This window comes from Gossypium hirsutum, chromosome D13 (assembly GCF_007990345.1).
Source record: "Gossypium hirsutum isolate 1008001.06 chromosome D13, Gossypium_hirsutum_v2.1, whole genome shotgun sequence".
Taxonomy (NCBI): domain Eukaryota; kingdom Viridiplantae; phylum Streptophyta; class Magnoliopsida; order Malvales; family Malvaceae; genus Gossypium; species Gossypium hirsutum.
In genome coordinates this window covers 8,514,219-8,586,307 of record NC_053449.1, presented here as the reverse complement: position 1 = coordinate 8,586,307, position 72,089 = coordinate 8,514,219, and the positions used below count along the sequence as shown (strand labels likewise).

General features: G+C 32.3%; 3 protein-coding genes and 1 pseudogene across 3 annotated transcripts; 2 read left to right on the top strand and 2 right to left on the bottom strand.

Annotated features, from left to right (window-relative positions):
• The first annotated feature begins 15,695 nt into the window (after positions 1-15,695).
• On the top strand, positions 15,696-17,475 carry LOC107918769 (protein ASPARTIC PROTEASE IN GUARD CELL 2). Its single transcript, XM_016848352.2, has one exon. The coding sequence runs from the start codon at positions 15,815-15,817 to the stop codon at positions 17,237-17,239; it is 1,425 nt and encodes a 474-aa protein (XP_016703841.1). The 5' UTR covers positions 15,696-15,814; the 3' UTR covers positions 17,240-17,475.
• A 2,913-nt stretch (positions 17,476-20,388) lies between these two features.
• Positions 20,389-28,303, top strand: LOC107919414 (pentatricopeptide repeat-containing protein At1g52640, mitochondrial-like; annotated as a pseudogene).
• A 1,414-nt stretch (positions 28,304-29,717) lies between these two features.
• On the bottom strand, positions 29,718-31,920 carry LOC107918735 (DNA damage-repair/toleration protein DRT100). Its single transcript, XM_016848322.2, has one exon. It carries the CDS (start codon positions 31,693-31,695, stop codon positions 29,911-29,913), a length of 1,785 nt encoding a protein of 594 aa, XP_016703811.2. The 5' UTR covers positions 31,696-31,920; the 3' UTR covers positions 29,718-29,910.
• Positions 31,921-54,190: 22,270 nt separating this feature from the next.
• LOC107920535 (uncharacterized) lies at positions 54,191-56,217 on the bottom strand. The gene has a single exon (XM_016850287.2). The coding sequence runs from the start codon at positions 55,800-55,802 to the stop codon at positions 54,504-54,506; it is 1,299 nt and encodes a 432-aa protein (XP_016705776.1). The 5' UTR covers positions 55,803-56,217; the 3' UTR covers positions 54,191-54,503.
• Positions 56,218-72,089: the final 15,872 nt, after the last annotated feature.

The window sequence follows — 72,089 nt, the reverse complement described above, 5'->3', positions numbered from 1 at the left end:
TTTCCCAAACAGTTGATCTGTTGAGTAACCCTACAAAACAGTTAACATATCTTACCTTCACTCACTAATCCCCCATAGAAGGATTAGTTCCTCATGGCATTCATAAACAATATATAATCGATGTAAAGAGAAAGTATGCTAATTAAATCGACAAGATAGAATAAATGAAAGAGTCTGATTGTATTGAAATTGAGCGCTAACCCATAAAGTTGAATGATTCCACAATTCAGATATCTTGAAATCGACCAGAACAACTAAAGAAAACTAATACCTAAGAATGAAAGAAAATACTAACCTAAATTTTACACAGATAATCTAAGCTAAAGGAATGATGTCTCTAACAGGTGACAAATGAACTTCTTTATAGCTTTCAAGTGGTCGTCGTCATTAACCCTAGGTTAGCTGACGTTCTCAAGCTTTAAAGTTTGATTGTCCAGACCAAAACGCCCCCTGCTTCGTGTTTAGTTTTTGTCATAGATTCGATGTCGTAACACACCAGGACATATGTTGTGACATAGCAACTAGTATACTCCTCTGCAGCCATCATCAATGGTATATCGTGACACCCTCAGTTTGTGTCACAACATTGAAGGTAGACTTGAGTTTTCTTCATTATGTTCCCTATGTTGTGAGATCGAGTCATCCGTGTTGCGACATAGCGACCAATATTCGTTTAGTACGCCTTCTAATGGTCTTCTGCACACTCACAAAATACGTTAGCTCACCTTTAGGCCTCATTCGGCCCATAAGGTCAATAAAAAACTCAATTTGTACATTTTATTAAATATAAATAAAACTATGAAAACTTAACTAGAACATAACAAAATACTTATATTCAAGCTCCTTAAATGCGAAAACTAGTTTAATCTGCTACACCGAATTCCGGCAAATCAATTATTTTGTTTGAAAATAATGAAAGTTTATTCTCTAAGTTTTAATTTTAATTTTTGGAATAACAATTCTACCGGTTTCTATTGAGAGAGATTTTGTTTTCACACTAAAAGTAAAGAAAACTATTCCTGGTTTTGTGTTTGATTCATATTGTTCGAGTTTATACTCGAAGTAGTTCGTGGTACGAGAATAGCAGAGAAGGTCGTTCAGTTGAAAGCTAAGAATGACAAGGATCCATCTAACCGAAAACACAATTGTGATTTTGGTAAAGATTTTATTGTTATAAATATCAGAAACCTGCTCGATTTTCAAAATTTTTATTTTCCATTGTGCTAGAAAACCATTTTCAAACTGGATTCTTTTTCTAACAAACTTGTCATCAACATGGAAATCCATGTGTATACCACACCAGCAAAGTTAAAAACATTAAATTTTCCGTTCATTTTGAGGTAATTTGACAAAAACTGCAAGTTTAAGGGCTAAAAATACAAAATAAATAAATAAATGAATGGAGAGCTAAAATGATTTTTTTTTGTAAAGTCAGAGGCTAAATAAGTCATTATGTTGATTATCTTCTATCACAACAACATGCAATACCACACCACAAAGATCAAATGTGATAAAAAGACAAAAAAAAAAGAAGAAGATAGGGGAAGAAAGAAAACGTGCTACAATAGCAAACTCAATTTACTAAGCCTAAAACACTTTTGATGAGTAAACTTTTGATTAAAAATAACTATTTCACCCTTATATTAACTTACAATTTTATAATCATTGTAGGGATTAAAATATAAATTTACTATTTTAAGGGCCAAGGCCTTTGCTTGTAGAAATATTTATGGGTTGGGTGAAGTTGTACCTATGCATGGTATCAATACCATATATAGTTTCTCAAGTCTTATCCGACCTGAAATAAGGATATCAAATTTTACCCAAACCCACCCATATTTGTAAATGGCTGACTCAATTCTACTTAGGCCCATCCAATATTTTTTATTTAATATTTATTAATTATATATGTTTGACTATCATTATGTATTTTTATTATATTTTTAAACATAAACAAATTAATATAATTTTGATATTTATATTATATTATATTATATTTAATTTTTCTTATGTTATAAAATACATAATATTAAAAAATAAATGAGAACATATATTATATAAACTTAAAAATGAGTCGATGACATTGTTGGGAGGGGGATCTACAAGCCTTGAAAAGATTAGTCTCTATAGATTGTAAAATGAGCATAAAGGATACATTAATTCTCAAAAAAAAAAAATTGAGTCCAGGTAGACTTACACTTTGAATATTCAAGTATGAATTTGACTATATTTTAAACGAACCTAAATTTTTTTACTTGAATTTATTTTTTAATTTAATATTTTTATTTAAACTCTTTAAATTTCGAGTAAACTTTCGAATTTGAATGAATAGTGATATATTTGAATAGGTATTCCGACCGTGCTATTATGTTTACAAACCAAACGTAATTAAATCATGCAAGAAAGTCAACTTTCATAACAAGTCTCCCTTGCCCTTGGAGAAAGAGAGGAAAAGAGAATATGAGATATTGGGGGCATAAAATAATGAAACAAGGTTGACCCATGCGGGTTGTTGCCGTTGTGGGGGGACTTCGCCACTTGAGTATATGCAGGAAATAATCATTCATGGTGTGTGCCATATGAAATATGGTGTATGCCATATGAAAGTAATATGCTTAGCTATGAGAGTCCCATGTCAGTGCAATGATTAAGCATTTGCCTTCATGTATGTGTTTTTCCTTTCATTTCTTGCATGGTCTGCCAACAGAATCATGCGTAGACAATAGCTAAAGAAGCAAATTCATCATCATCATCATCGTCATGGCCCATGGGGAAAGCAGTCAGATCAAACCAGCATCACACATGAAACCCCATACAATTTACCAATTTTCACACAGATAGTGCTCCACTCATGTATCCAAACATTCGTGTACATACATATATATATATGCACACGACAGGTGAAAATCTTAGATTTTAAGTTGGGATGTAAACCCTATTTTAAATTCTAAACTCGAGAGTTTAAACTTTAAATTCGATATTAATATATAATAGTTATAATTAATATTTAATTATGTTTAAATAAAATTATTAGTATCTATTCATAAATTTATAATTTTTTGTTCTATTTAATGATGATTTATCAAATATTAATTCATGTATATATATTATTTAGGAGAGGTTGACTTCATTGGATGAAGTTTGGAAAGTCTCATCTGCCAGTCCTTCAACGAATTAATAATGTCTTCAAGCGGGGCGTCTCTGGCTCTATCGAGACTCAAATGCCTAAACAAGCTGCAAGTTAACAAAGAGAGAGCGCCTCATTGGGTGCCTGAGAAGGCGAACCATGAGTGTTGCACATGGTTGGACTTGAACCCATGCTTTAGAGCTTATAAGCCATTTTTGGGCAAGTCATTCTCATCACGTGCAATGCGCATGGTTTATCTTTTCAGGCACCCAATGAAGTGTTCCGACTTTGTGAACCCACTACCTCTTCTAGCACTTGAATCTCGACAAAGTCAAAAGACAAAACCTCTCCCCAAGAATAATACTGACTCGATGAAGGATTTATCAACTCCCTGTAAATACCACTTCATAAACTTCTTTCAATAGACAAAACCTCCTTCAACATATATGCATATGAACACCATGCACTGTTGAGCCTTGATTTATTGACAAAGAGACTTTGGAAATTTTGAAGTTTGAAGCTAAAGTCTCTTTTGATTTGTTTAATAATACATAAATATATAATTAGTTATAAATTATCTTTCGTATAGCTGTAATTTAAAAAAAACAAACTCGAATCGAGTATATATATACATATAATATGCAGAAGTTTGGGAGGTCCTGCAACTGTGGATGATAATGTATATGGTCTGGTCCACGGATTTACACGCTTTAGCTTTAGATGGACCTCTCTTATCATAATGAATGGAGAAAAATAAAGGAAAATTCGATTGATGAAAGACAGAGAAAGTGACTATTGCAACCTTAATTATCTAAGAAATATCAATCACTACTTTAATTTTTAATTCAGTTTTATTATAAATAAAAAATGAGAGGTTACTCTTTTTGTTTTTTTATCACTCTCGTACTTTATAAAAATTAAAAAATTAATTTATTCGGGTAAATTTTTTTTAAAAAAGTTTAGATAAACTTATTAAACCTTGATGTTAAATCGATAACTTAGAAATAAACAATTCAACAATTTATATGCACCAAATCAACAAAAGTTAATAGCTCAATTGTTTATATGCAACAAATAAGCAAAACAATAATTTAAGTTCATGCGTATGAAGTGGTGGTTAAATCTCTTGTTAGACACCTGTTTGACATGGATTTGAATCGTATTATCCCATTTCCTACCCCAAATATTGTATAAAAAAAGCATAATGATAAATTTAGCACCTAATGATTACTTATTTTGTGATTTTCGCCCTTAACCTTTAAATTTTAGACAAATTGCTAGTTTTTGAATAGAAAAATTGACCTAGCTGTTAAAATTTAACGGCATTGATGTAGCCACTAGCGTAGTAGTCCACATATAATTCATAAAATTTCAAAAAATAAAAATAAACAAATTTCAAAAGGCTTCATAACAATTTTAGAAAATTTATTCATGTTAGTAGTGAAGTATACGTAAAATTCCACTTTATTGTCATTAAATTTTTAACAATTCGGTCAATTTTTTTGTTAAAAGATAAACAATTTGGCTAAATTTATCTTTATGCAAAAAAGAAGTTGATGTATTTACTAACAATTGACCTAACTTGTAGAGTTTAATGATTAAATTATGACAAATATTTAGAATTCAGAGACTAACTTTAAAGATTTTAAAATTAAAATTGGTAATTAGACCTTTTTAATTTAATTGCTTGAAATTTCATTTAATATTTCCATCATCTTATGGTCATTGTACTCTTACACCTTTCTTTTATTGATTTTGATTATCAATGATTAAAGTATAATTAAGATCTCCACTGCCTACACGTATAAATAAATAAAATATTTACTGATCCTATTTAAGGTCATCTACATGGGAGTCTAGGAAACATTTCCCTCTTACGTATTACGTAACCGTTTGAGTTTTAGTTCGATTGGTATGGGCATTGTTGTCAGGAGGATACATGTTTAAATGCGTTGAAATGCATTATCCTTCTATTTATGAGGTGGGTTATGGACTATGGGTAATTCTAAGCATTATGTCAAAAAGAACATATATGATCACAACCTATAATGAGATTACTAAAAATATATATATGTATCACGTAGGTAAAGTGTTTATGGATTAACATAGATCCACTACACCAAAACAGGTCTTTAGCGGCGTTTTTTTAGGCCTTTAGCGGCGCTTGTGGAAGCACCGCAAAAAAGGCCGCTAACGAAATCGTCGCAAACGTTTGCAGTGTTTACAAACAAAAACGCCGCTAAAGAACATGGTCTTTAGCGGCGTTTTTTTCTAAGCGCCGCTGAAGAACATGATCTTTAGTGGCGTTTTTTATTAAGCACCGCGAAAGAACATGTTCTTTAACGGCGCTTTGTATAAAAATGCCGTTAGAGATCATAATCTTTCGCGGCGCTTTTGTACAAAAACGTCACTATTTTTGGGTTTTTTTATATTAAATTTTCATTTTTTCAGCCCTCCTGTAGCAACAAATCAAAAGGTACCACATCTAAACCAGCCAAAAGCAATAACTTTATATAATATTTCAAATTAAACGAATAAAATAATATTAATATCAATAAATAAAAGTGAATTCATATTATTTTTGTAAAAATGTTAAAAGTTAAAATGATAAAAATATTTATGCAATACACTATGACGGCGGAAGTTGCGACTGAAACATCTTCATCATACTCTGAAGCTGCTGCTGGAGTTCGTCGTACTTTCTGCTCTGCTCTGCTTCTTTCGATGCCGCATCAGCTTTAAGTCGTAGCTGGAGTTCTTCATATTTCTTTTGAACCTCTGCTTCTCTCGCTGCAGCCTCTGCTTCCCTCGCTGCCACCTCTGCTTTAAGTTGTCGCTGGAGTTCTTCATATTTCCTTTGAACCTCAGCTGTGGTCGTTTGCATCTGAGTCATCTGGTCTTTTAACCTCTGAACTTCAGCTTGAGCCTGACTCCCCGAAGCCATGTATTGCTGCGAGCTGGATCCAAAATATTGGGTTGGGCTAACAAAAGATCCTTGAAATCGAACCCGACCATACCTTTCAGGACCCAAAACTTCAGTAATAATTCGGTTATCAATGTCTTCAAGATGAACAGAACTGTCACTAGAAGCAATCACTTCGTACTCGGCCTTTTTATCCTTTAGTTTTTCCTAATAAATAAATCACATAGTTAGGAACGCAATATATATTAAAAAACAGATGCAACATAACAATAGTCGCATTACAAGCAATGAATTAAACCATTAGAAAATAAACACTATAAACAACTAAAACAAGTCAAATCGTATTAAGTAAACGTACCATTATTTCACCAGCTTCAGGAGTCATGGGAGATCCATCTTTCTTCCTATGTGTAATTTCAAAAAGTTGAAAGCGTCCAACTTTTTGACCGGACGACAGTTCCTACAATATATTAGTAAAAATATTATTTAATGGAAAGTTATACATATTTGACAATATTAAAAAATTAAAAATACCTCCGCCTCAGCTACACATGCAAAACTTCTCGACCCGGCTGTGTGAGTGAATTTTTGTTTCTGCCTGCTGCTTTTTCCAACTTGTTCACGATCCTACGTTATGAAATTTTTAGTACGTAAATAGTAAATACTATAAACCAAAATAATTACAATTGTTTGGAAGTACGTCATACCTCGCCTTTCTTCGAATGCCAAAATCTAACCGCATCTTCCCATTGGTACCTCAACATACCCGGCGGGACATTTTGCAATTTCTCATTGAGGGTTGTTTTTGTCTTATAATAATTTTTCTTCAAAGTACTTTTATTGTCTCTCCATCTTTTTCCCAATGCCTTCTTTACATAAGCATCCGAGACCTCTAAAGCAAACCTCGCCTACAAAAAACACAAGTCAATAAATTAAATATAAATGAAACTATTTCCCAAGCATTACAAATGACATTAACATTTTGTTACCTTAATATTATCGAGGGCTTGGTTTTTGTTGCTATCGGGCATTTGATGTCATGACTCGTAGTTGATAGGCAACATATTCGCATTTCGTGCTAAAATGCCCATGTATCCTGCTAAAAGTCGAGCTTCTGATCCAACAGGCTGACCAAAACTGTTTTGTCCAACTTTGACACGCTCGACTGGATCTAACTCGTACAACTCTCTAAGTAGCGTACGTCCTCGACCTCTGCGCGTCCCACCATTTTCAGCTACAAATGGTATATTATAATATAAGAATTTGAGAAATAAATCAATTATAAGTCAACACACATGTAAATTAAATGTAAACTTACTTTGAACTTCTGTAGGATCCTCAGGTGTAATCGGAACATTCGAAGATCCAATCGCATTTCGTGCTAAAATATTTAATTTCAAAAAGTTTAGTGATTAAATAAAAGAATTAATAGTTGAATGATTAAAATAGAACAAATAGATTAGTCACTATTTTTATACTTTACAAAAAAATCTAACACGCTGTAGCTTTTCCTAGGACACTTTTATTCTGTCGACATTGTGAAAGCAAAGCTCCTTAGCAAAAACAAAAATTATGCAATAACATGATTCAAAAGCAAATTTGCAGGAGTATAAAATATTTAATGTATTTGTATAAATTGAACATAAATTTAATTTAAGGAAAAAAAATAAAAGTAAAAAATAACAATCATGAAACTGAGCATATATAGAGAAGAATTGTAATATAATACATGTTAGAGAATTATAAGATAAATAAAGATATTTCAACTGTGCTAGATTACCAATTTATTGTGGAATTACACCTACACAACAAAAATAATTTATTAAACAAATATATATATATTATTTTATTTTTAAAAATCAAATTTAAAGGTGAAGGCTTAATAGTCTAAATTTTATAAGCACCAAATGGATTTTGTAATTTAGACCAATTAATTTTTTTACGTCTAGCACCAAAGACATATAATATATTTGGATACAATTATTTTCAAATTTGAGTACTTTTAACAGTAAATAATTTTGGATTTAGTTCTAAAAATACAATTTCACATCAAATATTGAATATACATTTCTAATTATAGTTTTTCTTTACTAAAATGTTTCTAATTTTCAAACAATGAAAAATATTGTAAACATATTTCAACAAAATTATATAAAATATTCAAATAAATACACACGACCATACATCATGTGGAAACGCAAACTGGTATGTATATATACATACAAGGATCCAATAAAGGTTGTTATCCCTTGGTTAAAATGAAAACAATTGTATTTGAAAATTAGTAATTTATTGAGGCTCTGACTTGACACCACAAAGTAATTCAATAACTTATATAAAGGACCAAAAAATGAAGTAAAACATTCTGTTAAACATTCTGTTAAATGAAGTAAAAATTATAACGAATTAAAAGCAGTACTATAAATACGAGCAGTAAGAAATGCACCAAAAATTCCAAGCCATTCAAATGTTGATAAAGGACCAAATCAGCAAACTTACCTAAATACGAGCAGTAACAAATGGTTAATCCACAATTTTCAGTTCTCCTTTCTTTAACAGTTGGGCAAATGTAGTGTTACTCCTGGGGAACAAAACATGAACATAAGAACAGTATAAATATTTTTGGGGGCCCTTCAAAAATTAGAAGAACAAACTAGAAAACAAACACACAAGATCGGAACTTCTTCCCAAACCCTAGGCACGCAAAAATTCCCAAATTCCCCAAATTCCCAAACAAACTGGTACAAGCTTGGTGATTGAACTTGGACCCTAAACCCCAAATTCCCAAATTACACTGAACCAAAACCCTAAATCAAGATACACTATTTCCAAAGAAAAAAAGCTTACCTTTTAACCACAAATTCTGCAGCTTTGATAGTATCCTCTCAAGATTGACTCGTATGTTATCCTTCGGTTCTGATGATTTCTGAGTTCTCCTCTCCCTTTTTTCCTTCGTTTTTTCTCTATCGTTTTTACCCCTTTCGTTTTCTCCTCTATTCTGTTTCTGTATTGTCTTTCTGCCTGCTGAGATATAGAGAAAATTATAAGTTAAAACACGGTACAAAAACGACGTCGTTTCGCCGAAAGTTTAAGAAACATTTGCGGCGTTTTTTGCAAAAACGCCACTAAAATTTAAAGTTAAAACAGAAACGATGTCATTTTATTAAGCTGTAATGCACATTTCTGAATAAACGCCAGTAATAATTAATTTGCTTAAGCTAAACGAAGCCGTGTAGGCGATTTTATGTCAGTTTTGCGGCGTTGGTGTAAAAACGCCACAAAAAATTAACAGAAACGGCGCCGTTGAATTAATATAGAGAAAATGCTAAGTATAAAAGCGTGTACAGAGACGACGCCGTTTAGCAAAAATTTTAAGACACTTTCACGGCGTTTATTGAAAAAACGCCGTTATAGCTTGTGTATTTGCGGCGTTTCTTGACAAGCGCCACAAAGAATGAAGGTTCTAATCCGAAACGGAGCCGTTTTGCTCAGATTTAATGCACATTTCTGGCGCTTTCCTTTAAAGCGCCACTAAAAATTAATTTCCTTAAGTTAGACGTCGACGTTTAGCCAATATATCAAGTCACTTTTCCAGCGTTTCATAAACAAAGGCTACGAAAAATTAACATAAACGGCACCGTTTAGTTAATATAGAGAAAATGCTAACTTAAAAATCGTGGACAGAAACCGCGTCGTTTAGCAAAAATTTTAAGTCACTTTTGCAGCGTTTCTTGTACAAACGCCGCTATTGCTTAAGCATTAGCAGCGTTTTTAGTAAAAACACCGCTAATTGTTAAAGTTGTAATCGAAAACTGCGCCCTTTTATTAAGCTTCAATGCAGAGTTCTGGCGTTTTTTTAAAAAACGCCACAAAATAATTATTTTACTTAAACCAAACGGTAACGTTTTAAATAATTAATTCTAAACTTTTTAAGTAATATTTATAAGAATTATATAAAATTATAAAGTTTAGGTTTTCTTGTCTTTTTTGTTTGTATTTTTATTTCATTTCTTATAATTTGGTCCTATATATATATATCCAAAATAATTAATTATACCTATATATATATCCATCCATATATATATATCAATGCTTTTTTTTAACTTATTTATTAATTCTATTTAAACTAATATTAATTAAATACATCAATTGGTTTAGATTAAATTTTTAAAATATATTTTAAAAAAACTAATTACTCTAAACCCAAAACCCTAATCTGACCCCAAAGTCCCTAAACCTTAAATCTCAAACCCTAAATCCATACAAGTGTCCACCAAGCATTGCTATTCCATTAACATATATAAGTTTAAATACAATTAATTAATCTGTTTTTTATTCTATTTTTTTTTCTATTTCTTTAAGAATTATTGTTTTATCGTGCTTTAATGTGGTGTTTTATTAATTATTTCAGATTTGGTTGGTTAATAATTTTTATTTATGTTCAAAAATATAAGAACATATTTAAAATATAAATTAAAAAAACTAAATAAGATCTAAACCCTAAGTCCCTAACTGTTAACTTCTAACCCCTAACCCTATAACCCTAACCCTAAATTCATACAAGTGTCCACCAAGCTTTGTTATTCCATTTACATATGTAAGATCTAAACCTAATACCCTAACCCGACCCGCCTAAATCCCTAGCTAAACCATAAATCCCTAACTCCTAACCCATAACGTCTAACCCAGCTCCTGACCCCTAAACATTAAATCTGATCAGCTCTTACATCATATATATACACTCCTGATCAATTACAATAACCTTAAAATAGTAACCCGGCCCTAAATATGACCTAGCTAAAATATTAAATTAATAATCATATATATATTATACTGAACCGATCACTAAAAATATTGAACCGAGATGGGATAATATGGGGATATCCTTTTGGATATAGCTTATATCGATTTTGAAGAACCAAATCTTCACACAATTTTAAAGATCCAAATTAATATTTTCTCTTTTACAATTATAGAAGAAATTAATTAATATATAAATTAGAAAACACTAGTTAATCTAAACTGTAAACCATAAACCCTAAAATCATAAACCCTTAACACATAACCACTAAACCTTAAACCCCAACCTTTAAACCATAAACCATAAACCAAATACAATAAACTAAATATATAATAACCTACATTATATAATGCATGGTTAAGACCAAAACTCTGCGTTTTGGTTAAGATATTTTCCGGCGCTTCTCAAAAAGCGCCGCTAATACTATGCTTTAGCGGCGATTTCTCGTGGACGCCACTAATTCCAGTATACATCAAGACTTAAACGCTACGTTTTGGTTAATATATTTTGCGGCGCTTCTCAAAACACGCCGCTAATAGTATGCTTTAGCGGCGTTCTCCCATAAGCGCCACTAATTCTAATATACCTCAAGACAAAACTCTGCGTTTTGGTGAACATATTTTGTATGCTTTAGCGGCGTTTTCCAGTATGCGCCACTAATTACTGTATACATCAAGACAAAAACGTTGCGTTTTGGTTACGAAACTTTGCGGCGCTTCTCCAAACGTGCCGCTAATAGTATGCCTTAGCGGCGTGTTCCCTTTGCGCCACTAATTCTAGTATACCTCAAGACCAAACTCTGCGTTTTGGTTAAGATATTTTGCGGCGCTTCTCACAAAATGCCGCTAATATTATGCTTTAGCGACGTTTTCCCTTAAGCGCCACTAACTGTAACATACACCAAGACCAAAACGGTGCGCTTTGGTTAGGATATTTTGCGGCGTTTTCCCATAAGCGCCACAAATTCTAATGTACCTCTAGACCAAACTCTGCGTTTTTGTTAACATATATAGCGGCGCTTTTCGTAAGCGCCACTAATGCTAATATATAGCGAGACAAAACGATGCGTTTTCGTTAAGATTTTTGCGGCGCTTTCGACAATGCGCCGCTAATACTTCCTTTAGCGGCGTTTTATCATAATCGCCACTAATTCTAGTATACATCAAGACCAAAACGATGCGTTTTGGTCTTGAGATTTTGCGGCGCGTGATGGTAAACACCGCTAATGATGTTCTTTTACGGCGTTTTGCAAGAAGCGTCGCTAATGCCTGATATTTAGCGGCTTTTTATTTTTTGCGCCGCTAATGCGCGATTGTTAACGGCGTTTGTCGTCCAAATGCGACAAAAGATGCCGCTAAAAGCCTGTTTTGGTGTAGTAATCTAAGTGGGTTTATATATGATTAATCCTTTTTATAATAATTTTATTTATCTATCAAAATTTTATTTATCTAGCTGTTAGACGCCTATAATAGCATTTGAGATTTAGATCATATTTGATTTTAAAAAAAAAAAATTAAAAAGAACTATAATTTATTATATTAATATTAATTAGTGAGATTTAAATTATATTTTTAAATAAAACTTACAAATATAATTTCATTTATTAGAGATTATTTTCATTTAATAAAATATGATTAACATATTTTTATATAAAAATTAAACAATTTATTGAAATTATAGTTTAAATAAAATTTACTACTTACATTTCATTTAAGAATAAAATTAATTTTATTAAAATTTAAGACTGAGATGTTACATAGAAGAAATTTAGTAAAAAGTGTACTTTATATTGTATGGTCATTGTATATATTAATTATACTTTATACTTTACAAAGAAATAATTTAGTAAAGAGTGTAGGTATAATACAATTAAATGTAAATGTTATATTAAAATTAAGTTTTGGTTTAGTGGTAAAATTAATATTTTATTGATGTAAATTGCATGAGTTCAAATCTCTTTACATGCAAATTTTTCATTGACTTTTGTAAAAAAATAAAATAAAAGACTAAATTACTTTCGAATAATATAATTTATTTTAATTACAGTTACGGAAGAACGTTTCCGTAATTTTCCTAATTGAGTTGGTGTCACTCGTGACACCAACTCAATTAGAGGCTTAAATAATTGCAAAGATGTAAATATCATAAACAATCGTCCCTCTTTATAAAAAAATCACAACATTTCACTATAGCAACCAGGTTTGTTCTAGAATTGATTTTTTATGTTCTATTTTTATCCTTTATAATAGTTTTTCATCTATAACATTTATATCACCAATTCTGTATATTACAATATTTCATGTGTTATTATTAATTATTTTTAAACCATGTGTTCCGTTCTTTATCATATATTATTTTTAAATTAACATTTATATTTTAAATACGTAATTTCCACATGCATATGCATATAAAATTTATACTTTACGCTTGTTCAAGTCTGACCCATGCCAAAATATATGCTTCAAAATTTACTCAAGCCTACCTATATTTGCAATTGATGAACCCAAGCCTATTTTAGGTCCACACGTTTTATTTTTATTTTTACAAAATTTTAAGCTATTTTTAATTTAATATTTAATAATTTCATTTATATTATTATTTTATTAAATTTTTAAACATACACAACTTTAACATTTTTTATGTTTACATTATAACATTATATATTGTAATTTCAATTTTAATTACATAATATGCTTAAAGGTAAAAATAAAGTTATTATGCTACAAAATTGAAAAATGGATTAAACTAAGCTCGAGTAATGAATATTGGAGTTCTCATAATTTTTTTTTTCAAAATCTATATTCAGATGTAGTGCCTTTCGTCGAATCCTATAAAAAATCAAACCCTTTCAAGATGATAAATTTAAGATTAATTATTTTACAAATATAGATGGAATACTCCTCCTAAAAATGGTAAAACACCCTTTAAAAATTTTGAAATTATAAGTTAATATAATAATATATTTACACTTTAACTCTTTCAAGATGATAAATTTTTAATTTAATCTCTTTAAAAATTATAAATTAATAAAACTATACATTTAACTCTCACAAAAAATTATAATTTAAATTTCTGAATTAAATGTTTACCTTCGACATGTCCAAAGACATTGCAGGCCAAGATTAAAAAAATATAAGTGCGCATGCCATGCATGCATTTTGTGAAAAGGCTAACTGTGAAGCTAATTCATTATATATATATATATCAAGATGGTGGTATCTTTGGGTTTCCATTAATTAAAAGAAAAGAAAAAGGAAAGACCACTTTTGCTGATTAACATATGATCATAGATGGATTGATGTATATGGTTCATTGCTAATCAATTATATCTTTTTTAATGCTATACAATTTAATATCAATATGCTTTAAAAAAAAGTTGTCAATTAAGTTTTAGTTCAATTGATATGGGTATTGTCATCAATGCAGGAGGACGTGGATTTGAGTGCGGTGAAGCACATTTTCCTTCTATTTATGGTTTCAGGCTATAGTCGTTTTAAACATTGTGTCAATATTTATTTATCTATATTCGAATAATTATCTCTAGAATTATTATTTTAAGTTAAAATTAATTATTACAAATATTGAAATAAATTATGCTAAATAATAAAATTTCACTTCAATATAATACTAGATTTTGCTACATTCATGATGTGGGTGAAAGAAAAATATAATATTAAATTTTTTTGTCATAGGTAAAATGATAATAATCACTTTAAATTCAACAAATTTAGTTAATTGATCACTTTAAAATAATTTATAATTATTGTATTTTTAAGACTTAAAACGTATTTGAAGAGGTGAAAAAAAGGTATATTTTTAAATTGTTGATAATTATTTTGAATAGTGTGTGTTTTATTGTAATTATAGTTGTCGGTAAAATTTATTTAGATGTAAATCTAATTCACAATTTTCCAAGCTCCACTTAATATAAAATATGAATGGTAAATTTTATTAAACCTCATCTATATTTGTAAAATAATTAATCTTAAATTTAATTAAATCCGCTTATATTATCCTGCTTGAGCCAAGCTTGTTTATATTATAGTGTTATGTTTAATTTTTATATTACATAAATTACATAATATTATAAAATTTGAAAACAGACTGATTGAGTTAAGCTAGAGCCTTAAACATTAAATCGTAAGCTTGATTCATATTTTAAACGGGCTTAATTTATTTGTTCAATATCTTCTTTTTAAACATTTTTGTTCAAACCGTCTTAAATTTTGAACAAACTTTTGGGCATGAATAAATAATGTGACCCTGGAACAAGTATGATACAAATTCATACAGAAGAGTGTAATTGAACTAAGAGTGAGTTTGGATGGGTGGTGCGTTTACCTGCGGTTAGTGTAAAAACAGCAGTAGCGGTGAGATTAGATATTGTAGCGATATTGTAGCGTGAGACAAAAAGTAAGCTAAACGTACCGTACCGTACCGCACCGCACCCAATCGCCCATCCAAACCCACCCTAAGTCGAGCTTGAACTTATCAAGATTCGAGTATACATAAACATATTTAAAATGAAAAGTTCCATAAAACTTATGAGTTGTACAAGCCAAATATTATTAAACTCACATATAACATATTAAATTAATCTTTCATTTATCCTCGTGCATTAACAATATATCAAATACTAAACTTGTAAATAGTAATCAATTAGTTGGGTCAACATAACACCATAGATAAAAAGCAAAAAAGAAAGAAAGTTGGAAAACAAAGATAAATTTATTTTCCCTCTTAAACAGTGTTGAAACTCTTGATGATCAGTCCAAAGACAAAACTACAAAATACCAAAACAGAAACCGCTTTAACATCAATTTCCAAACCCCACATGTCCTTTTTTTCCCTTCTACTCACCCCTAAGTCTAAACCCGACTCAAATAAATCCCCTCGCACCCCCCCCCTTCAACCATCAGTACTACTATATCGGTATATCCTCCAACACCATAGCTCCTCAACCATGTCGTTAGTAGCAATATTAGTGACGATACTGCAATTAGCTCTATGCAGCATCGCCATCGCCACCAACTCGTTCCCTGACTTTCAACTCTTGAACGTGAATGAAACACTCACAGGGACGAAAATGTTTATGCCCCTCGGATTATCAGAAACCGATGATCATCGGGGGAAATGGAGCCTGAAACTTGTCCATCGAGACAAGTTATTACCTCCCATCGATTCCTCTACTTTGCACAACCATGGCCGCCGTTTTCATGCACGTATGCAGAGGGACGTTAAAAGGGTGGCGAGCCTCCTCCGCCGTCTCCCCGGAAAAGGAACCCACGACGGTGACGCGGCTTACCAGGTGAACGATTTTGGGTCGGATGTCGTTTCGGGAATGGACCAAGGGAGTGGCGAGTATTTCGTGAGAATCGGCGTTGGTAGCCCACCGAGGAGTCAGTATATGGTTATTGATTCGGGTAGTGATATTGTTTGGGTCCAGTGTCAGCCTTGCAACCAATGCTATCGACAATCCGACCCAGTTTTCGACCCGGCTAACTCCGCTTCTTTCTCCGGCGTCTCTTGTGGCTCTTCCGTTTGTGACCGGATTGATAATTCGGGTTGCAATGCGGGTCGGTATTGTCGGTACGAAGTTATGTATGGTGACGGGTCTTACACGAAAGGAACCCTGGCGCTTGAAACGCTCACTTTTGGTCGAACGGTAGTTAAAAACGTGGCCATCGGGTGCGGGCATGTTAACCGGGGCATGTTCATCGGGGCAGCCGGGTTGTTGGGCCTTGGAGGTGGATCCATGTCACTTGTGGGTCAATTGGGTGGCCAAACAGGTGGTGCATTTAGCTACTGTTTGGTGAGCCGGGGCACTGACGCATCCGGGTCATTGGTATTCGGTCGTGGAACAATGCCCGTTGGTGCCACGTGGGTCCCTTTGCTACGCAACCCGCGGGCCCCAAGCTTTTACTACGTCGGGCTTTCGGGTCTCGGAGTAGGAGGCGTTCGGGTGCCCATATCCGAAGATGTTTTCAGGCTCACCGAATTAGGCTACGGAGGAGTCGTTATGGACACTGGCACTGCTGTGACAAGGCTCCCATCCTCGGCTTACAACCCCTTCCGTGACGCTTTCATCACGCAAACAACTAACCTTCCTCGTGCCTCCAAAGTGTCCATATTCGATACGTGTTATAACTTATCGGGTTTCGTCTCAGTTCGGGTCCCGACAGTATCATTCTATTTTTCGGGTGGGCCAGTCCTGACCCTACCCGCAAGGAACTTTCTTATACCTGTTGATAATATGGGAACTTTCTGTTTTGCATTTGCTCCCTCTGGTTCAGGACTTTCAATAATAGGGAACATCCAACAAGAGGGGATCCAGATTTCCTTTGATGGAGCCAATGGGTTTGTGGGGTTTGGCCCCAATGTTTGCTAAGTTCAATGATGTAAATGTAAAGTAATAGTGATGAATTTTGCTAGACAGTTCTTAGAGGTTTTTTTTTCTAAGAAAAGATGTAGTAGTGTTCAAATATTGAATTTGGGGTTTATGTCAACTGAAAATATAATATCAGGTTCAATTAAATATATTTATATAATTATAAATATGAGTCTTGTGTATTAATAATGTCATGTGATACTTGTCTTGTCTTATAGTTAATGGTTTTGGTTAAAGTTTTGCCTTTTTCTCTTTAATGTAATTATATGTATGTATTGTGATTTTGTAAAGTTTATACAAAGGGGCAAATGAGGTAAAGGAAAAAGAAAAAAGAAAAACAAATATAAAGGGTATGCAAGAGCAAGGGTCATATATACCTAAAACAGTCAAAATAATCATTAAAAAAAGCTATGTTTTACTTTGATATTAGAGCATCCTTTTACAGGGGATGCGCATTATTAAATTTGATTTGATTATAAAAAATTAAATTCAAAATTAATTCAATTAGAATAAATGTGGATTCAAAACTAATCCCAATAAATAACTTAGAAATAACCTCAAGTTTAAATTTTAAATATAAATTACCTGAACTTAAAATTATTTCAACCCAAAAAACTCAGATACGTAAGGAATCCTAAATGGCACTTTTACGGCATGAGTAGAGGTAGGGGGTGGGGTTTGGGTGGAAAATGACATTGATTGACCGCCACATTGCTGATTTGCCCACCATCTTTTTTTCACATCATCTTAACCCAAATGGAGATTCCTTCGGCTGTCTTTCTCACAAGGGTTTTTTTGTGTGTTGAAATCGTTAGAGAGGGAGGCCACACCACTTGCTAGGCCTTGTGTTAACCCTAAGTTGAGCAATGACTTTTACAAAGGCATCTACTTTTCCTTTCTTTTCTTTCCCCTCCCTCTTTTGCAATGTAAGATTTTGAGATGCCTTTCTATTGCTAATGGATGTTTTCATGAGCAAAGCCCGCACTTAAATGACCTGTTTTATGGTTCAAAATAATAAAAAATCATTTTTATTTAAATTTAATTATACAAGCATATAAATATTAATATAAAATTATTTATATATTTTATTAATTATAAACAATAAAGCGAGTCAGATTAAGTTAACCCAAAATTAAAAATATAAATCCAAACTCTAACTTAAAATGAGTTGACTTATTCAACTCATGGACACATCTAATTACTAATCTTCAGCAACAAAACTATATATCATGTGAATTATAATATGATATATTGATACTTAAATTTCATCTTTTCTTACTTGATATTTTAGAAAATGATGTCTTTGAACTTGTTAAAACGTGTAATAGAAATTTAAGATGAAAGCAATTTGGAGGCCCCCACAAAAGTAAGAATTTGTTTTGGTGAAGTTGATGAAAGATGAGGGAATCAACAAAAGCTTTAGGCAGCAAAATCAGGATCCACCCTTGGGGATATACCTGAAAATATTTTCCAAACCCAAAGCTAAAACAAAGCTTCCTCCCGCTCCAGTTTTTTCCAGTTAAAATTTGTTTTAAGTCTTTATACTTTTCGTATATTTATAATATTATTTATTTTTTTAAATATAATCTCTTTGCTTTTATTTTAAAGATTTTGATACAAGTTCAATTATTAGCACTCCTAGATTTTTTTTATTAAGTTTAAGTTTATTACAATGTCTTTTTTATATATGGCTATTAAGTAAATTTTTTTTATTTTAAAATATCACACGTATTTAACAAAAAAATAATATTAACAAATAAATCGGTCTGCCGCTCTTGGCACGGGTTTGGTCTGCCGATTGGCACGGGTAATTTTCTTATTTACGTCTCTTTTAGGGTTTTGTTTTCTTGTTAGTCTGCGCTGGATTGTGGGAGTACAATGGAAGATGCGATGGCAAATCTGAAACTGTTGGATGATGAGGAAGAAGTGATTCATGAAGTTACAGGAGAGGAGAGTTTTATCTTTCAGTTTTGCCTGGTGGGTCGGTGCCTTACAGACAGTGTGGTCCATTTTCCATCTTTGCGCAATACTATGGCGGATCTTTGACATCCAATCGGGGGGATCTGTATTACGGAGGCGGGGGAGAAGAGGTATCTGTTTCAATTTTTTAATGTGATTGATTTTGACAGGGTTAAAGCAGGAACCCCGTGGTTTTTCAATAACCACTTACTTATTCTTCAAGAAATACCGGAAGGGGTAAATCCGGCAACAATAGATTTAAGATTTACGGAGTTTTGGATGCAAGTCCATGGTTTACCACCGGGATCGATGAATGAATCGATGGCAAAATAGTTTGGGAATTTTTGTGGGGATTACCTTGAGTATGATACGTCTTTTCCAACATTGGGATCTTAGACTTTTTTGCGGATAAGAGTTCGCCTAGATGTTACTGCTCCATTAAAACGGAAAAAGAAAGTTCTGATCAGAAAGTCTCTGATTGTGTATGCTAGATTCAAATATGAGAAGCTCAGCCTGTTTTGTTTCATTTGTGGAAGATTAGGTCATGGGGAGAGTTTTTGCCCTCTTCGATTGCAAATTGAACCTTCCAAAATAATTTTTGGTTGGGACTTATCTGTGCGTGCGGCGTCAAGACGTCGGAATACAATGGAAAGTAGATGGTTAAGAACAGCAGATGGGACATTGTATGTTGCAGATATGGGTGGACATTCCAATCAAAGTAGTCTGTTATATGGGGAGAAAAGGTTAGGATGGTCTTCTAGGAGTGCGACTGAAAATCAAAACATAGATCATAATCTGGTTCAGTTAGGTGCCGAATGTTATAGTGGGAGTAACAGAGATCGATTGGGGTTTGATGGTGGGGATGTTCGAATGGGGAATGTTGGAGATGTGGATGGGTCGATGGAGTTGTTTTCTAATGAGGAGGAAGACCCTATAGTACTCTTGGAAGGCAAGAAAAGGCAACGTATAATGGAGAGCTCGAGGTTGCCATTGGAGACTATTGGTGGATCAGGACATAGGGATATTTCAGCTAGCTCTGGTGACCAGAGCAGCCGAGCTCAATGAAAATCTTAAGCTGGAACGTTCGTGGTTTGGGGAGACCGCGAATTGTTAAGAGGCTCAGGAATAAGTTAAAAGCCATAAATCCCCAGATTTTGTTTCTTATGGAAACAAAATTAGATTCGAAAAGGATGGAAAGGGTATGGATGAAGTGTGGTTTTGAAAACAGTATCGATGTTGGGGCTACTGGTACGAAAGGGGGACTATTGCTGGGTTGGAAAGGAAATGATCTGGTGCAACTTAGAAGTTTTTCCTCGTTCCATATTGATGTAGAAATAAATGATGTTGATGGTGGTGATACTTGGAGGTTTACAGGGTTCTATGGGCATCCGGATAGAAGGTATAGAAGAGAATCGTGGAGTCTACTTCGACAGCTAAGTCTTGATCAATCTACTCCTTGGGTGGTTATGGGAGATTTTAATGAAATTATGAATTCTTTTGAAAAAAAGGGTGGACGTTTACGATCGGATCGGCATATGAAGGAGTTTTGTGAGGCCTTGGAGGAGTGCAATCTTAAGGATCTAGGGTTCACAGGAAGATGGTTTACATGGGAACGAGGACATTTTGCCTCGACAAATATCAGGGAACGACAAGACCGGGGAGTTGCAACGTTAAGTTGGTTAAATAGGTTCCCCGTATACAGGGTTGAACATTTGAGTCATTCTTTTTTCTGATCACTGTCCCATTCTTCTTGATTCGGTGGGTATCGAATGGTACAAGGAGGATAGCCATGGTAATGACTTTCGGTTTGAAGCTAAGTGGTGTCTGGATAATTCTTTTGAAGAGCTGATTTCAAAATGGTGGGGTGAAAACTTTGGTAGTATTCTGGATAAATTAGGTAAGTTGGGCAGTCAAATTCTCCGATGGAGGAAGTTGAATGATAAGGCGGACAAGAAAAAAAGACTGGATTTAGAAAATCGACTGTCTATGTTGTATAAATAGGATATTTCCGATGAGGTGCTGGCAGAAATTACGGAGACTCAAATAGGACTAAATTTAGAAGCGGACAAAGAAGAACTTTTTTGGGAACAACGTGCGTGGGTCAATTGGCTAAAGAATGGGGTTTTTCACATGATTATTGAGGGAATATTTTTTTAAAATTTAAAATGTCACAACAGTAAATTTTAAAAAAATAGCAATGTTATCAATTGAACCCAATTTTTTTAATTCGAAAAGAAAATAGAAATTAAATTTTAAATATACAATACTATTTAATAAAAAAATTAACTGAAGCATGAGTCAGAAACCATTGAAAAGTAATTTAAACGACTTTTTAGTATTTATAACCATTTCTTTTCCTAGATATTTTAAAAATAATTTTTTTCTAAAAAAAGTAATTTAAGAAAATTAAGTGATTGTACCATACTCCATCTTTTCTAACAAAATTCCACAAAAATGGGTCCTGTTTTTTCAATTATTATTTTTACTATATTATAAAGACAAGTGATACCATTCTAAATTTGTTTATGGAGATTTTTTACTTCTTGCTTCATAGGTTGGGTCAGGCTGGGTCTAAGTTTGATATAGTGGTGATCATGTGTCAAACCAGGCTAGGCCTCAACATAATTTTAGGCTTAGTCTTTAGGCTTAGGTCGGCCTGGCCTAAAAAAATAGACTTAAATTTTTGTCTAAGCTCGACCAGAATAAAAAGGCTAAAACTTAAGTCCGGCCCGGCACGTCTGTATTAATTTTTTATATAAAAATAAATTTAAAAAATATAATATATCAAATACACTCAAAACATTAAAATAAATATTTCCCAATAAATTGAAAATAATTTTTTAAAAAGTATTTAATATTTATGCTTAAATAACATTAATATAGATGCAACTCAGTATGCAAATGCCTCTAAAATAATAGTAAAATTAACAATAAAACAAGAGTTATACAATATCCAAATAATAACAATAAAATAGTAGCAATATAATAACAAAATGGTAGCAAAACAATAGAAACAATAGTAGGTTTTTTTTTTTTTGCAAATTCGAGTTGAGCCCAAGCCAAAAAAGCTTACCTAAGGCTTGAACCGTTTAGAAAATGGGTCTTTTTTTTACCAAAGCCCATTTTTCAAGCTTATATTTTTGTCCAAACCCTCCCACTTTTCAGACGAGCCTTTGGGTCGGGCCGGGTGACCCAACCCATGATCAGGTCTAGCTTAATATTAATATACTTTATGTTTGCCTAAGCCTGTCTATATTTGCAAAAAGACTAACCCAAGCTCATTTTAGGCCCATCCATATTATTTTTAAATTTTTAAAAATATTTATATTATTTTAATTTAATATTTAATAATTTTATATATTTTTCATTTATTGAATTTTTTTATATAGTAATCTTAATATTATTTTAATGTTTACATTAAAGTAGTACTATATATTTAGTATAAGTTTATTTTTTAATATGTTATAAATTATATAATATATAATGATAACATGATATAAAGTATTATAAAATTAAAAACGGGCCGGTCTAGCTGAATCTTAAACATTCAAGGGCCGACCTATATTTTAAACAGACCTAATTTTTTTACCCAAGCCCATTTTTCAAGCTTAATATTTTTACACAAACCTTTCTAAATTTTAGACAGCCTTCAAGCCGTAACAGATAGCTCGACTCATGAAGTTCTAGTTGGCATTAGACAAGATAATAACCCATTTAAGATAATTATTTGTCCACTATAAGTGAAAAAAAACAAAAAACAAATGGGTCTAAGACTAGTAGGCTTTCAAATATATATTTCATCATTTTGTTATTTTAATCTTTTATATATATATATAAGAGTATGAATTTGTCGAAACATTTGAATTGAACAACATAATATTTGTTGTTTATTATATTATTAAATTAGTTTTTTTTATCCATGTAATTTACGAGTTAATTATATGTATAAATAAAAAAATTGATTGAGATTTTAAAATTTATATTATTTAAAATGTACAACATTTACTGTACTGAATATGTGGATGAAATTAAGTGATTGTATATTTTAAATTAATTATGATTAAATTTGTACGAATAAAATATTTCAAAATAAACATAACATTTACAGTACTGTGGATGAAATTAAGCATTTTTCAAAATTTATTGATCATTGATTGCAATATATTAAAAGGCACAACATCTATACTATTAATGTTTAAATAGATATTCAGGATAGGATTGTATCATTGTAGAGAAATTAAAATATATTGTGAAATTCTTGTATTTAATTTACTAATTGCATTTTTTAATAAATTTACATTAATATAAGTTTTTCTAAATAAAAGTAAATAATTTAATCTTTTATTAAATATAGGTATAATTTTGAGAGTAAATTAAATTTTGCTTTAGTTATTGATGTTAAATTGAATATTAAATAGTCAATGAAGGACTAAATTAGGAATTAATCCGTTAAAATCAAGGTTTTTTTAAGGAAAATGTCTTACCAAAATTTTTTCCGTAAGATATTTTCTAAATTAATAACACTCTGTTCACTATCAAAGAAACAAAGAGGGAAAGCTTTCAGAGCAACAAAGGGGAAGCTCCCTTCACTGTCGAAGAAAATAGTCCCTTATATTCTAATTTTATATTTTTTATGATTAAGTCCCTGAACAAATTTTTACTATTCTACAATTTAATTCCTCAAAAACAAATTTTCTTATTCTACAGTTCAATCTTAGACCTCATTTTGTTCAAATTTGCAAAATAGTTCATTTTCTAAAAGATTTAGATTTTATAATTTAGTCCTTACAACTAAAATTGTCAAAATTTCCAAAAATTAGTCCTTGATTTTTGAAAAGTTAAAATTTCATATTCCGTTTTTCAGAATTGTAAATTCTCAAATAATGTAAATTAATCCTAAAACTCAAGTTTTAAAATCTTTACAATTTAACCCCCATAGTTTCAAACTTTACTATTTTATGCTCAACTTTCCAAATTTTCATATTTCATAATCATATAATTTAGTTACTACATCAATGTTTCCGATTTCACTACGCAAACCCTTAGAATTCGAAAATTTACAAATTTTACAATTTGATCATTACTTTAATTTTTATCAAATTAAATCATTTTTCAACTTACTCATCCAAATAATATTCAAAATAAATATTTACCAATTTCAACTTAATTAAACATAAATTTATATTCCCTAATGTACGGAATTAATAGTCAAGCTTAATTAAGTAAATTAAGATTAATTAAACTAAAATATGATTAATTAAAATATACATAAACTTTATGAAATAAACTCAACTAAACAATGAAAAGATAATAAAATCTTAAATGGATGATTGTTTTGTTGAAAACAACTTTTATGAAATATTTTCAAGAAATCTGCCAAACAACAGAAAATATTTTACACAAATTCATCCAAACACTAGAAAATATTAGTTTTTCCAGAAAAGTAAGTCGTTTCTAGAAATAATTTTACTGAAAACTATTTTTAGTGAAACAAGCGGAGCCTAAATTTGACGTGAAAGTAAAAGAGTAAAAGAAAAAAGATAGATTTAAAGGTAAATGAACATTTGCATTATTTTTAAAACATAATCCTAAAAATTACATTGATAAAAATTTTGCAAAATCTAATTTAATGGATGAAGAAAAACTAAATAAAAAAGAAGAAGAAAAAACTATAAAAATTAAATTAAAAAAAATTGTATATACGTCATTTGTCGTAATATAAATACTTATGTATCTTTATATATTTGTACGATGCAGGGAGTAATAGTATTTATTAAATTAACTACTTTAAATATTTTATTGAATTTTTATATTAAATAAAAATCATAATAATATAAATGCTTTATTCGTTAGTCCGCAAATGCGATATTGAAAACATCATAAAAAGTCAACATAAATTGTTAAAATAGAAAGAGAATTGTATATTTAATATTGTAGCATGGAATAAATAGAAAGGTGATGGTATTGTTGTTCCTTGGCTTGCTTTCAATCCCTGGTATTATGATCATAAGAGATCTGTTCATGGGCTAGGTTTTCCGTCCGACCTCAAAGGTTTTTCCAGAATTTGGGAGGATTTGGATAAAAATATTAAGCTAAAAAAAATTAGATCAATTTAAAATATGATTCAAACTCAAGCTCAAATAATCAAGGCCTAAGTTCAATCCTACTTTACTGTTTTCTATGTTTATAGCATATAAAAAATTAAATATATAATAATGTATAATATTATAATATAAATATAAAAAAATGTTAGCATAGATATATAATTTTAATAAATGATAAATTATTAAATATTAAATAAAAATAATAAAAAAAAAACTCAAAAATTAGAATTTGGATTTTATTAAATGAATTTATATAATAGATAACTTTATATAAAATTTTATAAACAATACATTTATATAATCTTATATATTATAATATATTTATATTGATTATATATTATTCACGAACTATGGTCACAACAATTAAAAAAAATAAAAATATTTGCATGAATGGTTTAATAATAATTATGAATTTTTTTATTAGCACTAAATTTAAATTATTATTTTATTGATGTTCTTATTTTGCATGAAATGTTTGGATTTGAAATTATTTATCTATAATATGGTAGTAATTATAATTTGAAAATATTATTATTTTGGAATTCTTAAATAAGTTAATATATTTTTATTATGTACAATCGTTCGAATAATAAATTTTAAAAAAGTACTTAATGTAATAAAAAAAATACATGATTTAAAAATAATGTAAGAAATTAAACATGTAAATACATCTCACATTCTAAACTAATATATTATTATCTTGTAAATATGATAATAATCAAAGGCAACTCAACCAACACTTTAATTAAGGCCCAAACTTTCCCTTTTACAATCGCAGAAGATCCTTTTACTTTTGTAAATAATAGATTCCCATATCTATTATCTAAATTTACAGATTCAAATTTTATAAATTTACAAACATCTAATTTGCTGGCCGAAATATAAAAAAATATATATCCTTTTTTAAAAAAATTACAGAAATAAGGTAAAATTTTAAAATTTTACAGGAATAGACCGATTTAGGTAAAATATATTGCTGGAAGCGCTTTCTGCATGTCACCAGTAAAACGCTTCCAGCTAGATGCGTTTTCAGCATATTGACAAAAAATCGCTTCCAATTGGTGTCACCTATTAATGTGGCCACCCTTATATTTTTTTGTTATTGTTTGTTGTCACCTATTAATGTGAAAATAAAACTTATAAAGCAGTCATTTATATAAATCTAAAGTCTTATTTCCCTTGTTTTCTTAAGTAATCTTATATTATCTAGACCTGATTTGTAAGTTGTATTTTCGCACTAATAGGTGATACCAAAAAATATGAAAAAATATACGTGAGTGCTTCCAACTGAAAGCGTTTTTCTGTCAATATGTTGAAAACGCGTCCAATTGGAAGCATTTTACCAAAATCGGCCCATTCCCATAAATTTTCAAAAATTTAACCTATTTCTGTAATTCTTTTAAAAACATGATGCTTTCGGGAATTTTAGTCCAATTTGCTATCATACGAGGTATTCATCGATCAGACCTGCTCCACTCTAAAAAGAAATTTATGCTTGGCCTGACCCACCCAAATGGTATATTTTACTGTTTAAAACTGATAATTTTTTTTATAAAACTGAATTTCCATTTCCCCTCCCTTCTATTAATTGCTTCCCTCTCAAGAAACAAAACCCTTAGCTTTGTAAGTGCGATTACAGTGAAGATCAAATGGTAGGCTCTTTTTTTTCCCCACTTTGAATTTTTATTTTAATTTATTTTTCCTGCGTGCTTTCATTTAGTTAGACATCTAGCAATATAGTTCCTTTGGTTTGTTTAATTAACAAGCTATAAATTTCCGGGTTTCCTTAGTAGAAATCTTGTCACAGTGATACAAGCTACCGTATTTTGGTTTGTATTAGGAAGCAGCTAACCGTTTGCTATCATTTTGGGATTTCTTGGTATCTAGATATAGCGAACGGTTTGAAGCAAACCCAGAAATTTTCTGGCTTGTTTTTAATGCTTATTGTAGAGCAAATTTGCTTGGTGATGCTATCAGCGCTTTGATTGAATAGTGGAGTTTGGAGGCCAAGGGTTATTTGATAGATTTATGCATGAGTTTGAGCCTTGTGCAAAATAGTTACAGCATTTTTGGTGAGGGGTTGGAGAGATATTGGTGAAGCTTGCCAGGCACGTAAAGATTTTTGATGAAATGGTCCAACTAGGTTGTGCCATTGATGTTCTTGCTCATAATAGCTTGTTGGAAGCCTTGTGCAAAGTTGGTTGCCTGGATGAAGCTTACAAGGTGTTTGAAGAAATGGGTTTGAATGGGATTTGAGCCAGATGCTTGTAGTTACTCCGTTTTCATTCGTGGATATTTTGAAGCCGATTATATTCAGGGTGTTCGATAGAATGAGAAGATACAATCTTATGCCAAATTTGTTCACTTAAAAGTGCATCATCAAACAGTTTTGCAAGAAGGATAAAACTGATGAGGCTTACCAGCTTTTGACTGAAATGATTGGAAGGGGAACCGGTCCAGATACATGGAGTTACAATTCCATTTTGGCTTATAATTGTGAACATTCTGACGTTAATAGGGCTCTTAGATTAATTTTCAGAATGCAAAAAATTGATTGTTTGGCAGATAGGCACACTTGCAATATGTCATTCAAGTTGCTTATCCGTAACGGAAGATTGGATGGGGCAATAGAGTTGTGGGAGGTTATGGACGATTAAGGATTTTATCCTCCAGTCTTAACTTTTGCTGTCATGGTTCATGGTTTATGTAACAAGAGAGGTTGGTTAAGGAGGTGTGCAAATATTCTGGGATGATGATTGATGAGGTTATACTGTATACCTCCATATGCATCAATGGTTGAGTGATTGAGGAATAGGTTGTTGTGGTTCGGAATTGGATTAGTGGAAAGTGTTAGGTACTTGCAAACAAGATGGAAAGAAGCACTTCTTGCTCAATACTAGAGTTAACAAATGCAATGAGAGGTGAAACAGCCTATAAGAGAAAAAGAAGTGACGAACCGGAGCTTGAAAGTGAATAACAAGGACCTTGCTTTTCAGTTTGATGCTTCTCAAATATAAAAAGTCAAATCTTTAAGTTCATGATCGATTTTCTAGTCTTATGCATGAATTGATTTTCATACCACTTGTCTTTATTTTCACCTTAATGCATTCTCTGATATAAGAAACTTGCTTTACAGATCATTGAATTAAGCATTCTTCATTTGTAGATTGTACTTGTGGTGGTGTCTAGTTCTAAACAAACACCTTTGTGGAAATTCAGATAAATGATGCAAATTTGGAAAATCTTCTGGTGTTATAGTAGATCATATGAAAAGTTTTCTTAGCCAAAAAAAGAATGCAGTGAAGTTAACTCTCTGTTATTTGCAGCGATTAAATTAGAAAATCTTATAAGGAAGCTAATTCAGATGCGAAGGGTGTTACAGGGGTAGACATTTCTCACTGTTGTGATTCAGATGGTTTATATTTACTAACCTTTTGTTACCAAACATTTCATTTATGAAGTTTAGGTTGCAAAGGTGGTGAGAAATGGAAGTCTATGTCAAAAGTTCTTTATAACCAATAATTGATGATTTTATATTCATTTTTCATTAGAGCTAGCATATAATTAATTTTTTGAATTATAAATGATGGGGTTTTCACAATGATAAGCCAAATTGGAATTGTAACTCCATGTATCTGGAGGAGGCTAACAATGCTGACAATTAAAATAAAGAAGTGAGGCTTCATTCACCATTTTCTTAAGAGCTGGCATTTGATGTATCTGGTGGTCGCTTGGTCTTTCTTTTATCATATATGCTGAAAGGTGACAGGTGAATATAATTTAATTTGTTATTATTTTAGGAGGATGGAGGTTCAGAGAAGGAAACATCTGCTGCTGAAAAATGAAGCTGAACAAGTATTAGCTGATAATTACTCAGTCGCATAGTTGTGTAGGGGTATTGTACATTTTTTAGTCCCCTTTAGGGTAATGAATTCTAGATTTTTTTTTTTTTTGGGGGGGGGGGTTCAAAAAAAGGTGCATTTCATTCATAAACTAAGTAGCAAGTCTAAACATGAGATAATTAGCTTTATCAACTAATACAAATGAAGCCATAAAAGATAGCTTGGATCACTTCCTTTCCTTGCTAATGCATCAGCACAACGGTTTCCTTCACGAAGAACATGCAACAGTCTAGTGTTCTGGAATTCTAGTTAGATGTTGGGGGGGGGGGTTTGACAAGAATCTTTTTTTCTTTCTTTGGAAATCATGTTATATTGTCTTCTTTGACATGTGAAGGCTAAGGCAAGTTTCTGCTTTAAAGTAAAAGCTTCAAGAATTAACAGTATTGATGATAACAAAAAATGATCTTTAGAGGTGGTCCTCAAATTTTCTTGTGTCAACATGTCTGAAGACAAAAGTGTTCATTCAGAGCATTGATTGTCTCAATGTAATGGTTATGCAAAGCTGGCAGTAATAAAAAGATAACTTATTTGTACTTAATTATCTTTGGTAGAGTTAAAACTTTATATTGAAACAATGTATGTTTCCATAATAGTAGTTATTAATTAAATTAAGCTAGAAATTACTAAAGCAAAAAGGTAAGAAAAATGTAAGTAGGTGCTGTAAAAACATGAATGTTTCTACTTTGGGCAGATTTGAGTCAGCATTTCACTGACTTGTCTCTTGTTTCTTTCCCCTACAAGGTGGCATTGGCTTCCCACATAAGCAGAGATTGTGAGCATAAGCAGAAGCAGGGAAGATGTCGTAAGGCCGACCTTGTGGGATCTCTCCACATAGTCTATTTGCCCTGAAGCTTGCATGTCTCATAAACTTAATACCCAACAAGCTAGTTGGGATTCTTCCAGTGAGCCTGTTGATGGAAAGATCAAGCCAATGAAGGTTCGCCAATCGTCCTAAACTCATCGGTATGGTGCCGGTTATCAGGTTCCTCGAAACATCCAGTCTTTCGAGTTCAATAAGATTCGAGATTGAACTTGGGATCTGGCCAGCAATCTTGTTGCTTCCTATATTCAACTCTTTCAAATTCAGCCCTTCGGAGAATTCCGGTATCGTACCGGAAATGAGATTATTTGACACATCTATAACCTCCAAGAAGCTGCTTGTTCGGTTATTTAAAATGCTCGAGAGAGACCCGCATACCTGGTTCGAATGAAGATCAATAGAGGAAATCCCATCTGGAACTTTGAGTTCTGAAAGATCAAACTTCAGCAGGTTATTTGAAAGCTTCACCTTCTGCAGACTTGTCATTTTTGTGAAAAATGTTGAAATGCTCCCAGTGAGGAAATTATTGGACAAATCTATGGAGCTCAATGAATCTGGCCTTGTAAACCTTGGGAGGCTTCCTCTCAGTTTACAACCAGCTAAATTAACATCTGAAAGCTGTCTGTCTGTGATCCACTTAGGAACTGTCCCCAAACTGAGGTTGTTGAAAGACAGGTCTATTGACAAAAGTGAAGGAATGCCCCTGTTGGAAACATCTGGTAAAGGATCTGAGAATCCATTTCTGGATAAATTAAGGGACCAGAGATTCTGCAATCTTGAAATAGATGCTGGAATGTGACCTATAAACTTGTTGCTACTCAGTGAAAGGCTAGTGAGGGACTTGAGATTCCCAACCTGCTCTGGGATAGTTCCAGTTAGCAGGTTGTGGCTCAATGACAGATATGATAGGCTAACCAAGTTGAACATGGAAATGGGTAAGTGAGCTGATAATTGGTTATTAGAGAGGTCAATAAAGGTAATGTTTCTAAACTGTCCTAGAAATTCAGGGATAAAACCAGACAATGAGTTGAAGCTGAGATCAAAAGACTGCAAAAGGTGTAGATTTTTTAAACTAGCAGGGATAGGACCTGACAAGGAATTTCTCCCTAAATTTATCATCCCAAGGTTTCTCAAATTTCCTAAGCTTGGAGGAACGGGTCCCTTCAAATGGTTGCCAGCCAATGAAAGTGTTTGGAGATGGGATAATAGGCCTAAACCTGAAGGAATGTTCCCTTGAAGGGAATTGTCTTCCAGGACCAACTGAGTAAGCCTGGTTAGCTTGGAAAAGCTATCTGGGATTGGACCTGTAATAAGCTTCATCCCGCTTATGACCAACACTTGCAAGAATGGTAGACTACCCAGGGAAGAAGACAAAGTACCCTTCATGTACATGCTACTGTCTTTTACAGGCCCTTGGAATGCCAATGTAGTGACCCTCCCAGCTGGATTACATTGAACACCTTCCCAATCTCCTTCACAACAATCCCTTCCAATCCATGAAGAGAGAATCCCTGTTGTGTCCTTGACAATTTTGGCTTTGAAAGCAAGAAGGGCAGCCCTATCAGCCTCTGAGCAAACACCTGGTGAGGTTGTTTCAGCTAGTGACAATGGAAACACTCCCACAAGGGAAGAAATGAATAAAACGTCAAAAACCCATACCAGAATCTGCATTTTGGGAAGTGGGTCTTGATCAAATCAAAGAGATGGTTGAAAAATATATAGGGTTTTTCCTCCACTGGATCTGACAAGAGGAACAAAGAAAAGAAAAGAATATATATCCTACCATGAAAAAAGTAAAAATATAAAAGTTTGCAAAGCAGACATGGGGCTTTTTTGTTCTTATATTTTTATTCACGTAGACAATAAGGTATAATGATGAAAACAAAGGTAAATAAAAGATTGAAAGAGTGAAATGTGAATTCTAAACCATGTTCCCCCATTCATATATATAGTAGCACTAAACAGAAGAAGAAGAATTATGAAATCTGCTATGCCTATATCTCAGTTTAATGATTCTCACATGAGGATTTGTGACCGTTTGATGAATCACGTGGATCCTAATTTCATTTCGAACGTTGGAGCGCAGCTGATTCAAAAATTTCCTTTCACCTTTATGGTGAATCAATTAAACTCCTTTCAAGCTTAAAGTTCACACTTTTTAATCTTTTGTGGATTAAATTTAAAAATTCAATTTTAAAATATTATTTGAACACTCAAAATCCAGTTTCTTGGGGGTTAAAAGTAAAGAATTTGTTACTATTTTGTGCATGTTTTGACACCATTTATACTCGTGATAAGGGCTCCCCCATGCATTCATCACTAGTATTGAAAGTAATCACATGTGTATTCAACGTACTATTGAATTTATTTGAGTTGATTCATCTACGTCTAATTATGATTTTAGTCCTCTCGGGATTTGGTCTTTGACACAATTCTATTTGATAACATGATTCTTTTTCTAAATAAAACCTTAAATATGGTTAATTGGATTTTCATGTGAAATCCCAAAACATCTCTCGCAATCAACCCTTATTCATTCCTCATTCAACAAATTATTCAATCAAACAAATAAGTAAAAGAGTCGGACAAACGTAATCATCTAAAAGAAACATAGAGATCGGAGATTAGTTTCCAATGGTGGTGATGAAAGCAATAAATCTTTAATAAAAGAGACAAATGTAAATCACTATTGTATCTGCCTTAAATTATAATTAAAATATTTAAATCATAATTATCTTCTGAACTTAGTTTTATATTGTATTTAGCCTTCTATGCATTATAATTGTTTTAAATAATAATACAGGGTTAAAATGGTAAATAGACTCCAAATTAAAATTAAGTTTTAGGGACTAAAGTTATAAAAAAGATGGATGGGAGGGAGTAGGCTATAAAACTAGCGTGAAACATAAGAAGATTTCAGATGAATGGATCCTTTTCCTAAATGGGAAGCTTACTTTATGGTAATTTGAAGTTGGTAATGAAGGTGGTTTTCAACTTTTGTTGTTTATTTATCTAAATTTTGCGACCAGGGAATGTTGGGTTGTAGCTTCGGCTAGGCTGTTGCTTACTCATTTTGTCGCTTCCACCTCCTTTCGGTTCAAAAGCATCTATTACAAGCTGGGAATACTTCACAGTTAACAGGACACCAAATTTGTGTTCAATTTTGTATAATATGTGGTTTTAGAAATAAGTCATCCGCTTCCTTTTTATCGGTCATTTCGAGTTCAAATCATTTTAAATATAATATTTAAATTTAGAACTTACATCGTTTAGGATATTTTTGTTCGAATTTTTATAATAAAATTGGATAGATATTTTACTAAAGAAATTGATTGAAAAAGGACGTGTACATAGATTAATAAGAGAGATAAGCAAAGCATAAATTTGGAGACAAAATGTTGTGGTGATGTAAAAATGTTGAAAATGTTAGAAAAGTTTGTCAACCAAATCCAATCATTCTTGAAATTTGATTCCTTCTATTTTCCTCTCTTCAAGTCACATCTTCTTCACATTACCCATTCATTCCCCTTATTTAATTTCTTCTGCACCCATCATCTCCACTCTTTTTTCTTTTCATAAAATTGTTAATCTCACACATCATCTTTTAAATTTTTGTTGCAATTACAAAAATAAACTTAAATATTTTGAAAAGGTTTCTGTGTCACATTATTTTTAATTTGGGTATAAAGGTAGGGTCCTTTTTACAAACAATGCCACCATCTTTTTCATTTGATTAATGGTGAACCAATTTATTACAAAAACTGAAAATATAATATTTACAATTATTAATGCCAAAAAGCTTAAAGGCTTGAAAATGGCCATTGAGTCCACTCCCTTCACATTCATTTTCTAGCTATTTTGATTAATTTATCCATAAAAAAAATTTATGGATATTAGTTGTCATATGTTGCTTTAAAGCATAATCAATGGAATAAAGAAAGGAAGGAAAGCAACATAAAGAGGAAATAAAATTAATAATTGATGAATCATCAAATTGCTCCTCATTTTTTACTTTCTTGATTTTCTCAATAATTAAAATATGGATATTATACATTCATTATGACAAAATCAATTTCAGCCATATTATTTTCATATATTCAATATGTATGATGTTTATTGATGTGAGCTAACGCTGTCCTATGATCTATGTGTGTCCATGTTAGTTTGTTTTTTTTTATTTTACAGTTTGAAGGTTTCATTAGAAGAGAAATTGAATGTTCTAATTGATCTTTAATGAGTTCATGAAAGTGGTAGTAAACCGTGAGGTTTAGAGTTTTAATGTTCAGGGTTAGACTCCACATTATGGAAATCATGTCCGAGTTGCCTCTAGATTTTTTAGTCAAAGGATGCTTTGTAATGCTTGATTTGGATTATATCAATGTAGTTATTGAAATTGTGCTTAAAATGTGAGTATTTTAATTTTAAAATATAATTAGTTTTAATTCTTAATTTAAAATTTAGTTATGCTTTTTTAAGTTTATGCTTTGGTTTTCTAATAAATTTTCAATCGGGATTTATCACTTGGTTTGAAACTCAAACGAAGATTTTATGTATATGTTTATAAATAGACCCAAACAATTAAAGAAAAAAACTCGAATTAATTTATGAACAGAAATGAAAATATTAAAAGATACGAATTCATACAATTATTTTAAAAAATACATTCAATGGATTTAATATTTAAATCTCTCCTTTGAAAAAAAAAAAGAAGATTATGATTACTTTAAAAATATAGATTTAAATTAGTTTGGTTGATGTAGGCTCTACATTCTAAAATGCATAGCTAAAAACCTAGTGATTATACATATATGAGCAACCCCTTTAATGCAAAAATGCAATTTAAAACCATCAAGCTTCCTTAGTTGATTATGACCTGTATGTATATAAATTGACATACAACGGTGATAGGTCAATATGTAATTGATAGTGTGCTGGTTTTTCAAGTTTCAGGAATGCGAAAAGATTGACTGAATTTAGGGAGGGTTGCGGTGATTGCGCAGCAAAAGAGCAAATGACCCCACACATGGAATCGACAATCTTGACTGACCCTGTCTCTGCTATATGTGCTGAACAGGGTTGGGAATTTGCAGTCCCTAAGTTGATGTTTTTAGGATATATTTATTTATTTGGTGTCCCAGAATTTCCAATCATACAAAAGAAAGTTCAAAATTGGTTGATTCAGGCCCCTACTGTGTTTTTGTTTGTGTGGGGGGGGGGGGTCCAAGCATGTTGGATGACATGGGATCAGTCATGATTGGGAACATATTGACCATATGATCATGTGAAAGTGTCTGTTTAAAGATTGTCCGTAGCGGCAACTTTTTAAGTTCGTTATACCGACACATGAGTAAAATGCGAGTAAGATTACTTGCTGATACACAGATGGAGTAGTGGCGTTTCAGGACGATTCATTACGAGGTATTTCGTGGCAAGATGTAACAAATCTAAAGAAAGCTCAAGCTTATTACTGTCAATTAAAGGGCAAGCCACCTGCAGAGAAAGTAGAATCAAGTTTCAGTTCTGTTGCTAGAAATAACTAGGGGTAAACTAGAGGTGCTCATGGGACGGGCGGCCCGGTCCGGCCCGATGGCCCGCCTGAAATATGGGAGGGTTTGGGTAAAAATATAGGCCCGAAATATGGGCTTGGGCAAAAAAAATGAGGCCCGTTTAGGAAACGGGCCGGGCCTCGGGCACCGCTTTTTTGGCCCGGGCTCGGCCCGGCCCGGCCCGATATAATAAATATTTTTATTTTTTATTTTTTTAATTTTAAAATATTTTTAAAAATTTTTTAATTTTAAAATATTTTTAAAATACTTTTAAAATCTTTTTTTAATTTTTAAAATAAGTTTTTGGTATTTATTTAAAAAATGGGCGGGGCCGGGCCTAGGACCTGGGCCAAAATTTTTTATGGGCCCGCCCGAACCTGGCCCGACCCGGCCCATGAGCACCTCTAGGGTAAACGTTCGATCGAATCGAGTGAAAAAATATTAAGTTAATTGAGTTGACAAGTCTCATTTTATCATCTTAACTTGATTTGAAATTTTCTCTAATCGAGTTAAGTAAAATGAAAATTGAGTCAACTTGAATCAAATGGAATTGTTCGAGTTAAATTTTAAAAAAATTAAACATGTCAAACTAAAAATCTTGTTACAATATAACTAATTTCATTTTAGAGCACATTAATTTGAAACTATATATTTTTTAAAACTCTCTCAAAGCAAAAAAAAAAGAGAAAACAAATGATACTTTACTGATAAACTTGAATAATTAATTTACTTATTTAGGTCCTAAAAATTATTATTTTAAAATTATTTTAATTTATTTATATATTCTTTAGATATTTTTCATATTTTTAAATTTTTATAATTTTTTAAAAATATAAATTTTGGATTTTTTATAAATATTTTGCATTTTCAAAATTATTTTAGAATTTTTTGTAATTTTTGTCGAGAGAGACCAAATTGCTCATTTTCAAGATTCGCAGGGACCAAAGGTGTATTTACACCAATCCACTATTTGAGTTACTAGAATTCTAAAATTTAACTTTACTCGAACTTAAAACTCAAATTATTTATTTGAGTTTACTTGAAAAAACTGAATAACTTGAAATTCAAAAAAAAAAATTCAAGTCAAATTGTGTTTTGCTCACCCTTAAAAATAACCCTCAAGAATCAAGGTTGTAGGAAAAAAAATTGTAATACCCTAAACTTGGCCTAGACGTTACGATCAGATCTGCAGAAGTTACTACAATTCATTTGAAAACCCAGAAATTATTTAGGCTTGTAGAAATAACACCGGATTTTAATGAAAAAAATTCCGGTTTCTTTTAGGTGAAAGTATCCTTATTATTTAAGTCGTTAATTTTGTCGACTAAATTTGTATTTACGAAACGCTCTTGTATGCAGTAGAATTCTAAGTTAAAATCAATTTGGAAAACACAAGTGGTATTTTGAAAATCCAACATTTCGGTGATAATGAAATTTTAATTTAAAAACGATAAAAGGTTTAAAACAACAGATAAAAGTCCAAAACCAAACAGTCTCAAAATGCTCAAATAGTCCAACAAAACCAAAACAGAATAAACCATATTTTAAAATAGCATAATTAACAAAAATGTTTAATCGAGCTCTCGTCGCACCGACCCATTCTAAGTCTGGGGGTTACCTGAAAGTAAACAGACAGATGTGAGCTTTCAAGCTCAGTGTGTAACTTATAAAAAAACAAACCACAGATTTAATTTCAGACATGCTTTCAGATTTCAGTCAAACATATTTCATATATAGAAAAGGAATCAGAACATATCAGATGTAAATTTACAATCCTACCTCCATCCACTACACACCATCTTCAACCATCCCTACACACCATGTTGACACCATTTTTTGGATGAAAACGAGGTCGACTTGGGTTTTGGAAAATGAAAACGAAAATGGGAGTCGCCACCGATCCTTTTTGATGAGGTGTGATCGGATCACCTTGCAAAGCGGTTGTTTTTAATAAACGATTTAATTTTATTAAAACAACGATTTTGGTCCACGAAATTCAGAAAAATGGGTTTGGGAGTTGGTTACGCACGAGGAAGGATTAGCACCCTCGATACGCCCAAAATTGGTACCTAGTTGATTACTTAATGTCTTAGTGTCGAAAAACTGAAAACTTTAATGAAATTTAAAATACGATCCTTAAAAAAACTCGAATGGCATGGATTAAAATTCAAAAGGATATTTGGCAATTTGGATAAACGAGAAATCGAAACCCAGCACCTTAGGGCACGTTCCTCGAATTTCCAAACGCAAACCATTGCCTTATTTTGAAATTTTTGAAGGGGTATTTAGCTATTTGGTTGAATGAGAAAAATCGACACCCAGCACCTTAGGGCATGTTTTCTCAAATTTCCAAACGCAAAACATTGCCTTGTTTTGAAATTTTTAAGAAGGATATTAAGCCATTTGGTTGAACGAGAAAAATCGACACCCAGCACCTTAGGGCATGTTTTCTCGAATTTCCAAACGCAAAACATTGCCTTATTTTGAAATTTTTAAGAAGGATATTAAGCCATTTGGTTGAACGAGAAAAATCGACACCCAGCACCTTAGGGCATGTTTTCTCGAATTTCCAAACGCAAAACATTGCCTTATTTTGAAATTTTTTTCTTTTTTGAAATATGATATTAATATGCAAAGTGGAATAATAAATATGATAATGTGAACAAAAATAATATGAGCAAAGACAAATCATTCATGTATATACAATAACAAGTAAGAAAAATTAAAACATTAAAAGAAAATTATGGACATATAAATAAATAAATGAACACTAAGTAAACAAGGATAATAAGGAATAAAATAAATAAAGCTATGAAAATATGAAAATATATGTAAGTATATATATGTATACTTTATATATTTATGTAAAAGAGAAGAACTATGTATGTATAAACATATTATGTAAATGTATTCACGTGTATAAAATATAAAAACATATCTACATATTTTAAAATTATTATATAAATATAAAAAATATATATATAAGTAAGTATATACATATACGTATGTGAATTAAAATATGAAAAGTATATATGTATAGGTATATATATATGAATCATAATATAGAAAATACATATATAAAATAAATATTTTAAAAAATGAAGAATATGTAAATATATATATTTATGAAAATAAAATACATATATATAGATATGTAAATATGTACAAAAATCATACAATATACATAAAAAATGTAGGTATGTATATAAGTATATATATATATAAGCAATTATAATAATAATAATAATAATAATAACAATAATAATATGAAATTTATTAAGAAAATAAACAAACTAACAAAAGGACTAAACTAAAAAATTAAAACAAAATTCGGGGTTAAATCTAAATAAAATCAAAGGGAAGGGACCACATTGAACACGCGAATAACATAGAGGGGCTGGAAGGGAAATTTTCTCTTCTCCTCTAAAACGCATAGCTTCAAAGGGGATTAAATTGAAATCTAAAATAAAATAAAGGGATAAATTTAAAGAAATAAAAAAAAACTAATTGCGGAGGCATTAAAAAGCGGAGGGGCTAAAAGCGCAAATAGCCCATCCAAGCATAACACGCGGATCCTTCAGGCGGGTCGGGTTGAAATCCGAGTCAAGAGCAAAACGGCGCCGTTTTGGTGCCTGAGAAGGCTGCCCAAAACGACGTCGTTTTGGAAGCCTATTTAAGCCAATTTTCTAAAAAAAATCATTTGCCTTGTTATTTCAGAAAAAAAAAACTTAAAAGTTCTCTCCCCCTCCCCTCTTTCAGTCCAAACTCCGGCCTAAGGTCCGGCCAGGGGCCACTTTGCCGGCCGCCGTGCGCGGCGGCGGGGAGGCCAAAAGTCTCTATTTTTTCCGCCGAATGGCCTCCTCGTCCTCCTGATCGCTCCGACGTCGGTAAAAGAGGGTAAAAATGCCTCCTTTCTTGTTTTATTTTTGTATTTCGAAATAAATAAAAAAATAAAAAAGAGTGACCTTTTATTGCTTTTTTAATCTTTGTTCTTCAGATTTCCTCTTTTTTTTTTAAGAAGAACCCTCATTTACAATGAAGATATTTGACTTTTTTTTATAGCCTAAGTTACATGTTATTTTTACTATTTCTCTTGCGTTTTCTGTTGTTCTTGCGCGTTTGCTCCATTTTGCAAGTGATTGACAGGCAGGTGGGCGAGTTGGTGGCGGTGGGTGGTGTCAGAAGGGCAGGTGGCCGTGACTTGCGGCGCTGGAGGCTGAAGACCTAGGTGGCTAGGGTTTCTTCTTTTTCTTTGATTTGGTGTTGGGCTGCTGTTGGGTTTGGGGGTAGTTGGGTTTAATGTGTGGGTTTTGGGCCCCGAGAAAAAATGGGCTTGTACAGCTGCCCCTCTTTGCTTGTTGTCGTGTAACGGGAACAGAGCAAAGACTAAGAAAGCCCAATTTTGCCCGGTCTTGCCGAGTCTTGACTTCTTGGTGTTTTTCTTCTTCAGGTAGTCATTCCAGTCCACTGCGTCTTATCGCTTCGATCTACTCCACTGCACTTCAGAGAGATATGACCTATAGTTTCAATTCACTCTGCTGCAACTTTAGGGGGATGAGATTTTGGTTCTTCGATCCACTCCATTGTAATATCAAGGAGATAGGATTTGTAACTCGTAACTTTTGGAAAGTAAGATTCGTCATTGTGGCTTTAATCTTTTTAACTGCAATGTCGGAGAAACAAGATTCACCAATTTGGCTTTAATCTATTCCACTGCATCGCTTGGGGCGTAGGATTCGCTGTTGTAGCTTTAATCAAGATTCACCGATGTGGCTTTAATCTTTTAACTGCAATGTCGGAGAAACAAGATTCACCAATTTGGCTTTAATCTATTCCACTGCATTGCTTGGGGCGTAAGATTCGCTGTTGTAGCTTTAATCAAGATTCACCGATGTGGCTTTAATCTTTTTAACTGCAATGTCGGAGACACAAGATTCACCAATTTGGCTTTAATCTATTCCACTGCATCGCTTGGGGCGTAAGATTCGCTGTTGTAGCTTTAATCAAGATTCATCGATGTGGCTTTAATCTTTTTAACTGCAATGTCGGAGAAACAAGATTCACCAATTTGGCTTTAATCTATTCCACTGCATCGCTTGGGGCGTAAGATTCGCTGTTGTAGCTTTAATCAAGATTCACCGATGTGGCTTTAATCTTTTTAACTGCAATGTCGGAGAAATAAGATTCACCAATTTGGCTTTAATCTATTCCACTGCATCGCTTGGGGCGTAAGATTCGCTATTGTAGCTTTAATCAAGATTCACCGAGGTGGCTTTAATCGTTTGAATTGCAAACTACGGTTTCTTCGATCTGCTTCACTATCAGTACAAGAAGGCAAGATCTGCTATCTTCATTGATCTGTTCTCTGGGGAACATGACCTGTATAATCCATTTGATGGACCTATTTATGCCTAGTGTTTAGGATGTCATGATTAAAATGAATCAAAATTTCCTAACTAGATGTGTATGAATGATATTTGCATGAATGCAGAATGTCATGAGAATAATCCATTTTTTAATGTTTGAGTTGTTATTGCTAATTTTTTTATCACTGACGTGTTACAACGCCTTCTTGCTTGGCTGGCATATCCAAAGAAACACTTAATCAGATTGCCCCCACTGCAAACCTCCAAGTTCAATCCACTAGGATGCAAAATTTGTACCATCATTCTCCCACTGTAACTTAAGGGTAGAAAAATATGGTTTTTTCTTGATCTTCTGCTATCACAATTCAAGGATATAGAATGTGAAACTCTTTGGTCTCCTACACCATTCCCAATGTGTCATACCAAATGTCTATGTACAATGAAGTATTTTCTTCTCACAGAAAACCTTTTCTTATTGCTTGGTGAACATTGCTTGTTTGTTCATTGAAGCTTTGTCACCAACACGGCATCTTCTCATTTTGTTCAATCCTTGTTTGGACAACAAAGTTTGAAAGGATAGTCCTGATTTAGGCTTTTCCTTCTTAGATATTTCACCCTTTAAACTTGGTGTTTTCTAAACAATAGTCCTGTTTCAGGTTCCTATATTATTTAGAAACTTCTAGAGTAATATACAAACTTCCCTTGTGAAAGTAATATTTGTCCATTAATCATTATTCCAATGCAACATGCTTGCAAAAAGGGTTATAACAATGGATAAGAATAAAGATGGTTCTGAGCATAGCTCAAAATGAATAAATTATCAAAAATAGTAAAGAATGATAATAATAAAAAATTTGATTGGGAATGTATATCTTAGAAAAGAAAAAGTATTCCAAGAACAACAAATTTAATATATAAATAATATAAAGGTTGGGTGCCCCAGATATCGCAGCTTGAATTTCTCTGTACAAACTTTCTGAAGACATGTGTTTAGGAGATCAACAGGACTTCGTTGGTGCCTCAAAATGTCGCCTACCCTTTCCTACTGATTCAGGTATAGCAAGATCACCATATGCCACGATTTGATCAAAATTTGAGCTGCTCTGATCGCCTCATCCCTCAATTTGATCCAAAATTTGAGTCGCTCTGATCACTTAATGTCCCATTATAATCAAAAGTTTGAGCCGTCCTTTTCGGGTTTTCAACTCAAATCCCCTTTGGTCTCAAGGTGCCATTTGCGGGTTTTCACCCCGGCCTCTCCCTTTTTTTTTTGAACTCATTAGATTAGGCATGTCCTCATTATCCTTTCCGATCAAGATTGACGCTTTTCCAGATAAGGCCTTCCACATAAGGTTCTTCCCATCTTGGCATGAAGTTCTTTTTGTGTGGGAAGGATCTTCTTCGATACGAGGTCCTCTCATGGAATTCTCTTCTTCTTCTCCCTTTTTTTTTGAGCTCACATCATTTGCTTTTGGCGCATTTGACCATGATGGATAACTTTGAACATGCCTCCTTGATCGGGATTGGGTCCAAAAATTCAGAAAGAATCTCATCTTCAATAGGCAAAATTGCGATAGGCTCAAGAGAATGGCACTGCCCCAACAGAGTTTTTTTTTTCAAAGTGCCCTTTGCGGATTTTTACCTTGGTCTTTTCTTCTTCTTTAAACGAAGTGTTTCTTTACTGGATCCGAGTTTATAGGATTGGCAATCTCTCTCAGGATCAGTGCTCCTCTGAAAATGGTCTTCTTTACAACATAGAGACATTCCTGGTTTGGCATTCATTTCCCTTTAGAATCCTTTCGTTAAGGAAGAGTCTTTTCAACATCCAGCCTTCTCGTGGAATTCTCTGAGACGAGCCTATTCATAATGGGCTCATATTATTTATTTATGGTACATCCGACCCTGATGAATAACTTTTAACCCTTTTCCTAAGGCCAGCTGCTCACATCGCGATTGGATCCCTCCAACAAGCAATAAAGGGATTTTAATAGGTAAAACTACCTCAATCCTGTTGACCAAAAAGAGAGGTGTTGCCCCAGTACAGATGTTCGACAAACAAGGAGGGCAAATGGTAATTTCTCATGCCAGTCCCTGTTCACCTCTAGGTAATTTGGTGACAAAACATGGTGTCTGCTTCTGAATTGATTTCAGACCTCAGTTATCGTGCTATCATTTAAGTTCAATGCATTTTCTAATATCATCCTCTCTGAAATTCTGTATCAGTATAGGATGACCTTGATCCATGCAGTAGCCTCTCAAAAATGAAGCAATGCCCATTAGAAGTCTTCGATAATGGTGATGTCCATGCCCCATTTTGCTCAAAATTTGAGTCGCCCTTTTTCGGGTTTTCAACTCAGATCCACCTTTGGTCAAAGCACCCTTTGCGGGTTTTCGCCTTGACCCCTCCTTTTTCTTTTTCTTTTTCTTATTTTGACTTTGATTTTTTTTATTTTTTTTTATTTTTTTGATTTTTTTGATTTTTTTATTTTTAATTTTTGATTTTTGATTTTTTTTTATTTTTTGAGTTTGAACTCATGAGATTAGGCAAGTCCTGGTCATGCTTTTCAACCAGAATCAATGTTATTCTAAAGTCTTCCACATAAGATCTTCCACTTTCATCTTGTATGTGAGAAACCTTCTTTGGTACCAGATTTCTTTAATAGAGCCCTTTTGGGACGCAACTACGACAGAAAACTTTAAATCTTCCTCTTTAATCAGGATAAAATCCAGCAACATCTTGAAGGGATGGGAACTTGACTTCAAATGGGCAAAGCTATGCTGATTCAACGAGAGAGGCATTGCCCCGACAAAGAATTGCATCGTTCGCACTGCGAATTTCTGACATCATGCTGTTGTGTAGATTTTATTATAAGAATCGAGACATACCCTGGTATGATCATACAAAGACATCTTTGAACTCTAGAGGTAACTCAACAAGGTTTTGCTTCGTGTCTGTGGTTAGGTCAATTCTAGTCTTCACCAAGTTCACAAATTCTAATGATTCCTTGAGAGGTAGGACCTGTTTATCCTCTTATTCTACCATCCTCAACAAGTCCAGAGATAGGCTACAATCTATGTCATCTTCAAAGGCGTGAGATCCTTCTAAACACATGTCTCACTTAAAAAGAGATTCTAAGTCTGTAGCAGTGTCATTCATGTCGTTAATATCCAGGGCCCTACTGTAGGTACAAAAGAATATACAAAGAATGTATGAATTTAAGAATAATTATCTGCACAGTATGATTATGAATGAAAAAAATGATTTGGATGAAAGAATAAAAGAATAATCATTCAAGAAATGAAAGAATATTGGTTCAAAAGATCGCAAAGATGCATTCCATTAAAATAATGACGTTCAGACATGAGCCTATTTCACAACAGACTTCTTGTTGCCTCTAGGCTAAAAGCAACAAGTGTGTTTTGAATATTACTCTGAGTAAGCTCTAAATACTACAGGGGTTCCATTAGAACACTCCCAAGTTTATAAGGGCGAACATCTAATAAGATCTCTTCTCCGGTTGCTTCTTCGTATTCGGCACTAATGTGAACGTTTCCCAACTTCTCTTCATTCATCGCATTCCTTTCATTATCCGTATGATTGAGTAGCGGGTTTTCTGTACTGAGTGAATCCTCAAATTTGACGATGCCCATATTGATAAATCTTTCGACCAGCTTTTTAAAGGCAGTGCAGTTTTCTATAGAATGCCCCATAATTCCCGCATGATAGTTACATTGCGCATTTATGTCATACCATTTGGGGTACGGAGGTTGTAAAGGCTTCAAGTAGAAAGGGGAGACAACATGTGCGTCAAATAAACTCTGATACAGCTCCTGGTACGACATTGGGATCGGTGTAAATTGAGACTTCTTAATGCTTTGCTTAGTGCCAGATTCATGTCTTGGGGATATCTGATGGCCAGTAACAACCGACCTTTGCTGACCTGCGATAATCGGCTTTGAATAACCCTCATTATGCCTACCCGCATTGCTCACCTCATTTTTCCTCTTCCTCGAGACCTTTGAAGTATTGTTTTGGGAGTTCCATTCTAGTCCTTTCTGTTTGTAATGATCTTTGAATTGTTTTGAGAACTCTACCCTTGTTTGTTTTGTTCCCGCTAGATCATCAAGGATAGCAGAATTAGTTAGATTGCCCCTCAGATTGGAACCTGAACCTGTCGCAAAATTCACCGGTGTCGAGGTATTAGTCTGGATATTGACAGTTACCCTTTGTGGATATGTGTTTGGTTGTGTTTGGATGTCGGTTGGAGTAAAGTCTGGAAGATATGTAGGACCTTCATTATCATTCCCAAAGTGGACCACTAGGTTTTTTCCTTTTTCCAACCTCATATCCAATAACTGGGTTAACTGGCTCATCAGATTTCTCTGGACTTCTAGCATCTGATCCTTCACATCTTGTTGAAATTTGGCCAATTGCTCTAGCATCTGTATCTGTATTCGCTCTAATCTCTCCAACCTTTGGTCCATTCCTTAGTTTCTATTTGGGTACCGCAAAAATGTTGGTTTTCCAGACTTTCTGAAATAATTTTACCTAATTAGGGCCACTTCGTGAAAATCTAATGCATATGATGCAATGTAATGCAAATGCATGAAATGAATGCCTAAAGAGACATTGATTCTGATTCAATTACATTTAGGAAACTTTTCTAGAAAGCAAATTCTCTTATAGAAAACGGATACATGTACGACCTCACCCTCATATTCCAAGAAACAACATCGGTCTTTTTCTTCATCTGCATGCTTGAGGTAATCTCGCCAATAGATGCCATTGCTAGCTTCTTCTCTTGATCTTGGTCGCGATCCATCATTTTCCCATCTTCATAAGGCTCATCAACTTGTCGAAGGCTTTTGGACAATCGTCTCGAACCCTTAGGCCACGAAGTAAAGATCACGAACTCTTTCATCGCCCTTCTTGTGTTTCTCGAAATATATTTGGGAAGTCGTATTATTTTCCACTTTATCAAGGAATCCGTATGCCATGACAAGCTTTCTAATTTAGTAATCGGACTTAAATCAATATCTCTTTCCTAAGATGCAGATGCGATGCAATCATAATCAAAGCACAATAAAAAGGGTTAGTACAAAAACAAACAAGGAAAACAGAAAGTATCTAATCGAGTGACTACTAGGGGTTTGGAGTGGCTCTATCTAGGTTAAGTTCCTAAGTCCACTACATGAGGTTTAGTTCTAAAGTAAGGGTACCCGAACCAGCAGATTCCTCGATCCTCACCCATTATAGGCTCATACGGACCAAGTTCGGTTCAGGGGAATACATTTCCCTATGGCTGCACGGAGATGAAAATCTCACGAAGACATAGGTACGGATGTATCCTGAAAGCGATCCACTATCCTGCACGGAGGTGAAAACCTCACGAAGGAGTAGCTTCTCACTCCCACTTAAAAGGTGTGACCAGCGGTCTTGCAATGCAATGCATAAAGATATAAAAATTTAAACAAATAGAGCAATTATAAACCACAATAATGAAAATTATAATGAAGAATGATATGCAATGAAAGGATCGTAAATTTAAACCAAATTTTCAATTTTCGACAAAAAAGACAAAAAATAATCAACTCGTGGCTCGACTCACTTATTTTGAAAAGGTTTCCCCAGTGGGGTCACCAAGCTGTTGACACCATTTTTTGGATGAAAACGGGGTCGACTTGGGTTTTGGAAAATGAAAACGAAAATGGGAGTCGCCACCGATCCTTTTTGATGAGGTGTGATCGGATCACCTTGCAAAGCGGTTGTTTTTAATAAACGATTTAATTTTATTAAATCAACGATTTTGGTCTACGAAATTCAGAAAAATGGGTTCGGGAGTCGGTTACGCACGAGGAAGGATTAGCACCCTCGATACGCCCAAAATTGGTACCTAGTTGATTACTTAATGTCTTAGTGTCGAAAAACTGAAAACTTTAATGAAATTTAAAATACGATCCTTAAAAAAAACTCGAATGGCATGGATTAAAATTCAAAAGGATATTTGGCAATTTGGATAAACGAGAAATCGAAACCCAGCACCTTAGGGCACGTTCCTCGAATTTCCAAACGCTAAACATTGCCTTATTTTGAAATTTTTAAGAAGGATATTAAGCCATTTGGTTGAACGAGAAAAATCGACACCCAGCACCTTAGGGCATGTTTTCTCGAATTTCCAAACGCAAAACATTGCCTTATTTTGAAATTTTTAAGAAGGATATTAAGCCATTTGGTTGAACGAGAAAAATCGACACCCAGCACCTTAGGGCATGTTTTCTCGAATTTCCAAACGCAAAACATTGCCTTATTTTGAAATTTTTTCCTTTTTGGAATATGATATTAATATGCAAAGTGGAATAATAAATATGATAATGTGAACAAAAATAATATGAGCAAAGACAAATCATTCATGTATATACAATAACAAGTAAGAAAAATTAAAACATTAAAAGAAAATTATGGACATATAAATAAATAAATGAACACTAAGTAAACAAGGATAATAAGGAATAAAATAAATAAAGCTATGAAAATATGAAAATATATGTAAGTATATATATGTATACTTTATATATTTATGTAAAAGAGAAGAACTATGTATGTATAAACATATTATGTAAATGTATTCACGTGTATAAAATATAAAAACATATCTACATATTTTAAAATTATTATATAAATATAAAAATATATATATAAGTAAGTATATACATATACGTATGTGAATTAAAATATGAAAAGTATATATGTATAGGTATATATATATATATGAATCATAATATAGAAAATACATATATAAAATAAATATTTTAAAAAATGAATATGTAAATATATATATTTATGAAAATAAAATACATATATATAGATATGTAAATATGTACAAAAATCATACAATATACATAAAAAATGTAGGTATGTATATAAGTATATATATAAGCAATTATAATAATAATAATAATAATAATAATAATAATAACAATAATAATATGAAATTTATTAAGAAAATAAACAAACTAACAAAAGGACTAAACTAAAAAATTAAAACAAAATTCGGGGTTAAATCTAAATAAAATCAAAGGGAAGGGACCACATTGAACACGCGAATAACATAGAGGGGCTGGAAGGGAAATTTTCCCTTCTCCTCTAAAACGCATAGCTTCAAAGGGGATTAAATTGAAATCTAAAATAAAATAAAGGGATAAATTTAAAGAAATAAAAAAAAAACTAATTGCGGAGGCATTAAAAAGCGGAGGGGCTAAAAGCGCAAATAGCCCCTCTAAGCATAACACGCGGATCCTTCAGGCGGGTCGGGTTGAAATCCGGGTCAAGAGCAAAACGGTGCCGTTTTGGTGCCTGAGAAGGCTGCCCAAAACGACGTCGTTTTGGAAGCCTATTTAAGCCAATTTTCTAAAAAAAAATCATTTGCCTTGTTATTTCAGAAAAAAAAAAACTTAAAAGTTCTCTCCCCCTCCCCTCTTTCAGTCCAAACTCCGGCCTAAGGTCCGGCCAGGGGCCACTTTGCCGGCCGCCGTGCGCGGCGGCGGGGAGGCCAAAAGTCTCCATTTTTCCGCCGAATGGCCTCCTCGTCCTCCTGATCGCTCCGACGTCGGTAAAAGAGGGTAAAAATGCCTCCTTTCTTGTTTTATTTTTGTATTTCGAAATAAATAAAAAATAAAAAAACGAGACAAAAATAAAAAAGAGTGACCTTTTATTGCTTTTTTAATCTTTGTTCTTCAGATTTCCTCTTTTTTTTTTAAGAAGAACCCCCCCTTTACAATGAAGACATTTGGCTTTTTTTTTTATAGCCTAAGTTGCATGTTATTTTTACTATTTCTCTTGCGTTTTCTGTTGTTCTTGCGTGTTTGCTCCATTTTGCAGGTGATTGACAGGCAGGTGGGCGAGTTGGTGGCGGTGGGTGGTGTCAGAAGGGCAGGTGGCCGTGACTTGCGGCGCTGGAGGCTGAAGACCTAGGTGGCTAGGGTTTCTTCTTTTTCTTTGATTTGGTGTTGGGCTGCTGTTGGGTTTGGGGGTAGTTGGGTTTAATGTGTGGGTTTTGGGCCCCGGGCAAAAATGGGCTTGTACACACCATATAGGGTAATAAATACTCATCCAACTCTACACATTGCTTAGTGACTATATGTCACTTTTCAGAACATTTGCAGTCTAGCTGCTAGATCATTAGGCGATAATTCGCCAGTAACAGAAATATATGTGGCTAAGCTACTAGATTTGGCAGATAACCTCCACAAACATATTTTACCACCCCAATGCACATGCATAACTAACAGATATAAAAAAATGTGCTTTTTATAATAGATTCAGATCAAACTTATTATAATACAGGTCATAATTATCATAACACAGATCATACTGAGCATATAGCATATAGCATATAAGTCATGCGTGTGCATAATTTGTATTTAACGCAAACAAAACATAAAAAATCATGGTTTATAACCTAATTTGTATCATACGGACCCTACGGGAGGCTCACATTCAACTTGTATGACAAATACGACCCTAGAGAAAAAATTTAGAATTTGGGCCTACACGCTTGTATGGCCCACACGGCCTAGCACACAGTCTCATAAATGCTTATGTGACCCACACGGCCCAATTGTCCCAAACCTTGTGGCTCACACGGCCAAACGGTCGGGCACACGACCGTCCACATTTCAATTCATCTATACTTTAATATTCTTATTAAATATTTACAGGCTCGGTTTACAAAAACAGGATCCTGAAACCGCTTTTTCTGACATTAATAAAAATCGTATCGTTACATTTTTAGTGTATATCTAATATATTCATGTATATTTCCGTATATCAACATTTAGAGGGTATATTATTTAAGCTACATATCACACGAAAATATTAATGTAAATATAAAGTACATTTATATATGTAGAATATTTATCCATATAAAATTGTTGATTTTATTCAACAAAAATATAATGTATAATAATGTATTGAAAATAAAATAAGTTTAAATGTCTTGATATTGTGAACAATAAATATAAATATTTTTAAAATTAATTAATGAATTAAATATAACAATATATTTTTTTAAGTAAGCAACATGTATTGTTAATATTTTGTTATCTTGTATTATTATAATTTTGATAAAATAAAAATATAATTTAATTTAATTTTTTTTATTCTCGTAACTAATTATATCAAACATAGTCTAATACATTTTATTGTGCAACGAGGATGCTGGAGATATTACTAAAATTACATAGAAATTTTTTATTTCAAAATTAACGCTAAATTTTTATAAAAAAATTTATTTTGAAATATAGTCAATAGTTACACGTGACAAATTCGTATCGTGACAAATGATAATTTATAAGTTATACCACATAGAAATTATTTATTTTCTTTAACCTTATATTGCTATAATATATATTGATTTGCATTTCTATACAAGAGTTCATTGTACATATATGTTATAATTATAAGTTAAAATATGTAATAATTATTTAAAGATTTAAGAAATATTTAAAAAATGAAATATAAAAATGCAATGATATGATTCTTTATATTCCACGCTCATCGCACCAATTGTTGAGTAATATTTTCTTGTATCGTATTCAGGAAAACATAGGGGGTATTTATACATGTTCCTACTGCTACTATTATAGCTCATAATAGGGCCCGTTGTTTTTTCTCAGCCTTTGGGCCGATGGTATTGATATTCCTTGTTCCTGGTGCTGACATTCTTTGGGCCTCATTCGGCTTATTGGACGCTTGCCTGCGGAGCACACAGTCCTTTTTGATCCTGTGACTGACTCCCCCAACGAACCTTGCATCTGCCAGTCGCGAGCGGGGATCCCTTTCGTGGACATGGCTCGTGACCTCATCCCTGTGAGGCTTACGCAAGCTCTCCTCTTGTGACCTCATTCCTACGAGGCTTACACGAACTATCTTTACAAACATCTAGCATTCCCGCGATATCCTCAGCTGACTATTCCTGTAGGCAAATATTTTCCCTTCGAGTCGGGTTCATCTGGATCGAAGGTCCAAATGTTATCGACAACTTGGGCTATCGGTTCCCAAATCCTAACAACTTTAAAATTAAATAATAGCAAACATATAATCAATAAATAAACGTAAAAATACTAATTTGCTTATTCTATATATAATTAGCATCATCATCCACAATTTTCCTAAATCATGTAAAAAAAATTGCATATAATGGAATCATATATATTGAAATAACATTAAATGAAAAAAAAATCTCTTATAGCTTCTTATTCCTAGTTGCTTAATGCAGATCCTATACCCATGAGAAAGACAATAACGAATCGATATATGTTTTTCAGTAATGTATATTCCTCGCAATGGATATGTACTCCGCTTGCTCACTATTTATAATGATTTCCAACCAAACTTTAGGTTGATTTCAATTAACGGTGGTAGATTAGGTCAGATCGAATCGAGTAAAAAAATTTTGAATTGATGAGTTCTATTTTATCATTCTAACTCGATTTGAAATTTTTCGAGTTGAATGAAATGAAATTCGAGTCAAAATGAATCGAGTGAATTGTTCAAGTTAAATTAAAAAAAATTAAACATGTCAAATTAAAATATTGTTACCGTATAACTAATTACATATTAGAGCACATAAATTTGAAATCATATATATTTGAAAAAAATTCAAAGTAAAATAATAAAAAAATTAATATACTTTAGTATGATAAACTTGAATCATTAATTAACTTATTTCAGTCTCCAAAATTATTGTTTTAGAAAATTTTATAGTTTGTAAAAAAATAATATTTTGAATTTTTGAAAATTATTTTAAATTTATTTGTAATTTTTGTCGAGAGAGAGAAATTTGTTCATTTTCAAAATTGACAGGGAGTATTTACACCAATATATTATTCGAATTATTTAAGTTATTTGAATTGTAAAATTCAACTCGTCTTGAACTCAAAACTTGTATTACTTATTCGAGTTTATTTGAATAACTCGATTCGATTAACTCGGAATTTAAAAAAAATCGATATTTTTAAATTAAATCGAGTTTTGTTCACTTCTAGATAATATAATCTTTTTCAAAGGAAAGTATTGATATAATTTTGGGTCAATTTCATTAGCATGGGGTTAAATATGTAAATGATATATATTGCAATTAATATTATAATATGCAAGCTTTGACAATATTAGGTTTTTTTCCCATAATCTTTATATTGTTTCTTCAATATCTTTTGAAGAATCGAATTGGAGATGAATAGATTAATGACTGTTTAATTGCATATAAGAAAAAGATAAAAAAAGGGTCCCAAGCAATTATAAAACTTTGATGTACGGTTTTTTTAGTTATTATTTTAATAATTTTGCATTTAACTAAATATATTAAATTTTTTTTAAAAAAAATAAAGGTTGCAATCTAATTTCTCACGCCTCCTAACTGAGGTCAAAATTGCATGAGCAATAATCAAACGGAAAACCTCCTCAATCAGTAGTCCCATAGTACATTTTTTAATCTCCAATCACACTTCAAACTAAAAATTGATCCTACAACTAAAAATCCCTCACAATTTTCTTAATATATTTAGAATATTTATTTTATTTTTTTAGGATGGAATCAGGTCCATAATTAACTCCGTCAAATCATTGGTCCAATAATTAAAAATAATTCAGAAAATTAAGTTTGATTCTGTTTTTTAATTTTAATTTTTTTTTTACATATCAACCGTTTGATTTTTAATTTTTAGGTTAATAATTTAATAACAATGTTTAACGGTATTATCTAATTTAATTTTGGTTGCAAATCAAAATTTTGATAAATAGAAATAAAATTTTATAATGGATGAAATTCATAATTCAACCTTTCTAAAAACATGATAATTATTAGGGGTGAGTTCGGTTCGTTTTGAGTAGATCTTGTTTTCATTTTTAAGTTGTCGGTGATGATTCGGTTCTCGATTTTTCATATTAATTTTGATTTTTGGATTCCTAGATTTATTTTAACAAAATGAGATTTAGTTTAAAGCTTTTGGATATTATTTAATTAATTTTAAATCTTTTTCATAAAATATTTTTTAAAAATTGTCAATTAAGTCTTAATTTGACCGGTATGAGCATTATTGTCAATGCATGAGGACGTGGATCTGAGTGTACTAAAGTGTATTATCCTTCTATTTATAGATTAGAGAAGAGCTATGAGTAATTTTAGGCCGTGTTCAAAAAATAATATGGTTTTTTAATCTATATTTTATAAAGAGTGGAATTTAAATTCTGGAGACCAATGAATTAGGCAAGTGGAGCTTGCACTTGCAGCAGTAGTCACGGGAAATCTTTGAGATCCTAACAACTAACATATATATATATATATAAGATACAAACAATATTGCTTTTCAAAAGCATTCCACTTATTTGCTTCCTGATTTGCCCCACAATATCTTTGCATACAAACTGTAGCATTGCCCTTTCTCATAGTTATCTCAATTGGTGTAATTGAGTGGAGCGAATAAATTTGAATTTGAGTTTGATTTAAATTTTAAATTTTAAATTTTAATATTAATTTCGAGTTTTGATCAAATATTAATTTTAAGGTTTGTTTATTAATTATTTTTATACTTAAACTGAAACTTGATTAAATTCGTCAAGCTTGAGCTTATCCGTATATAAGCTCTTTCATAGCATAAAAATATATTAAAGTGAAAAGTCAAACTTCACTCGAGCCATTCGATTTGGGTATTAGAATGCTTGAATTTAGTTCAGTTCAAAAAATACCATATTAAATTCATTTTCTTTTATAAAATCAAACCCAAATAAGTTGCGATTACTTATATTTTATTAAACAAATAAAAGAGAAATGGCTCCATTCTTAGAATTAATGTTTGGTTTTGGTCTCAAATTTTAGATTTGATTAAGATATAATTTATCATTTTGCTTGGATATTTTCATTAGTTAATTCAAATACATGACATCTTTAAATATTTTTATTAAAATTTAAGAAGGTTAAAATTTACAAGTTCATGTGAATTAAAATTTGATACATGTGTCATGTGCTGGCCAACAAAATGATACATTGATACACTATTAGAGCAATTTTTTGTTTCTAACAATCAAACAAGAGAAAACTGAAAGATATGAACCTGCTTTTTTGGCCTTAATTATAATTTGTCTTCTTAAGCACCAAAGGTATATTATATAAGAAACTTTAATACAGAGGATGAACGAGGTGAGAGGATTTAATTAAGGGATCAAAACACAAATTCCAAAAGTTCCCAACAAGCATATTGACAAATTAAGTTTGTTTATAAGATACTTCCAATACATGCAGGGTTTGATTATCAGTATGATTTTGACAGGCCATAACTTGGAACATATATAGCAGAAAATGCATAGAACAAAGAGGAAATAAGCTAATGGAAGTGACATTACTTATAACAAGGCCTAAATTGAAGATACCCCCAGAACTTTGTGACCAAACCGCATCAACTAATTACAACTTCCAATACATGCAGAGTTATAATTAGTATTATTATTGGCAGGGGATCATATACCAGAAAATGCATGGAACAAAGATGAAACAAGCTAATGGAACTGATATCACTTAACAAGGCCCAAATTGAGGACACCCCATGAAGTTTGTGGCCAAGATTGTTCTTTAGCTTTCATCCACAGAACCCTTCCCCAAGCAATCCATCCTTCCCAAGACATCCTTTTATCCCATGGACTGCTCCATTGAAGCATCAAAATCAACCCTTTCTCAGCCTCTTTTTCAGCTTCCTCAAACCTTCCTTTGGTCAAATAAACCTGAGCCAACACCACATGTGGTTCACCCACAAAAGGGTTCTTCTCAATGCTGCCTAATAACAATTCCTCAGCTCTCTCTTGCCCTCCTTTTGAATCATCACAAACAGCTTCCCAATACAAGTCCCTTGCCTCTATTTGCTCTTTTGCACCTAACACCTTACTGCAGTGCTCAAAAACTGGTGGCACAACAAGCTCAATGTCTTCATCTCTGTCAGTTTCAATCTCAATGCCACTTACCCTTTTCCTTTGTTCAACAAAAATCTCTTCCTCTCTCAGTATTAAACTATATATTGCCCCCATTCTCGATATTGAATTCAACCACAGCCCTGGTTTGCCATTCCCAGGCCATAAAGCAACGTTGTTGTTGCCCACGAATTCGAGCCTACCATCGAAGTTTTCAAACAGAACATCCTGGAATCCATAAAGCTGGTCACTGAAATCTGCCATGGTCATCATGAGGAAAATAGCCAACACCCTTCGAGACACCAACACGTCCTCGCCGGTCTTTATGTGCTTCACTGTATGCCCATTTTCAGGCACCAGTCCGCGTATCTTATTCCTCCAAGCCTCGTCTTCATTAAAAACGCCCTTTTCTTTGGCGTTCTTCAACGAAACCTCGGAGGCCGCAAGGTGTTCGACGATTTCCGAATCCGTATACTTGAACAAAAGGTCATCGTGGATCAAAGGTTGCCTTGGGACGACGCAGAACAAATGGATTAAACGCTCTGCGGCGTCGCCGACGTGGCCTCGAACGACGTCGCGGCCGGTTGAAGGGTCGAATATGGCGAGGTTGACGTAAGAGTTGGAGTAAGCAGAGTGGAAAAGACCGCAAAGGCAAACGGAGTCTTGCGCCTTCCATATTTTGAGAATCCGATAGATATCGACCAGATGCTCTAAAAAGCTGCCGTGCTTGTGCCAACACTCGCCGGCACCAACGGAACGCAAGACGGCGACCAAATTAGGCAAGTTTTTGTCGACATATTGAAGCTCGCCACGAAGGAAGGGACGTGAGGAGTCTAACAGGGCTTGAAGGACGTGGTGAGTGGTGGGATGAGATGGTGTCGGTGGGGTTGCCGATGAAGTTGATGGCATGGTGATAGAGTTTCTAATCTTTGGGAAACCGAGTCTAGAGATGAAATTGTAGTGATATGGGGGAAGTGACGTGAAAGAGTTTAATCCTACTTTTTCTATGTTTTTGTTTGGATTAGTAGTTGCCACAGATACCGCAGCATCTTAAAATGACATCCGTTCGGGGAGAGAGTTGAAGAAATTATTCTTTATATTATTTTAAAAAAATTATATTATTTAAAAATATCATTTATTATTTAATAGAGTTAATACTTTTAAAATTTTTATGGTTTTATAAATGAAATCTTTTTATTCTAGACATTTTTTTATACAGCTAATGCTAACTCTATTACAATTAGGACTCATTTGATTCTTTGTAATAGTATAAGGACTAAATTGATCCATTTTATAATAGAGGGACTATTTTGATATAGTCTCTATAATATAAGGACCTCTCAAGTACTTTAACCGTTAGATATTATAATAAAAATATTGTAAATATAAATATTTGATTATGTTATTTTAGTTATTATTTTGGTTAAAGTCTACTATTAGTCCTTGTACTTTACAAAAATTGTGGATTTAATTCATGTATTTTAATTTGATCAAAGTTAGTCCTTGTACTTCTCGAATTGGTCAATTTTAGTTCTAAAATTTTTCGAATTTTGAAAATTTAGTCTTGACTCAAATAGTAACAGTTAAATTCTTTTGGTTAAATTCAATTACTAGTCCTGTACTACGTGTATAGCTGTAGATTTAGTCCATATTCTCCAATTGGATCATTCTAAGTCCCTATACTTTTCAAATTTTGAAATTTCAATCTTGACACAAATGATAGTCCTTAATCTATTAACTATATTTTTTAGTGACAAATATGTGGAAATAAGAAGCTAACATGATGTTACACTTATGATCATATGTTTACCATATCATATTTTGGAAATAAAAGAACGTAACAAATTTAATAACTATCGATTTGTGAGAGCTAGAATTTTAAATTTTGAAAAGTACAGGGATTAAAAATGACCAAATAAAAGTACAAGGACTAAATCTACATTTTTCGTAAAGTACCAAAACTAATAGCATAATTTAACTTATTATTTAAATAGATTTAAAGTATAGGCTTAATCCACAAATTGATATTTAAACTATGTCCTATTTCTCATCTTGGTATCTAAACTTTTTTTGTCACAAGTGATAGCTAAACTATTTTTTTTATCAAATCGGTACCTTCATTAGTCAAACCATTAAGTCCATTTAAAAAAAAAAGCTTAACCTACAAATTAGTACCTAAATAGAACTCTTTTTCCCATGTTGGTACTAAATCTTTTTTTTGTCACAACTGGTATTTAAACTATTCTTTCGTTACCCATTTTACATCAAAATGTTATTTTTAATTCTTTTATTTTCCTTTTATTTTCCATATTTCTTTCTTATTCATTTGTAATATTTAGCAATTCAACATTATTTGAAATTGGCCCACCCAATGTCGAAACGCTGACGATTAATTTGTTTTCAAACTTCACTGCCTATTTGCTCGACTTGTTGGATTCTTTCATTGATCAAAACTAGTGTTCTTAAAACTAGATTTGATCAGTTGTTGGATTGAGAATTGATCCGGAGATAAGGGTTGAACCGACTGACTTGCGAACAAATATAAATCAGTTGAACCAAGCTAAAAACATAGTTGAACCAGTTGAACTTATTCTCTCTATTTTTTAATTTTTTTTAAATTTGATGAATTTTATAATAATTTTTTAATATATATAAAGAAAATAATATTTTTTTTCTTTTTCGCTACATGGTAATTTTTTAATTGGTTATATTTTTAAAATAGATTTAACAAATTGCTTAATGACAAAGGTATCAACTTGGAGGGAATAGTTTAGATATCACTAGTGATCAAAAAAATGTTTAGGTACCAAAATGGGAAAATGACATAGTCTAGGTACCAATTTATGGATTAAGCTTTTTTTTAAAAAAATAGACGTAATGGTTTAGGTTACTATATGACTGACCGAGGTCCCAACTTGAAGAAAAGAGATAGTTTAGATATCACTTTTGACCAAAAAACCTTTAGGTATCAAGATGAGAAAAAGGGTATAGTTTAAGTATAAGTTAATTATCTTTCTAATATTTATTATTTGATTTTATTTAGGAAAAAAGTATTTTTGAATTTGGACTTTTTCAACTTTAAAATTAAATACAATTATCTTTGTTTTATGTTTCTTACACAAAATATTTGAGGATTTTATGTTTCTAATATTTGAGGATTTTTTATTTCAAATTATACATAAAATCTTAATGAATATATTTATCTAAAAAATAATTTGTAAAATCTATAATTATAAATATTGATTAAAAATGTAACTAAAACTTGATTTGATCGCTCTCAATTTTCACTTAACATAATCAAATGTTAAATTATTTGTATTTTATAACTTTTATCCCTCATTTGGTTACTAGTTTAATAACACGAGGAAAAAACTTATTTATTACATTTGTATTACAATAGCTAGATATAAAATAAAGAAAAGTTAGTACAAATTTAAACTTAAAATTAGAAAATGAGTAAAAACTCTTATAAAAAAATAAGACCTCTTCAAAATAAACGAAAATTTTTTGTTCTCTTTGCTAAAAATAAGTCACGGGAGTAGTTAAATATTACCAATTGAAATAGTTTATTGCCAACTCATATATTATAACATATGTAAAAAAATAATACTCCCGCATTAATGTGTAATGACAACAAAGAAGCATCCAATTTGAAAATGTTAATAACAATATGTTAATAAAGATAACCTAAATTTTAGAAATTTTTTTGAGAATATAAATTTTAGAAATTTTAAGAACAACAATAATAACAACAATAGAAAAAAGAAGCCAATTGAGTCTTAACTCGATTGGCACGGGTATTGTTGCAAATGCAGGAGGACGTGGGTTCGTGATGTGTGACGAAACTAACTAAAAATTTGTCTAAGGCAAGTGCACTATCAATTAATAGTATAGCTACGATGAGCAAATATATCGTTCTCACGAAGACTAAAAGTACTAGTAATTACTGTATTTCTATTATTTAGTCGAATAATTCAAGTGATTGATTAAAAATAAAATGAACTAATTTAATTAACTAACAAACACGAGAAGGAACGAAACACGAAGATTTCATCTGCCACTATCAAGCAAAATTACACAATTTCTCTATTTAGTAACTTGATCCGTATAAATCCCTAAATTATGTAAATATCTCTTTCGAGCATAAGAGCAACTAACTCTAGGTTGATTAATTGAAATTTCTTTCTAATTAAAACTCATATTATCGCATTAACTTGTGCTATAGATTTCCCTATTAGATTTGACACTAATCCGGTGGATTTATGCCATCCTATTTCTAGGATTGCATGCAACTCCACTCAATTACGCCATATCTACTCTTAAACATGGTTTATTCAACCATCGATTTAAGCACATCAAACATGGATTAATAATCTAGAAATATAAAACCAAGAATTAAGCACACATAATTGAGAACAAGAAACTATTAATCACACATAATTGAGAACAAGAAACTAAGTATTACGTAAAATAAAAATCAAATGACAGAATCCATCATAGGGTTCATCTCCCCTAGGAATTTAGAAAATTAGTTTATGCTTGAAAATAAAAACATCCAAGATATAGTATAACCAAAAGAAACAAAGAAACACATGATAACTTCCTAAGAAATCAACTGGGAATCTTCAATCTTGACGAAAATATGCTTCAGAGTCGACTTCAATGGTGTTTTTTGAGTTATTTTCTTGAATATTCTATGACGTCTCCCTCCTATCTTCTTACTTTTGTCATATATATGTCTTAGAATACCCAGAGTGATTTTCCAAAGTTCTGGGTGAAATCCTGTGAAATCCTGTGAAATCAACACGGCTTACCACACACCCGTGTGGAATGGTCCAGCCCGTGTGGCTCTTGCAGCTTGCTCCGATGCTCTAGTTTTCACTCATTTTTGTTCCTTTTGTTTCCAAGTGCTTTATTAAGCATAAAAACATGAATTTAAAGGACTAGGAGCATAAAATTTACAATTAACATTGAATAATCACCCAAAAAGCGCATTAAGAATAATGTTAAAACATGTTACTTTTAGCACTTATCAGTTTAAGTGTTCTAAAGCGCATTATCTTTCTAATTACGGGTTGAGGAGGGGCTATGAGTAGTTTTAGGCATTGTGTCAAAAAGAACAGATATAATTAGAACCTATAATGAGACTGTTAAGAAAAAACACAGTACATAATAAATAAAAAGAGATGAACATTGAATTCTTGGAAGTTTTATCAACAAAAATAAATAAGCAATGAATTTGTGAGAGATTGAAACCAAAATTAGATTTAGGGTTTATTTTTATTTTTATTTAATTACAGAACATGTAAAAGTATAATAAAAATTATATTTAGAATTTAGAATTTATTTTGGGTTTTAAATGAGTTTATATATTAGGCTTATATTCAAAAAATATTGATTTTTTTTAAATTTAAACAATATTTTTTCAGTGTCCAATAGAATAAACCGAAATTGAACCGAATTGATGTAATTCAATGACATCATCTAATTCATATCAAACAAAACTATGAAAAAAACCCAAACTGAACTAAATTGCTGGTTGGACTCTTCTAATTTGGTCGGTTTTTTCCATCCCTACTAACCACTAGACCTGTCCATGGGCCGGGCGGCCCGGCCCGGCCCGACGGCCCGCCCGAAATATGAGAGGGTTCGGGTAAAAATATAGGCCCGAAATATGGGCTTGGGCAAAAAAATGAGGCTCGTTTAAAAAATGGACCGGGCTCGGGCTCAACTTTTTTGGCCCGAGCCCGGCCCGAATATAATAAATATATATTTTTTATTTTTATTTTTAAATTTTAAAATACTTTAAAAATATTTTTTTTATTTTTTATTTTTAAAAATATTTTTTTGTGTTTATTAAAAATCGGGCCGGGCCCGGGCTTATTATTTTTTTCCCGGGCCGGGCCTGGGCAAAATTTTAGGCCCATATTTTGGGCCGAGCCGGGCTCGAGCCTAAGAGGCGAGCCGAAATTTTTTTCGGGCCTGGCCTGAACCCGACCCGGCCCGGCCCATGGACAGGTCTACTAACCACCACAAACTCGATTGTTCCGTTCTTTGAACTATTTTATTATATATATTGCAATGAACAATCCCCTTTGTTTTGGGAACAACTTCAAATGCGCATCCCTACATTTGTAACATTTCCTCTTTTAAATGAATGAACTTTTGCCCCAAAAAAATTGGGCTCATATTCCTCATAAGATTATGAAGATTTATTTTACTTTTTTGCCAGCGGAGCTTAAAAATTTCTAGAATAACATATATCCTTTTCGGATATAATAAAATAATAAAATATATGTTTTTAAAATGTGACATGTGGTAAAATTTGAATATTATTCGGTGGAATTAGGCAAAAGTATTATGGAGGTCTTTATATTAAGAGTCGGATTACATTTTGTCCTCTTTACACACAAAAAATTATCCCTACACGTTAGATCAAAGTGTAAGTTGATCCTTCTTTTAAAAATTTTATCCATTACTACTATTAAAAATGATCTATGTACATCAGCATGAGGTACACGTGGCACATCACATACCACTGTTTGATTGTTCTATTAGCCATGTCAGTTTTTAACGAAAATATGAATTAAATTTCTAACAGAAAATACTAATTTTCTCTTTAATCTAATGTACAGTGATTAATTTTTTTTATTTTTTTAATAGAGAAAATAAAATGCAATCTAACGCTTAGTATAGAAACTCTATAATATTTTTATGATAAAATTATTTTTTTTCTTAAGAGTAAATCAAATACTTACTTTAAGATTATTATCCTCTTTTTCCCAATAAAGTAAAAAAAATTACAAGCATATATAAAATAATGTTATGTGTTGTTAGGGTGTAATAATAATGATAATAATATATCCATGTTAAATTCAACCTTCACTCTGTTTGTTTTTATTGGTATATCAACAATATAAAACTTAATTGAAATAAAAATATTTTATTAAAACTAGTTCTACAATCAGCTCTCTCCATAACAATCATACGTTATAACAGTCAAATTTCTAATAGAACCGATTTTTTATGTTTTATTTTAATTCTTTATAACAACTTTTCACTTCTAAAAGCAATATTCATAATTATGAACCAAATTATTTATTATAACATATTATCTAAATTTTTAAGTAAAATTATAGCTATTTCATATAAGCAAGCCTATTAATTATAATTTATTAAATAAAAATGATCTTAATTAAAATATTATTTCAATAAAATGTTTAAATTTTACATGAAAAAAAATGTTTTTGTCATATTTTATTAAATAAAATAATATTAAATGAGTGAAATTAAATATATCAATTCAATAAACTATTTAGTTCTCCGATTAAATATTCTACTATGAATTTGAAACATTGTAAATTTATAAATTGGTTACTTGAAATTAAAAAATTACGATAAATTAATTAATTTAATTTGATAACTCATACCGATTAATTAAACTTGATAATTAGTCATGTGAAAGAATGTAAAATATAAATATACATAAAAGCAATAATGCATGCTTCTACTATATGTTTTTAATTTTGTTGATTTTATTCTCACTTTTTTTTTAACATAATTTCCATTTTTTGGGGTTAATAGCAAGTTGTTATAGGTGTGTAACAACTATCTCTTTATAAAAGTAAAATCTTGATAGACAAATGAGATTATTGTAGAAAAGATTAGTCGTATTCATGTTAAATTACATTTTCAATATGATTTTAATTATTCAATTTTAAATTACATTAATTTTAATAATATAAAACTGTGATTTATTATCACAAAATAAATACATTTACATTCAACTTTTAGATATTTTCATTCAATTAATAAGAAAAACATAAAAAAATTCAAATTTCATTATTTTCATTTATACTTTTTTTTAAATTAATTGTTATAATATTTTAAATATTAAAATAAATAATACATTTTAATTATTTTGAACATTATTTAAAGAATATTACATTGCAATAATTATATGAAATAAAATATATTATTAATTGTATAAAAAAATACATTATTACTGAAATAAAAAAAATCAACACGTAAACTTATGTTAAACATATGTGACATTAATAATAGTTAAAGCAATTAAAAGATTCTTGTATTATAGATATTGAATCAAATTAGTTAACATCATTTATAAACTTTAATCGTTGGACAATCTCTAGTCTTGTTGGGGATCGATTCGTATATGTTACGAGAAAATAAAAATGAAAGTGAGAAGATCAAACACACAAATATATACGTGGAAAATTTACTCTGAAGAAGAGGAAAAAAACTACGGGAAAAGGAGACTTCACTAAATGAGCAAAAATCGAAAGAGTACAAGATGAAGATAATCTCAACAAATAACCCTAAATCTCGAAAGAATAAAGTACTCTGGCTAAAACTCGAAATTCCCTAAAACTCACAAAACTCTCTCAATCTCAAAGATGATGAATGTAACAACCCAAAACTGACCTAGACGTTATGGCTAGATTGAGAAGGCTACATTAGCCACCGAAATGGCTAATCTAACTTACGTTACTTTTGAAGACATTAAATAAACTCATTTTAGAGAAAATCATAGTTGTACTTTGAGTTAGCTTAAAAGCATTCATTTATTAGGTCGTGTATACTTAGGATTCATTTTATTGTTGATAGTGTTGTTTTAGAAAAAATGTTTGCTTGTTGCTCTTCTTTAAAAAAAAACTCGATGTTAAACTAATGCAGCGGAAAAATTATTTTTCAAGTCATTTTGGAAACTTAGTTGTCTTATCGATTTGTTTTTCAAAAATAGTTCCTTTGCAATGCAACAAAAACTAGGGAAAAATATCCAATTTTACTTAATCCCGATATCGTGGATTATCCAGTTATTATGCTTGAGTAATCCATGCATGCAAAAAATCCTCAAAAGAAAAATTACCAAGCCACTGACCAGGAATAATTAAAAATTACAAACCAAAACCAATAAAGACTTAATAATACTTATTAAGAATAGTCCGAGGTCCAAGGTGATTCTCCAATTGCCGAGTCTGGTCCTAATTTCGAGGTTTACCTAAAAAGTTAAACACTATTAGGGGGTGAGCTTATGAAAGCTCAGTGTAAGTGGAGCAGTTATTTAAGCGGACATAAATATCAAATACAGTGAAACATATTAGCATTAAGAGAAGAACACAAAACCATCATAGGAATTTCATATCATTACATAGCCATTATCAATATCGATGTCAAACAGTGTATGAGCATGGGTCATCATTCATTCGAGTAACAATCATTAATTTCGATACCTTTCAATACAACAAAATACAATACGTAGCATAAATCAATAACATTCGAGTATGTCGTGCACATGATGCAATGCATAAAGGTTCCTACCCATATCATCTGTTACACACCACGAGTTCCCCAAAACCCGTCATCTAAACTTCAAAACATTATGGGCCTAAGCCTGTTGTGATCAAAATCACTATAACAATATGCAGAAAATTCTGCCAGTAAAAATGAAGACAAGCTGCCAGTAAAAATGCGATAAATCGCCATTCCCCTCGGTACTCCAGATGCAGTGCACTGACTATGAATAATGCGGACTTAATATGTCACCGGTACTCTACGGAACTCCTCTATCAACCACAAAATCCCAACCCAATGCATATGCAATATTTCATACAATCTCATACATAATCATATCTTTAAGATCAATACAAAAACAAATAACATGTCTTTCAAATTTATTAAATAAATCACCTTATCGAGATTTTTCCATTCGAAGAACGACTTATAGGTAAGAGTACATCGTCAATAGAAGCTCATAAGAGCTGGTCCTCCTGAATACACCAACAGAAGCTCGAAAGCTGAACAGAAGCTCGTAAGAGCTTAACAAAAGCTCGTAAGAGTTGATCCACCCAATCACGCCAAACAGAAAGTAAAACACGAGAGTTTGCAACAAATGCTGAACCCCGGTTTACTTGGGTAAAATGCCGATATCTCCCTCCAATACCATCTCCACTCCAAACCTCCGTCATACACCAAATCACGAATGTACTTAAATCTCACGTTCAATTCAAACCGAATATCCAATTCAATATTATAATTCAAACAATAATTCATTTCCAACAATAGAATATATGCATAATACCAATCATCAATTTATAAAAATGTTAAATTTTAACCGTACGAACTTCCTGGACTGAATTGTAGTAATTGTAAAAATTCAGGGACTATTCTACTATTTTTCCTTTTCCCGAGTATCTATAGGATCTTGATCTAAAATATAAAATTACTCATTTATTAGCATATATTTCATTTCCAATCCATTTTACAACTAATACCCTTTTATTTTTTGAATTTACGTAACTACCCCAACTTTTACAATTTTTGCAATTCAATCCCTTAATTAGTTAATCTATCAAATTAACTAATTTTCTCAAATCAATAATCTATCCAAATATTCTAGGCTCTCATATAGCCCCTAATAAACCTAAAATTTACTATCAAACCCTAATATTTTGACATTTTCACAATGTAATCCTAAAATCAATATTTAACAAAAATCACTTTACAAAATCATCACACAACATAATCAAAGCTCCAAATCCATGTTGTTCATCAAAAACATCTAATATTTATCAATAGAAACTTTAAAATTTTTAATAGAATCGAAAACGAAGGTACGGGCTAGCTGGACCTAGTTGCAATAGTTTCAAAAACATAAAAATTACAAGAAACGGGATGAAAATGGATTTACATGCAAAGAAATAAGCCAATCAAAGCTTTCTCCTCACCCTCGTTATGGCATTCAACCATTTGAACAAGATAAGGATAAAGTTTTTTTTTTCATTCTTTAAATTAACTTAATTTAATTAAACTTCCATTTATTTACAAATTTGCCATCCAATTCACACTATTTTGTTATTTTCTATTTAATTGCCATCCAATTCTTACAATTAAAGCATAATTGTTTCTTAAGTCCTCCCTCATTTATTAATCAAGCCATTTAATCACTTAATTATTATAATTAACATATTTTGCACTTTCTACAATTTAGTCATTTTCTTTTAATTAACTAACTAAACGTTAATATTTCAAAACCAAATCTTAATACGACTATAATGACTCTATAAATATCCTAAAAATAATATTTATGAGTAGATAAAATGGAAATTTGTGGTCCCGAAACCACTGTTCCGTCACTACTTAAAATCGAGTTGTTACAACTCCTCCTTCGAAAATTTCATCCTCGAAATTGTTACCTGAAAATAGATTCGGATATTGTAATCTCATTGATTATTCGATTTCCCAAGTGGCTTCTTCTGAACCATGTTGATGCCACAAAAATTTTACTAATGAAACTCGTTTATTCCGTAATTCTTTGACTTCTCGAGCTAAAATTCTCACTGGTTTCTTTGAATACGTCAAATCTGGCTGAAGCTCAACCTCACTATGAGGAATCGCATGCGAAGGATCAGATCTGTACCATCTCAGCATTGAAACATGAAACAAATTATGGATTTTCTCGAGTTCAGAGGGCAAAGCTAATTTATAAGCTACAGGGCTGATTCTTTCAACAGTTTCATACGGTCCGATAAATCTTAGACTCAGCTTTCCTTCTCTGCTGAACCGTAACACTTTCTTTCACAGAGAGACTTTTAAGAATACCCAATCACCAACAACAAATTCTATATCTTTTCTTTTCAGATTCGCGTATGATTTCTGACGATCAGATGTAGCTTTCAAACTATCCCGAATAATCCAAATTTTATCTTCAGTTTCTGGATGAAATCAACTCTCACCATTTTGGATTCACTCAGCTCAGACCAATATAACAATGCTTTACATTTTCTCTAGTAAAGAGCTTCAAACGATGTCATTTTTATACTAGATCGATAACTGTTATTATATGCGAATTCAGCCAACGGTAAATATTTTTCCCAGTTACCTTCAAATTCGAGTATGCAACATCCCAACATATCTTTCAGAATCTAAATCACTCGTTCTGATTGCCCGTCAGTCTGAGGATGAAATATTGTGCTGAAATTAAGTTTAGTGCCTAGAGCCTTATGAAGTTTGCTCTAAAATCTCGATGTAAATCTAGGATCTCGATCTGAAATAATGGATGTCAGAACTTTGTGTAATCTCACAATCTCATATACATATAGTTCTGCTAATCTCTCAAGTGTAAAGTCTGTTCTGACTGAATAAAATGTGCCGATTTAGTCAATTTGTCAACAATCACCCAAATCGGATATTTCTTTCTCAGAGTTACAGCTAAACCAGATACGAAATCCATCGTGACTCGCTCCCACTTTCATTCAAGAATCATAATAGGTTGTAGAAACTCGAAGGTACCTGATGTTTTACTTTTACTTCTGACAAATCAAACATTTAGCTACAAATTCACAAATTTCCCCTTTCATACTTGGCCACCAATACATTTGTTTCAAATTACAATACATCTTTGTACTACCCAGATGAATAGAGTACATACTACTGTGAGCTTCAGAAAGAATATCATTTTTCAAACCTAAATTACTCGGAACGCAAATTCTATCGCGATAACGCAATGTACCATTATCATCAACATTGTATTCTGAACTCAAATTATTCGGAACCATCAGTCGTTTCAACACCAACTTCGGATCATCATCTTGAGATTCTTGAATTTGTTGTAAAAATAGGGGTTTTGTTCTCAACTCTGCTAATACAGAACCATCTTCATTAAGAGCTAAATTAACGTTCAACGCTCGAAGTGAATTCAATGACAATTTTTTCGGATGATAATCAATAACCAGATCGTAATCTTTCAGTAATTCTAACTACCCTCTCTGTCTCAAATTCAATTCTTTCTGAGTCATCAAATACTTTAAACTTTTATGATCTGTAAACACATGACATTTCTCGCCGTATAAATAATGTCTCCAAATCTTCAAAGCGAATACAATCACAACCAACTCGAGATCATGTGTAGGATAATTTTTCTTGTGCGACTTTAATTATTGAGAAGTATAGGCTACTACCTTTCTTGACTGCATCAGTACACAACCCAAACCATTGAGAGACTCATCACTATAAACAACATACGCTACTCCAAATTCAGGCTGAGTCAAGACTTGGGCTTTCGTCAACATTTTCTTCAACTGATCAAAACTCTATTGGCACTTATCAGACCAAACAAACTTAACATTTTTTTTGTAATAATCTGGTCATCAGTGAAGCAAGAATTGAAAAGTTTTTAACAAAACGTCGATAGTAACTTGCTAAACCCAGAAAACTTCGCACTTCTGAAATATTTTTCGGAGTTTTCCAATTCATCACAGTAAAAAATTTACTCGGATCAACTCAAATCTCGTCAGCTAACACTATGTGACCCAAAAATCTAACCTCATGAAGCTAGAATTCACATTTACTAAATTTTGTGTACAACTACTTTTCTCTCAAAGTCTGTAGTATGGTTCTCAGATGTTGAGCATGCTCGGATTTTGTCTTGGAATAGATTAATATATCATCAATAAAAATAACAACCAATCTATCCAAATGAGGTTGAAAAACTCGATTCATTAAATCTATAAAAGCAGCAAGGGCAGTAGTATAACCAAATGGCATTACCAGAAACTCATAATGATTGTAACAAGTTCTGAAAGTAGTCTTTGACACATTACAATCTTTAACCTTCAGTTGATAATACCTGGATCTGAGATCTATCTTCGAGAACAATGTAACACCTTTCAATTGATCAAACAAATTGTCGATACGCAGCAAATGGTGTTTATTTTTTATCGTGACTTTGTTCAACTGTCTGTAGTCTATACACAATTTCAGAGAGCCATTTTTCTTTTTCACAAACAATACAGGTGCACCTTAGGGAGGCATGCTCGGTCGAATAAACCCTCGATCTGATAACTATTGCAACTGTGTTTTCAATTCTTTTAGTTCAGCTAGTGCCATACGATACGGTGATATTGATATCGGTGTAGTTTTAGGAATCAAATCAATCACAAACTCAACTTCACGATTAAGAGGTAAACCCGACAACTCTTCAGGAAATACATCAATGAACTCACTAACAGCTGGTAACTGATCTCGCTTCGATTATGAATCTCAGGGATTAAGGATATATGCTAGAAATGTTTCGCTACCTTATCAAATCAATCTCTCAGCAGTAAAGGCTGAAATAATTCTAACAACATCCTTCAGACTCTCAGACTCAATTGAAATTATCTCTCCTATATGATATTTCAAATCGATTCGTTTTTATCTACAGTTTACCATGGCATCATGCAAAGATAACCAATTCATACCCAAAATAACATTAAATTCCCGAAAGGGTAACAACATCAAATCAGCAGAGAATTCATATCCCCTAACTTTTAGTGGATAATTATGACAAACTAAATTACCTATCACACTCTGACCTAGAGGATTAGTAACTTGAATATCATAATTAGTATATTCAACAGTTAACTTCTTTTCCTTTATTAATGCAATGCAAATATAAGAACGAGTTGACCCAAGGTCTGGCGTACAACTAAAATCATCTTGCGTACGACTAAGATCATTTTGAAGGGTACACAGCCGTGTGACCCCTACAGTCATACACTTCGTCTATCCCGTTGTATCTTGCGGTTGTACACTTCTTTCATTTTATGTGCACGATTAGACAAGACAACATAATTTTATTGTTAGACGGGGTTATAATTTGTCTCTGTGACGAAAACATTGACTTACGTAATTTTGTGTTAGGTGAAGGTCTTGAGTTTAACGTTCTCTCAATGACATAAGGTCTGCAAAATTGCAATTCAATTATCGATAAATGCGTAGTTTGATTTGGAATTGTGCGTCAAAGTTCTTCGACATAACTTCGATTGTGGATGCTAATCTTAGCGATTGATTTCGAATAAGTCGTCTGATCTATTATTGTAATGTTGTTTAGGGATGAGAATTCATCCTTATTGTTTCTGCATCAGATCCATATTAGGTATGTATCGAAAACCCCTTCTTATTCGAATTCCAGTCGTCAAAAAAGGAGACTATCAAAGCTACATGGCCGTGTAACTCACCATTTACAAAAATGGGAGGCACACATGCGTGTACCCAGACCGTGTGTGGTTATAAGATGTGCAAGGTTCACACGGGCCAGTGACACGGTCGTGTGTCTAGGCTGTGTTGCTCACTGTTTACAAATTAGGACCATAATGGCAGGTGACACGAGCGTGTGTCAGGTTATGTGGGATACACGGGCAAGCACACTGGTGTGTGCCAAACCGTGTAGAGTCACAAGGGCCAGCTTTCCTGGATGTGTGAAACCACACGGACGTGTGAACCAATATTTGGAATTTTTCTCTTGGGCTAGAAGTTTCGTTCAAAATGAATGCAGGCCTACTGTAGGGTCTGTACGATCTAAAATAGATTTTATAACTTGACATCTGATGATCTGACGATGAACAACTTGGAGAACTGTACGTATGTCTGCTATGTTGAACCTAAGTACGTAAGATCTGTCAGAACGTAATGTGCTATTGTATCATGTATGTGAATTATCCAGGTACGATCTGTATTGTGTTAAGTTTGTTGGTACGCCTTAACGTTATTCAATTACTTAAGGACATGTGATATTCGAATATGTTAAATTGATTGGTACTGAATCTTGATTTATAACCATGCATGTGACTTCATGGAAAATCTGATATTATTTGTTAAGTTTTGATAATCTGTTTATAACGCATGGCCTCCCATACCTATTAACTTTATTATTGCACGATAGCATGACTTACATGCTCATCACTCTGCTTTTATATATGCATGCTATGACACATTGCATGGGACTTGGGATGTTGTGAAAGAAAGAAGTTTTTTACAGCTTAATGGTCTGCATTATCTGGTGGTTTATCCAGGGTTCTGTTTTGGCAGCTTGGCTGCAATATAGTGGCTTGACCACATATATTTGATATGGTAGTTTTAACTACAAATATTCTAGTGGCATTGTCCACAGTTATCTGTTGGTGTGATTTGGCTGGACGAGTTCAAGGGAAACTCTATTTTGGTGTGTAGCAGAGTTGGGTAGAATGTTTTCTGATAAATCTACATTCTGATATGTTTGAAAAATATCGCATCTGCATAAACATACATGCTCTGTTCTGCTTTATTATGTTCTGCTCTACTCTGATCTATTTTTTTATGTTTTGCTCTATCCTATTCTGGTTGGGTTGTATTGTTCTTTTATATTAGTATGATGGAAATCTCTGGGATACCCTAGTCTATTTCGTTCTGTTCTTATACTCGTTATTAAGTTCTCCGTGTTACTCTAATTTATGTATTATGTTTTGTTAATTATAATTGATGTTGGTTATACACTAAGCTTTATAGCTCACCCATGGTTTATCTTTGCGTGTTCAAGTAAGTCTCTGACTTAGGACCGAACGGCGTGTAGGAGCTCGGATTGTTTTGCAATAATGTAAAAATGTTCCTGATCTTTTGGGTTTGTAATCTGTTTCTGAACTCGTCTTAGTTTTTGCTCAATTCGTCAGCAGATAATAAATTTTAACGTGCAATACAAAATCACTCAAGTCGACAAAATGGATTTCGATTGTCAATGTTAAACTCTGAAAAGATTTTCCGTCACCGATCAAGTTAATAATTTTGAATGTTTTCTGGATAACTACTGAATCAGTTTTCGATGTGTTGATGTAACCCTCCAGATTTGGTCTTAACTTCTAGGTTGAGTTTGAGGTGTTACAGCAAACCTCCACACCCCACAAAGAACCAAAGAAAACCTTAACTTGTAAAGAAAAAAACAAAACCAAACGTGCTACCCAGGCAAACAGAGAAAAAAAATACCAAAACATGGTATGAAACAGACTATAACTAATTACTCTTTTTTTCTCTCTCTCTTAGTTTTCAAATAATATACTATATAAGAAAGTAAACTATAATGTTAATTTGGAAAAAAAGGTAAAACAACATAAAACAATTATAATAATAGCTCATGATAAATATGAAAGATATTTAAACTAAATTATTAGATAAATTTAATAATAGTGATTAAAAAATAATTGTTGACATTAAGAAAATTAACTATAATTTTAATTTAAAAAAATTTAAAAAATAGAATAACATACAACAATTATAATAATACATCATGATAAGTATGAAAGATATTTAAATTAACAAACACATTTAATAATAGTGATTAAAAAATCATTGTTAAAATTTGACTTTCTTTCTTCTTCTTTTTTG

Coding starts and splice junctions, on each gene's coding strand:
- LOC107918769 (XM_016848352.2), top strand. CDS start 15,815: ATGTCGTTAGTAGCAATATTAGTGACGATACTGCAATTAGCTCTATGC.
- LOC107918735 (XM_016848322.2), bottom strand. CDS start 31,695: ATGCAGATTCTGGTATGGGTTTTTGACGTTTTATTCATTTCTTCCCTT.
- LOC107920535 (XM_016850287.2), bottom strand. CDS start 55,802: ATGCCATCAACTTCATCGGCAACCCCACCGACACCATCTCATCCCACC.